At 40.0% G+C, this 61,965-nt stretch overlaps 7 protein-coding genes across 7 annotated transcripts; 4 read left to right on the forward strand and 3 right to left on the reverse strand.

The window, feature by feature from the left end:
* Window positions 1–14,532: 14,532 nt before the first annotated feature.
* LOC109244900 lies at window positions 14,533–15,587 on the reverse strand. Its single transcript, XM_019412059.1, has 2 exons — window positions 14,873–15,587; window positions 14,533–14,822 (listed from the first exon to the last, which is right to left on the reverse strand). Exons 1-2 carry the CDS (start codon window positions 15,585–15,587, stop codon window positions 14,533–14,535), a joined length of 1,005 nt encoding a protein of 334 aa, XP_019267604.1.
* A 29-nt stretch (window positions 15,588–15,616) lies between these two features.
* Window positions 15,617–17,409, forward strand: LOC109244901. Its single transcript, XM_019412060.1, has 5 exons — window positions 15,617–15,688; window positions 15,774–15,871; window positions 15,924–16,035; window positions 16,689–17,122; window positions 17,265–17,409. Exons 1-5 carry the CDS (start codon window positions 15,617–15,619, stop codon window positions 17,407–17,409), a joined length of 861 nt encoding a protein of 286 aa, XP_019267605.1.
* Window positions 17,410–17,469: 60 nt separating this feature from the next.
* Window positions 17,470–24,428, forward strand: LOC109244902 (50S ribosomal protein L3-2, chloroplastic-like). The gene is made up of 7 exons (XM_019412061.1): window positions 17,470–17,832; window positions 20,022–20,077; window positions 20,253–20,583; window positions 20,981–21,190; window positions 22,539–22,643; window positions 23,154–23,267; window positions 23,828–24,428. Exons 1-7 carry the CDS (start codon window positions 17,470–17,472, stop codon window positions 23,999–24,001), a joined length of 1,353 nt encoding a protein of 450 aa, XP_019267606.1. The 3' UTR covers window positions 24,002–24,428.
* A 564-nt stretch (window positions 24,429–24,992) lies between these two features.
* Window positions 24,993–25,936, forward strand: LOC109244907. Its single transcript, XM_019412064.1, has one exon. The coding sequence runs from the start codon at window positions 25,135–25,137 to the stop codon at window positions 25,738–25,740; it is 606 nt and encodes a 201-aa protein (XP_019267609.1). The 5' UTR covers window positions 24,993–25,134; the 3' UTR covers window positions 25,741–25,936.
* Window positions 25,937–26,597: 661 nt separating this feature from the next.
* LOC109244918 (protein NUCLEAR FUSION DEFECTIVE 4) lies at window positions 26,598–29,718 on the reverse strand. Its single transcript, XM_019412087.1, has 3 exons — window positions 29,146–29,718; window positions 27,422–28,323; window positions 26,598–27,095 (listed from the first exon to the last, which is right to left on the reverse strand). Exons 1-3 carry the CDS (start codon window positions 29,467–29,469, stop codon window positions 26,630–26,632), a joined length of 1,692 nt encoding a protein of 563 aa, XP_019267632.1. The 5' UTR covers window positions 29,470–29,718; the 3' UTR covers window positions 26,598–26,629.
* An 8,019-nt stretch (window positions 29,719–37,737) lies between these two features.
* On the forward strand, window positions 37,738–38,472 carry LOC109244903. Its single transcript, XM_019412062.1, has one exon. It carries the CDS (start codon window positions 37,738–37,740, stop codon window positions 38,470–38,472), a length of 735 nt encoding a protein of 244 aa, XP_019267607.1.
* A 7,584-nt stretch (window positions 38,473–46,056) lies between these two features.
* LOC109244919 lies at window positions 46,057–47,176 on the reverse strand. Its single transcript, XM_019412088.1, has one exon. The coding sequence runs from the start codon at window positions 47,059–47,061 to the stop codon at window positions 46,453–46,455; it is 609 nt and encodes a 202-aa protein (XP_019267633.1). The 5' UTR covers window positions 47,062–47,176; the 3' UTR covers window positions 46,057–46,452.
* Between the last annotated feature and the right edge of the window lie 14,789 nt (window positions 47,177–61,965).

Genomic DNA, 61,965 nt, shown 5'->3' on the forward strand with positions numbered 1-61,965 from the left:
TGGCATCTCCCGAGTTGCCTTAAAACCCGATACGGAGCATAAGACTAAATGCTCTTAAGACCCATCAAAAGGAAGTGCAGCCCCGTTGCTGGCATATATATGATTTCATCAACAGGCAACCATCCAAACGTCCATTCTATTTGACTAGCAGTGAGGGACCGAAAGTATGATGTCCAGCCCGTGAATCCCTCGGGCAAGCTGACCCCCTTAATCCTTGTGTAAAACTCCTCTATACATGTTTTCTTTGTGGACCCATAACTCGGGAACTGAGGACGATGGCACAGGTGTTCGGTCATCCACATTTGCAACAATAGATTGCACCCCTCGAAGAAGTCTCCTCCGACTTTGTAGGCTGTAAGAGCGTGAAAGATTTCGGCTAATATCATGGGCGCGAGAGTGCTTTTGGCTTGAGTGAGTAGAGTGCTGACGACCTCGGCTATTTTTATGTCAATGTTCCCATCTTTTCTCGGGAATACCAAAAGCCCCAGAAAGGCCACCATAAAAGCAAAACGTCTGTGTTCTTCCCATTTTTGGCGGTTTCCTTTGCTACATATCTTGTTTTCTGGGTTGTTGAACCCTCCTATGTGGCCATATCTGTGGTATATGAAGTGTGGAGTTTCGCCAGATCTGTGTTGTGGACCGTCCTGCTTATCTTCAGTGAGTCTAAGAATCTGTGCACAGCTACAGTTCTCGGGGCAACCAAATACTTATGTCTTAAAGGAACCTCATCATTTCCGATGTAGCCAGCTATTTCTTCTAAGGTCGGGGTAAGTTCAAAGTCTGAAAAATGGAACACGTTGTGTGCCGGGTCCCAGCATGTGACCAATGCTCTGATAATGTCTCCCCGAGGCACAATCTCCAACAAACCGGTAAGCCCTTTCAAATATTTTTGACTTCATCTTGCCCTTCTCCTCCTAGGTCGTTCCACCACAGACACAACTCCAAAGGGATTTTATGCATGATTGAGAAAGGTTCATTTTGAATCGTGCTTATCCTGCACATTTATTAAGGTGATTTAATCACTTATTTTGACCTAAAAAGGAAAAATGACACTATTTTTTGTTCAAATTTCCAATTTAAAACAAACATCCGGTTTTGCAGATACGGCCTTTCAGCACTTCGGGGAGAAGATTTTAAGGTTGTGCCCGCTAACCGTTGAAAATGACCCAAGGTGGCTGTTCTCGCAAAAACAGCCTTCCGGCGCCCTTTTAGGGACATGCGGCTTGTTTTAGACAAGAATGGCCTCACCTGACTTATTCATGACAAAACTAAAACTTTTGTTATTTTTTGGCTACTTTTGTAAAAGGGAAGTTGGACCCGATGGGGGTTGCCTACGTATCCCACACCCTGTGGGAATCAAACTGGCGTAGTTCGGGCAAATAAAACTAACTATTTTCGAAAACAAAACTCTTTTTTTTGTTTTGTTGGCAAATACACTATTTCCGAAAGCAAGACAAACTAACTTGAAAATAAAACTCTTTTTGTTTTTCTTTTCCATTGGCAAACAAAACAAACTAAAAAAAATACTTTTCTTTTTTCTTTCATTTTTCTCAAAAATCCGGCAGAATTTCGGCACTACTTGGACATTGGTTTTTCTAATATAGGTAATTAACTCTCTACACTGCTATTTTCTCTTTTCCCCTTTTTGTTTTTCAATTTTTCCAGATATTCAAAGTCGGTCAGCATGCGAGTCCAAAACAGATAAATGCACAAGTAGGATGCATCAGGATGGTCTATTATTCCGGGTACACCTGTCCTAGACGGACCCAACCCCCGTGTTGAGTCCCCTAAGTCATATGCACGTGATGCAAATAAGCGTTCCTACTAGGGATCCGGCATGAGGTCAAGTTATTCTAGGTTCAAAACCTGGGTATAGGTTCTAGACTGTGTACCCGAGCGGACAACTCGAGTCGAGGAGGGGGCTACGTACCGGGAACCAAAAGGCCATCCGGCTTAGTAACTTGTCCGGCCTCTTTCTTATTTTAAGGTATGACACTAACAGAATAGGGAGTCTCCACCAGTGAGCACATCCCCGGAGATGAGAAGAGAAGGGTTTCGTAACAACTCTATATATACAATTCAAATAATATCAAAGCGATAAAAAGCCACATTTTACACATTTAGCATGAAACATGTAGGAAAATCAAATAAAGCCAAATACAACAATTATTCTAAGCTCGAATTCTTAAACCCTGAACCGAAGTTCTGGGTTAGTGTCCCCAGCAGAATCGCCAGAGCTGTCACACCTCCTTTTTCGCTACTACACCCCGCGAAGGGTATAATAAAAGGAGTTTTTTCAATTAAAGGACAATCGAAACGGGATTTGTTTTTATTAAAAGATTCAGAGTCGCCACTTGGGAGATTTATGGTGTCCCAAGTCACCGGTCGAATCCCGAATCGAGGAATTATTGACTCTATTTAACAATCCGCGAACCAGAAATCCGAGTAAGGAATTCTGTTAACCCGGGAGAAGGTGTTAGGCATTCCCGGGTTCCGTGGTTCTAGCACGGTCGCTTAACTGTTACATTCGGCTTAATTATCTGATTTTAGTACATGTTCAAATCTACGTGCTTGTTAACTTTGAACCACTTTTATTATTATTATTGCTTTTTAAAGAGAATTGCAACGTCGTGAAAATACGTCTCGAACCACGTCACATAAATGCACCCGTGATTTTTGACACGTTTCAACTTCGTTGAGATTTGGATTTGGGTCACATAAATGTGCACCCGGGTTTAGGAAGGTAATATTATTAAATGCCGGGTCTACAGAAACTAGCGTATTATTAACTTTGTGGGAGGCCATGAAATTCGCTAAATGGCACGCCCCGAGGTCTAAAATATTTTTATGTAAGTATTTAAAGAGGGCCACGCAATTCATGTATTTTTATTTGGCGCGGCGCACCTCATTTTTATTTAAGGCTTTCCTAAAAGAGGCTACGCTTTTCTATTAAAGGATTGTCTCTAAAAGGGCCTTAACTAACAGGCCCAAAGCTTATGTCTAAACTAAATCCACAATTTGAAAGAACAAGAGTCCTTAGTATATTTGCTTCAAATCTGGCCCAGTAGAAGAAAGGCCAAAACTACCATTTCAGGAAGGCTATTTAGCCTTGGGCCTCAATGCAGGCCCAATAGGAGAACACGTAAGAAATAACTGGGCCAGGCATCCTACACATTAGAAATCAATTTCAGATTTGTTCAGTTCACCAACGTCAATTCAATTCTGACATTTGTAATCTGATCGGGTCTAAACTAAGGAAACCCCACAAACAATTAGTGAACTCCAATGATTAAACTAGCGTAGTCAAAGTTTACTGAGAAATAAACACGAAACCTACTGTATTAGCATGCTATTTTTTGAATTCAAAAGCAGAAATGCTGGAGTTAAAACTGACTTAGAGAATCATTTACATATTTGGTTGAACATAAGGTTCATGCTCATTTAGTCTGTGTTTAACCAATGCTCAATTTAACACACTAAATAAAATTGAAATTTGACTACACAAATACGATTCACACAGTCCGATTATAATGTTCAAATTATTCAAATCTCAACTACTGCTACTATGTATCTAACATTCAAACTATCACGCCTACAAGTGAATTGACACCAAGTTAGCATGAGCCATATATCATTTCTGTAATAATCCAAACATTTCAAACATTTCAAATGTTTAGGAAGTTAAAAGTCCATACAGTCCAGTGCAGTCCATGAAGTCCTAATTAATACATTTCAAACATTGCTTAAATAGATCAATTAAACCAAAAGGCTAAGCTAGACGACAGCGAGCAAGTAGTTCTTCATTATTCGACTTTATATGTGTTCATACACGCTGAAATGATTCCAACATCTCTTGAGTCTAAGGATATACCTGGAATTAGAACAGAAATGAAGAAGAGGTAAGTCAGTTAAGCAGTAGCTAACAGCAGCTCAAACTCAAGGCGGTTAGATCAATTTTTGACTCCAAAACACCACAACCAAACCAGGAAGGAATAGCAGCAGATTACACACCAAAAGCAAGCAAAACCAGATACGATTGGATCAAATTCTACTCGAAATCAACCAGAATTCCTGGACTTGAACCCAAATCAGATATAAGAGATGCTCAGGCCATTTTTAACCCTCTGTTGACTGAAAAATTACTCTACAGCTGAAAATCTAACTTAAACTCCTAAAAGAGTTCGAATGGAACAGTATTTTTGGATTTTTGTAGTTTTTGGTTTTGTATTTTTTCTTCCCATTGGGATGAACTGAGATCTAAAAGAGCTTTGAAATTCCAGATATGCTGAAATTGTAGAGACTGTTTTGGGGGGGGGGGGGATTTTTGGGGGTTCCAAAACTTGTGAGTGAAGGCAATGGCATGTTTATTTATAGGCAAAAGAGAGGACATCCCTCAGTTTTCTATTTTCTTTTCAGTCCCTGTTTTTTTTAGATTTGTCCTCTATTTACTGACTTGTTTCTCAAGTTAATATCCTAACTTTCTGCAATTTTCAGTTTGAACCCCATCTAGAAGCTTCTAGGAAGTTCTATTTCAACCTACAGCATTCTAACCCATTACCAAATGCCCAAAATATCCCTGAATACCCCTTACTTAGGTCAAACTAACCTATCCTTTTGACTGAACCATGGTTAATTAACAAAATTAACTCAGTTATAGCCAAATTAACTAAACTAAGCCTAACAATTACTTAAAGATAAACTCTGAACTTAAAGGATAATTACTAATCAAAATCACACATCAAAAGAACTCAAACTAATTCGAACAATTACACAACTACTGATTTGAAACACAAAATTAAACTAATAGAACAAACTTGGAGATTTTAAGTAAAACAGCACAACTTAAACATGATTGACCCTAATTTTAAAAGACTTAAATCACAACCAGTATTAACCAATGAACAAATTATTGAAGACAAACTCATCAAAAATCAAAGCAAAAACTAACAGAAAATCCAATTAAACGCTTAAACTAATCAAAATTAAACTAACACCTAAACATCTAAACTAACAGAAACAAAACAACAATCAAATCAAGATCGGACAATTTAAAGAGTCTACTGATTTTAAAAATAAACGGCCCTAAATGAGAATAACAATACAATAACTAAAAGAAAATAAAAAAAACTAGACAGACAAAATCAAACCAGAAGACTTACCAGTTTTTTTAAAAAACCTCACACCAGGACTGACTCCACAATTCCGACTACGGGATAATATCAATTGACCATTCTTTGGCAAGAATAGTCAAATGATATCAGCTCGTAGTGAAGCTGTGCCTAAAACTTATGGAGAAGACAGAGATGAAATAAGGCCCGCTCAATTTCCGGATTGTAGATTCGAGATTTGAGAAATTTGGGGAACTTTTGAAGGGTAAGGAGTGTAGATTAGTGATGCGGGAGTAGAGGAGAGCCTACAATGTTCATTTGGTGGGGTTTGGGTGGCGGCGCCGCCGTGCACGGTGGTGGCGGCGCCTAGGGTTTGGCTTATTCGAGGTGTTTGGGTGATATTCGAAAGAAATCAATGGCAGATATAAAACGGGGAGGTGAAGAAGAAGGGGTGGTGTAAATTTGGAGGCATTTGGAGGTTTACCGCCGCCGTGGGTGATTTTCGGCGGCGGAATGGGGCGGAGCCGGCGACGGAGACGGAGAAGGGCAGGGGGTACGATGAGGATAACATTTGTCTCTGATTTTGTAAAGTGGTTTATTACACTTTTATTTAAACCCCTTAAGCGAATCTGGACCGTTAGATGATAGGGAACGAACGGCGTGGATTTCATTGGGCCCCAAACGGTGTCGTTTTGTATATGGGGGGTCTGGACCGGGTTATTGGGGGTTTGGGCGTGGACTGGGGACCGGGTTTGTGCACTTGGGCTGTGATATTTGAACAAAACTGGCCCAATTTGGCTGGCCCTTTGCTTTTTTATTTCAAATTCTTTTTATTTGTTTTCTTCTTTTCCTTTTTATTTAATTATTTTCTCAGATTTTGTAAAATGCAAAATTAAAAATAAAGACCTGATTTATTCCCAAAATTAAACTAATTATTTCCTCAAAATTGATTAGATCCTAATTTAAAGGAAACTCATGACAAATTCAAGAATTAATAGTTAAAAATGCAAAATGAACTATTTTTGTTATTTTCTTCTTTGTAAAGTAACGTAATTACTAATTAATCCTAAAATGTGAAATTAAACCCTGAATGCAAATGCCAAGTATATTTTGTATTTTTCATCAATTAAAATGCAGAAACAAAATGCAAACAATTAACATAAAACGTCACAAAAAATCCACAAAATTGCAAATAATGAAAGAAATCATTTTGTTTGAATTTTTTGGAGTAATTCATATAGGACAAAAATCACGTGCTCACACCTGACATAATCGGCGGCTTCCTTATTCATTGTGGGCCAATAATATCCTACTCGAATGAGGCATCTGACGAGGGCCCGGTTGCTGGTATGGGCACCGCATTGGCCTTCGTGTACTTCCTCGAGCATGCGTCTTGTTTGATTCGGCCCTAGGCATTTTGCCAAGGGGCCCTCAAACGTTCTTTTGTATAGGTCACGATTTATGAGGTTGTACCTGGCCGCCTGCATTCGAAGCTTTTTGGCTTCCTTTTAGTCCGTTGGGAGTGTTCCTTCCTGCAAATATGTTGTAATACGGTTGCACCAGTCCCAAGTCAAATTTATAGAGTGTACCTCGAGCTGTGTCACGACCCAAATTGGAGGGGCCACGACTGGCACCCAGTGCCTACTTAACCGAGCGTCACGTACCTTATCCTTATTTACTATAAGACTCGTCATGGGCCATGATAGGCCACATCTATATATATAAGTAACAATATTAGAACTTAACTCACATAACTAATTCTAAAAGATTTATATAGATACATAGGGTCCGACAAGGCCGTTGACATGTCATACCTAACTATACACAAGACATTGTCTGCAAAGCCTCTAGGAAAACATGACCATAATATATAAGTCCAGACAGAGTTCCCGACATCCTCATAAAACAAAATAACATATATAGAACGTGACTCGGCAATACTCCAGGAAGAAGTGGAGCTCAACAACCAAAAGCTGATATCTGGAGGCAGCCTACAGTCGGAGGTCCTCACCTCGCCTATCTACACCTGCGTGGCATGAAACACAACGCCCTAGGAAAAGGGACGTCAGTACGAATAATGTACCGAGTATGTAAGGTAGAACTGATACCGAGTATGTAAGGTAGAACTGAAACATAATAATAAGTCAACATTAATTAAAGACATATAAGAATCAACCCGAATCTCTGAAGTGTCACTGTATATGCATACTTATCATACTTATATATATAATGCTTCTCTTTGAGACTATTTCTATTATCCATATCGTATGATGCATGACTGCCCAACTGATCAGTGGTAACTGCCCGACCGGCCGTAGCGCGGTGGTAAATGCATGACTGCCCGACCTGCCGTAGCTCGGTGGTAAATGTGTCTGCCCAACCAGCCATAGCTCGGTGGTAAATGCATGACTGCCCAACCGGTGGTAAATAATGATACATAACTGCACAACCGGTGGTCTGCCCGACCAGCCGTAGCACGGTGGTAAATGATGAAGATGCATGTACATGTATCACTATATTATAAACATTAACATCTCTATCATATACCTCAATAGGGACTTAGAGACATACTTAGACATGCTTTAATATCATTTTATAGGAATGAATAACATAGACATCCTTAACTGCTAAGAGTAGAACCACTTATGGAATAACATTACGTTTACGTATCGTTACTTGGATCATGCCAAAAGAAGGAAGGGATAACCTTAATATACCTGTATGATCTCTTCCTTATTACCCAACCAAGCTCAACAAAACTTCTTGTATCTACGACAAGTGAAATGATATTTCCGTTAACAAATAATATCGTACCATCGTATTTGGCTAGTCGTATGACTTAAGGAAAATCGGGCAGCAACTTCCCTATTTTTTAATACATCCCAAAGACCACTAAGGTTCATCAACAGCCCAACAACAACAACTATAACCAACAATAGCAACAACAACAATATAATCCAATATGAGTTTCTCCAATTATCTTAATAATCATATTGAGCGGCAAGCTCGTTTTTACTCATAACAAGATATAACTTGAATCCAACTCTTATTGCATAAATAGTTTACAACCTTTAGAACATCATACTTATATGTACCATATTATTTCTAGTTTAAAACATCCACAAAATGCCTTCCAAAACAGCCCCATACGTCAAGCACCTTAATTTTTATCGTCAATCACTTGTTTTTCATCGTTTCTTCTTCAATCAACTTAATTAACACCTATAAAAGCTTAAAAAGAGCATCCACAACACTATTATTTCTCACAATTTCCAGCCACCACAAATCATATATTTAGCCACAAAACAATCCAACCAAAAAGACAACCATATCCCATGTTCTTTCAAGTGCTTTCTTATGGTTTTTCACTCAAACAACACAACCAACACAAGGTTAACCTTAGGCACAATAAAAAAGATGTTATACATACCTTGTACAACAGTTACAACTGAAAAACCTATCTCAACTTAGCTCACAATAGCCCTCAATCACACCACAATATCATAGAAGCATTCTCTTGTAGTCTTTAACACCTTTGATGATGATTTGTGTTGATTTCTCTTGAGTTTGGTTCTTGAGATCTTGGACCACTTCTTGGAGAGCTTGAGAGAGTTTTGGTGTAAGAAATCTCTGTATATTTACGAAATATAATGGGTAAATACAACTTATAAGCCTACCACCTCAATTCTCCAAACAGGTGGGTAAGCTGCCTGCATGGCAGCTTGAGCAGTGCCACTTCGGAGCCACTTCGGACACATTTATCTCTCTACTCCGATATTGTATTGACAAACGGTTTACAGAGTTGGAAACTAGACATATAGGGATTTAATTCCATATAAAGATCTCCATGTAGCTCTCAATAGATTGGGAGAAAACTGCATCGCAACTTGGCCTATAAACCTGCCAGTTTCTCCGAAGTGCGGCAATGTGACTTGGCGACCCTATTTTAGAAATCCATATTTTTCTGCCCGGATGTCGTATGAATAAATGGTTTGGACCGTTGGAAACTAGGTTCCAAGGCCTTCATTTTGGTATATAATATGTCCCGACAAGACCTCATATAACACATGAAATGTATTGCTCAAAACGCTTCATTACAAGGCAAATCCTTAATCGGTTTTTCCACAACTTAAATCCGATTTTTCCAAACTTTATATTTCATATCCAAACATCATATATAGCCATATCACTGACTTTAAACTCATTTAAATCATTATTAAAAAGTCTCGTTCATCCTAACTTACCTAGTACTTTGATAAACCTTCCTTATCCTTGTAGAGGGATTTCATCCCTTTTTGAGCTTACATAAATTTACATATGGCGTACTTTCACGTACGGAAATATGGGGTGTAACAAGTTGGTCTATTGATGAGTGGAGGAGGGTGGCCACGTTTTCCTTCGTGATGTTTTTGGTGGCCGCTGCTAACTTGGCAAGACTGTCTGCCTTGATGTTTTGTGCTCGAGGTATCTGATCGAGTCGACATTTCGAATTCTGGTAGCAGTTTATGACTTTTTACCTGGTACCTTTTTAGCCTCTGTTCTTTGATTTGGGAAGTTCCTATGACTTGGTTGACAACGAGTTGCGAGTCGCATCTAAGGATGACTCGTCGTTCTCCGTATTTGAGAGCTAGCTTTAATCCTGCAATTACGGCCTCATACTCGGCCTCATTGTTAGTCATATGGGGGCACCGTATGGATTGGCAAATGACTTCGCCTGTTGGGACCTCGAGTACGAGTCCCAATCTAGATCTTGATGCGTTGGATGCGTCGTCGGTATATAGGACCCATAGGTCAGGTAAACTGGACGAGGTACAAGAAGTTTCTTGTTCGACCTCAGTCATTATCTTGGCACTGAAATCGGCGATGAAGTCGGTGAGTACCTGCAATTTTATCGCTGTCCGCGGCTGATATGTTATATCATGCTCGCTCAACTCTATGGCCTATTTGGCCAATTTCCCCGATAGCTCGGGTTTATGCAAAATACCTCGTAGGGGAAAGGTCGTTACCATCTGTTATACCCCATTTTAACACGAGTCAAACTAGAGTATAACATATTGGTAATTCTGAAGGTTTAATTAATTAAAGAGAGTCGCCACCTAATTATTTTAATGGTGAATTAGGACACCAGTTTTAGCTAAATATTGCTTAAAGTTAACTCTGTTTTATGGTCTACTTAACCTTTAAGACTATGGGTAAGGGTTCTAATTAATCTTACAGGGAAGGCTATTAAAGCACCCTATAAGATCCGTTAATAACGGTTAACCGGCCAAACTTAGGTTAATTAATGAACTTAAAATAATTTAGATAGTTGTATGCCCAAATGTCAAAGAAAAGTTCGCTGGTCTTGGCTAAAAGAAGCTTAAAAATTACTCTAAAAATATTTAATCAGAGATCCCATTTGAGCTCAAAAGAATGCTTTAAAGAACTACTCTTGGTAAATATAACTTTTGAAACAATAATTGTTAAAAGCACTTGGTTCTTTTCGAAAGAATATTACTCACAGATACTCGTTTACATCAATTTGAAAGACTTGACCGGGTTTATTATCAAGTGGTTATATCAAATGAGGGAAAGGTTACTGATTTTAAAAGCCCCCTTAAGTTAGGTGTTACATTCTATATGCTTAAATAAATACTTTGATAACTAAGTGAAGCCCCAAAATATGATAAAATTATTGTTAGTCCTATGTTAACAGAGAGTTAAACTGAAATCACACAAAAAGTAAGGAAATATCACTCCGGGAAATTCAAACAGAATAAAGGCTAAAGACAAAAGCCGCCATAGGCCCCCAAGCAAGTTTCGCTTGTTTTTCTCGCTATCCGGTGCTCTAAGGAGTGGTATGCAATGATTCCATGTGGTGATAATAGCGTTGAGTCTCTATACGACTCCACTGCGAGAGTCTCGAATCAAGACTCCATTTGCTCCAAAATGTACATGCAAAGAAAGGGAAAAATAAAGAAGGTAGAATTAGAAAGAGAACCTGAATATCAAACAACCTTAAAAATAAGACCGTGAGAATGTGAATCAATGCAAATGAAATGTTTGAATAGAAATTTCAATTATCTTAAAGAATAAAGCAGTTGTAGATTAAAGAAAGTATTCTAAGAGATGCTTCTCTTTGAGCGAGAGTAAACCAAGCTAAACTACTTTAAAACGTATTTTTAAATTCTAAGTTAAACATGACTCTTGAAATCAATTTTCTCTAAAGCAAATACAAAACCCGAAGATGTAATGCCTAACCCATTATAATTAGAAGGTGACCGTAATATCTAAACATGAGAAAGCCTAATGCATGATATCTAATATACACAAAGATTAAAAATAAAAAAAATAAAAAGAACTTCTTGAATGATTTACCACGCATAGGACGAGTTAAACAAAATGGTAGATGTTCTCTAATTCATGGCTTGTAAGATATGAATACAATTCTGAAACTCACAAACACACATCCATAGGTAGGCATTCAGCCTAAAAAAAGGAATTGGTATCATCACTTTACAAAGATAAAATCTAGATCATGGCCTCCCTAAAATGTAACAAACATAAATATAAGATCTCGGCAAAAATAGTTCTAGACAGAATACACTTATGTGTTTTATACCAGAGATTTCTCGGGGTGCCTGGATTAGTATTCAAACTTTTCATGAATCTCGATAAATAAAATAGACAACATCAATCTACATATATTCGTTCAGCCCACATAACATCAATAGATTCTAATATTCATGGATTCTAAAGGATAAATTTTGAGCGTGAATGCATACTACATGAGAACTAAATTAAGATCTTGAATCAAGGTCGCGATTTCATCCATCAACATAAAATACATATAACTTTCAACACTATGATGCTTCTGGACACGATTTTTATATTATTACTCCTAGAAACATGATTTCTAGTAGATGAACAACAACTACAAGAGCCATACACTTATGCTAAAATACAGAACACATGCTCATTGTATGCATCATTAAGGATCTACGAAGCGGTAAAGCTAAAACCTATTCTGTAGGATACACAAAACATGAGAAGCAAATTACAACTACCATTTACGCCTAAAACAGATGCTAAATTGCAAACATAAATTGAAACAATCAGAAACGAAATGAAAAGAAGAGACACTGACCTGCTTTAGTGCAGTGAACTGAGGCGTGCCTAGCAGGTCTTGGGTCAACGAATTGGCTTCAACTTGACAAGCAAATACCAAAAGATTTATGTTCTTTTATGCCTCAAGGCCGAACAGAAACACAAAGAGATTAGAAGAAAAAATTAATTTTTCTAGTAAAGAGTTTGAGATTAGAAGTATTTGAGGGAAAGGAGGCGGCTGTGAGGGGGTGAGCGGCGGTTTCGAGCCTCTCCCAATGGCCTCAAAACACCATTATTTATAATGAAAAATCTAGGGTTTAATTTCTTGGTGGCATTTGAAATTCAAACGGCCATAAGAGCCATTCTGAAAATCAAACCAAATCTCTAAGAAATCAGTCCTTCAGACTTGGAGAATCAAAATTTCAGAAGTTCTTTTGGCTTCATATGTTGACTGACCCGTTGAGGAAGAGAGAGAGATGAGCGTTTGAGAGACTTGCACAAAAATGGGGAGGACAACCTCTGTTCTTGGCTGAGCATCGATGGATTTTTTATAAATATGGCAAGAGGAAAGAGATAGGTGGGAGAGAGAGGGGTGAGGAGCAGCGTTTTAGAAAAAGACGACAAGAAACCCTAGCTGATTCAAACTCAAATGGGGTTATTTAGGTCATTTGGTGAGTAAAGTTGGGGGCACCTTTGTCCGTTCAATGGCTTGGTGGGTTTGGGCCTGATTTTGTTGGCCGAATGGATTAAATAAATGGGCCAATTATGAATGAATTTCGGTCTTTGGACATGGGCTAGCTGATGGCCGAATTTTGGGCTTGAAATTGTCTTAATATTCCTTTCTTCTTAGTATTTCCTTGGGCTCCTAAATTGACAAATTTATACATGATAAAATAATATTAAGTAGATAATTTAAAATAGTAACAATACTAGTTGCAACAATAGTATTAATAACGATAATAAATAATAATAATAATAATAATAATAATAATAATACTAAATGTAGTATAGTAGTAGTAATGATAATAAAGCGGTAGTAGTAGTAATAATAATAAAAGTGATAATAGTAAAAGTAGTAATTATAAGAATAATAATAATATCAATACTAACACTAATACTAATACTAATATTAATACTAATGATAGTAGTAGCAACAATCGTAAAAATTAGTAGCAAAAATAGGGTATTCAGTTTATTAGTAACTTAGAAGCTCAAGAAAATTAATTAGAAGAAAGGAGGGACAAAATTGGATGTCAACACCATCGATATGGGGTGTCATTGAAAATATGGTCTAAGCTTCCGTGAAGCTATAACCAATGCCAAGGCCACTTTTTCGAGGTGAGGGTACCTCGTTTCGGCGTCGACAAGAATTTTGCTAATATAATAGATCGGAGATTGCATACCTTTATCTTCGCATACTAGTACTGCGCTTACCGTGACCTCTGATACGGCTAAGTATACCAGGAGGCGTTCACTGTGTCCTTCTTTGGCGAGTAGCGGGGGCGAAGATAAGTACGGTTATAGTTCCCTTAAGGCCTCGATCCATTCTGCATTCCATTGGAGCCCGTTGTCCTTTTTAGCACGTTAAAGAACTTGTGACATCTGTCGGAGGATCGTGAGATGAACCTCGACAGGATAGCTATGCGGCCCGTCAATTTTTGCACCTGTTTCTTACTGGTTAACACTCCGGGTATTCCCTCAATGGCCTTGATTTGGTCAAGGTTGACCTCGATGCCTCTTTGTGAAGAAATCGAGGAACCTGCCTGAAGTTATGCCGAAGGCACATTTTTCCGAGTTCAGCTTCATGCCGTATTACCTTAGTATCCCGAAGGCTTCTTTCATGTGGTCGATGTGATCTTCCTTCCTTTTCGATTTGACCAACATGTCGTCTATGTAAACATCCATAGTTTTGCCGAGTTGGTCCTTGAACATTTTGGTTACCAATCTTTGATTAGTCGCCCCCGCGTTCTTTAAGCCAAATGGCATGACTCGATAAGAGTACGTTCCTTGATGGGTGATGAAAGTAGTCTTCTCCTGGTCCTCTTCCTCCATGAGGATTTGGTTGTAACCTGAGTAGGCGTCCAGGAAGCTCAACAACTCATGCCCTATTGTTGCGTCAATTAGCTGATCGATATGAGGCAAGGGAAAGGAGTCTTTTGGGCAGGCCTTGTTCAGGTTCGTGAAATCCACGCATATCCGCCACTTCCCGTTTTTATTTTTTACCATGACTACATTAGCGACCCATTGAGGATACTTTGATTCTCGGATGGAGCCGTTAGCGAGTAATTTATCCACTTCCTCGCTGACAGCCTCGTTGATTGCGGCATTGAATTTCTTCTTACTTGTCGTACTGGAGGTGGAAGGGATCGACGTTCAACTTGTGTTGTCCTTGGTGTTGTTCTCTTCCGTAGCCAAAATTGGCTCTTCCTCGATCACTCATCAACTCCTTCGGGTGCCCTTGGTGGAGCATGTTTACTACCTCTTGCCGTAGGGTTATGCAATCCTCAGTTTTGTGACCTCGCTCCTGATGGAATTCACAGAGGATGTTCGACTTTCGGTACTCGGGTCGGATTTCATCTTCTGCGGCCACTTCACCTTCGGGCCAAGCTTTTCTAGTGCGTACACTATCTCTGAAGGGGAAATATAAAAATTGTGAGCAGATAAGAGCGGAGGCATACCTCTTTCGTTTGACTGAGTCCCTGTATGTGGCCTGGACGGTCCTTCCGCTTGGCGAGGAGATGGTGGGACGGTTGTTCTGACATAAGGTTGCTGCCTATCTCGGTTGAGGCGAGGTCCTGACTGATCTCTTCGACCATCACTGCGACGATCTTTCCTCGTCTCTATTTGAACCGATGTTACACGTCGTATTGGGCTGTTAAGGCCGTCTTCCTCCGCTCTCACCTCGGCGCAGTAGGCGTTGTAAATTTCCTCCCGAGTGGTGGGAGGGTATTTCATGAGTCTGCTTAATAGTTTTCTTCTCGCTCTTGATCCATTCCTGTTCAACCCGTTCTGGAAAGCTGCTACACCCATTCCTTCCGATACATTTGGTAAGCTCATTCTTACCCTGTTAAACCAGGCTAAAAAGTCCCTGAGTCCCTCGCCAGGCAATTGCCTAACGGCGAATATATCATTTACTCTGGCTTTCGCTTTCTTAGCTCCGGCGTGGGCGATGACGAACTTGTCGGCCATTTCCTCGAATGTTGTTATAGATCGTGCTGGTAATTGTGAGTACCAAGTTAAGGCTCCTCCGGTTAAGGTCTCGCCAAACTTTTTTAGTAGCACTGACGGTACTTGCTCCTTTGAGAGGTCGTTTCCATTTACTGTTGTGACGTAGTGAATGATGTGATCTTCGGGATCCGTCGTGCCGTCATATATCTTCAAGTATGGCGGCATCTTGAATGTGTTGGGTATGGCATGTGGGGATGTCTCCTCGCTGTATGGTTGTTCGACGAATCGGCCCACATCCTGTTTTGGTAGCAGTTTTGGGGCGCCCGGTATTTTATCGACCCTTTCTTGATGCTCCCTCATCTGGTCGCGGAGTTCCTTGTTCTTGTTTTCTATTTCTTTTATTTTCTTTAGGATGAACGTGAGTGTGTCATTACCTGCATCAACGGCGGTGTGAGCGTTACCTGTCGGGGGAGCGGGTTGCTCATCGACGATCAATGTGGTATCCGTCTGTATGACGTTCCTACTTGACCATTGAGTGGGTTTGTCGAGTATGTTATTTAGAGTGCTTGTCAGCCATTCCTCCAGTAATTTTTCATTGCTGGTGGTGCTTCTTCGGCTGTGGATGTGGAAGCTCCTCTCTCACGCGAAGCAGTTACACTTCCATGTGGGGGAGGTGAGTCACTCCGCGGGGTGTAACACCCGGTGTTACATTCTCGGCGTCTTCTCTGCCATCCTCGTTGGTGGTGTTTAAGATGTTAGTAGTGACACCTATTATTGCTTTCTGTCCTTCATCTCCTTTCCCTGCCATTGTTAGTTTGTGCAGACAAGAAAAAGATGATTGTCCTTTATGATCTAGAAGAAACTAAATATTTTAACTGAAATACTCCCCACAGACGGCGCCAAATTGTTTGACCATAAAGTGCTGAGCCTTTTAGTTAAACCAATTAATGAAGAGATGAAGGATGAATCTTAGTTAAAAATAATAAATTCTAGATCAAATATCGTGAGAAGTTGGTGAGTAGAACAACGTTTGACAGTGTTAAACAACACGTTTGTATTTAATGAATGCTAATAAATATGATAACACAAATATGCAATAAATATAATAAGAAAGAATCTACCAACCAATTATTATATGACTCGGATGGATCTTTCCCCTGACAGCAAAGTGGAAAGAAGAGAAGAGAAGGTGGTGATAGAATCTTTGGATGAACAAAGATCAAGTAAAGTGCACTGGAATAAGATAGTCAACGAACAAGACAACTTTTGTACATTCTCTCAAGTCAACCTTTTACTGTAAACGTGATTAGTGCATATGCTCCTCAGGTAGGTTTGAACCCGGAGGTCAAGAAGCAATTTTGGGATGATTTGGACGAGATGGTGCGTAGTATCCCGCACACAGAGAAGTTGTTTATTGGCGGAGATTTCAGTGGTCATATTGGGGCTAGTGCTGGGGGTTATGATGATGTGCATGGCGGGTACGATTTTAGGGATAGTAATGAGGGAGGCAATTCACTGTTGGAGTTTGCTAGAGCTTTTGATTTGGTTATAGATAACTCGAGTTTCCTGAAGAGGGAAGAGCACCTGGTCACTTTTCGAAATTTAATGGGCAATACTCAGATTGATTATCTTCTCTGCAGGAAATGCGATAAAGGTTTGTGCACTGACTGCAAGGTCATCCCAAGTGAGCACCTCACAACCCTACATAGGCTCCTAGTTATGGACCTGGAGATCAAGAGGAGTAGGAGGAAGAGGGCGGGGTGAAGGCAACCTAAGATCAAGTTGGATAACTTGACCGAGGACAGAGATCAGGAGTTAGGGGAGAAGTTGTTGGCTATGAAGGCCTGGACGAGTATGGGGGACCAATCTAGTATGTGGTCAATGACTTGCGGATTGCATTAGGGTAGTTGCTGGAGAGGTCTTAAGGGTAACGAAGGGTTCTCCTGGGGGTCATAAAGGGGACTGGTGGTGGAATGGAGAGGTTCAAGGTAAAGTGGAAGCTAAGAAAGCTGCTTATTTGAAGCTAGTAGAGAGTACAAACGAGTAGGAAAAAAGGACTTATTAAGAGTGTTACATAAAGGCGAAGAAAGAGGCAAAGTTAGCAGTTATGACGGCTAAGAACGCAATGTTTGCTCGTCTGTACGAGGAGCTCGAGGTCAAAGGCGGGGACAAGAGGTTGTACCGGTTGGCCAAGGTGAGGGAGAGGAAAGCCCGTGACTTAGACCAAGTCAAGTGCATCAAGGACGAGGATGGCAAAGTGTTGATGGACGAGGCACTCATTAGGAGAAGGTGGCAGACATACTTCCATAAACTGTTGAATGAGGAGGGGGATAGACACATTGTGCTGGGTGAGTTGGAGCACTCCGAGAGTTGGCGAGATTTTGGGTATTGTAGGCGGATTATGGTGGAGGTGGAAGGGGCGATGCGTAAGATGTGCAGGGGCAGAGCAACGGGGCCAGACGAAATCCCGGTAGAATTCTGGAAGAGCGCGGGGCGGGCAGGTTTGGAGTGGCTCACTAGGTTGTTTAATGTTGTTTTTAAGACAAAGAAGATGCCCGAAGAATGGAGGTGGAGTACGATGGTTCCGCTTTACAAGAACAAGGGTGATATCCAAAATTGCAACAATTATAGGGGTATCAAGTTATTGAGTCACACTATGAAGGTTTCGGAGAGGGTGGTGGAGGCCAGGGTGAGGAGGTGCGTGTCTATTTTCGAGAATCAGTTTGGATTCATGCCGGGGCGTTCGACTATGGAAGCTATTCATCCGGTAAGGAGATTAGTGGAGCAGTACAGGGAGAGGAAGAAGGATTTGCATATGGTGTTTATTGACCTTGAGAAGGCACACGATAAAGTTCCGATGGAGGTTCTGTGGAGGTGTTTGGAGGTTAGCAGCGTCCCGGTAGCGTACATTAGGGTGATTAAGGATATGTACGATGATGCTAAGACTCGGGTGAGGACTGTGGGTGGTGACTCGGAGCATTTCCCTGTGGTGGCGGGGTTGCACCAGGGATCGACTCTTAGCCCATTTTTGTTTGCGTTGGCGATGGATGTACTGTCGCGTCACATCCAAGGGGAGGTGCCTTGGTACATGCTATTTGCCGATGATATAGCGTTGATTGATGAGACGCGTAGCGGAGTTAACGCGAGGTTAGAGGTTTAGAGACAGACCTTGGAGTCTATAGGTTTCAAACTAAGTAGAACCAAGACAGAATACTTGGAGTGCAAATTAAGTGAGACCCATGATGCAGATGTAGAGGTTAATCTTGATGGTCAAGTTATCTCCAAGAGAGCGAATTTTAAGTATCTCGGGTCTATTATCCAGGGTAACAGGGAGATTGACGAAGATGTCACACACGCATCGGATCGGGATGGATGAAGTGGAGGCTCGCTTCCGGTGTCCTATGTGATAGGAATGTGCCGTTAAGACTTAACGGTAAGTTTTATCGAGTGGTGGTTCGACCCGCTATGCTGTATGGGCTTGAATGTTGGCCAATCAAGAACTCCCACGTGCAGAAGATGAGAGTAGCATATATGAGGATGTTGAGATGGATGTGTGGGTGTACCCGTCGAGATAGGATTAAGAATGAAGCTATCCGGGACAGAGTGGGAGTAGCCTCCGTGGAGGACAAGATGCAAGAGTCGCGGTTGAGATGGTTTGGACATGTTAGGAGAAGAAGCATTGATGCCCCTGTCAGGAGGTGTGAGAGGTTGGCCATGGAGAGTTTGAGAAGGGGTCGAGGTAGGTCTAAGAAGTACTGGGGAGAAGTGATTAGGCAGGACATGGCGCTGCTTCAGGTTACTGAGGACATGACCCTTGATAGGAGGGTGTGGAGGTTGAGGATTAAGGTAGAAGGTTAGTAGGTAGTTTATATTGTTTATCGATAGACTTAGTAGCGTGCATGTCCCTTCATATTCTTAGATTTTTATTACGATATGTAATTTCGTTCGCCTCAGGTATTGTATTCCCTGTTGCTATTATTTGATACTACTTATCCTTTATCTCTCCCTTTTTTCTCTTCCATCTTTCTTCCTTCCTTGCTTCCCTCTTCTTCTTCTTGCCCTTCCTGAGCCGAGGGTCTATTGGAAACAACCTCTCTACCTGCATTAGGTAGGGGTAAGGTCTGCGTACAGACTACCCTCCCCAGACCCCACATGTTGGGATCAAACTGGATTTGTTGTTGTTGTTGTCTCAAGTCAACCTTTTACAATATGTTTTTCTCAGAAAGTGAAGATCCCCTCTTATTCTCTATCTCTTTTTATTTATAGGAGGTATTTCCAAGAAACCCTAATAAATACAAAAGTAAGGAATATTCAGAGGAGTATTCCTTGTATTCATTCCTAAGTCTATCCTACCGTTACTCTTGTAACCCAATTGTCTGTCCTCGACTATGCTCCCCTTGAAGATGGCTTTCCACTATTACGCCATGGTCGACCCCGTCCTCGATCCTGTATTTAGCTATTATCAAGTTGCCAAATTTAGACAAATACAATATCATCAATTTTAAATTAGCAGAAACTTAGTCCTTAATTTTAAATTAGCAACTCAAAAAATTGGCTAATTTTTAAACAGAGTATAAATTTTGAATATTTTTTAAATAGTGGGCTTAAAAATGGCTACGGCTCGCTTCGCCCGCAGCCCTAACTCCAAAGGCCCTTTAGACTTCACTCTTCACTGTTCTCTTCAGTTGTTGTCGTCGCCGACCAGTCTTGCCGAGGTAAGATTAGGTTGATAGCTCTATTTTTTGTTGCCGCTGCATCTCCGGTTATGTTGCTTGGATTCAAATTGCATTACTAGACTTTTTTCTCTTCATGTTTTAAAGAAAAATGCTGTGAAATTGCTAGTACTATAACATTGTTTTGTATCTTCTCCATTCTTATTTTCCCATACAGACAGAAGGAGGTAGAGGGAGAAAAAGGAGAAAGAGAACTCCTCAATTCAATGGCGAGAAGCCTCATTTCTCATGTCCGTATCCTCTTCTCAGAAACCCAGTTAAGAACTTTCAGTAGCCAAGTGGAGGAACTAAGGAATCGGATTATAGAAGGAAAACCTAGGATCATGACTCCAAACTCGAAACGGACAGGAGCAATAGCCGTAAAATGTGGAATGACAGCACTCTGGGACAAATGGGGGGAACGCCTCCCCATCACCATCCTTTGGCTTGACGATAACATTGTTTCTCAGGTCAAAACCCCGGAGAAAGAAGGCATCTCTGCCCTACAGGTGAATTAATTATGCTAACTTCTTAAAGACTGAATCTTTGTCCCCATAAAAAAAAATGAAAACTAGAATAAGAAATATTTTGTTAGTGTATGATATGCTGACTGTTACCAGTTTATCTGCCCCCATAATTCAAATGCATCACTGAAATAGTTTTCTTATTTTTGTAATTAATGTGTCATTGTACTCGTTGTGACGACTTTGTGAATGTGTTTTCAAGCCTGAAATTGATATTTTGGTGGCTTTTAAACTCGATATTGGTTGAGTAATTTCTTTACAAAATCGACCAAAATCAGTAAATAAAGATATTTTGGTTGAATAAATGACTTTAAGGACTGCATGAATTACTCTTTATGCTATAGATTGTTATTTAATTGATCTTTATTATGGTGTTAGTTAGATTGGGTGTGCTCACAAAAAGGAGAAGCATTTGACAAAACCTGAAGTAGGTCATTTTAGAGCACAAGGTGTGCCCATGAAGAGAAAGTTGAAGGAATTTCCAGTTACCGAAGATGCTCTTCTTCCTGGTGGAACAAGCATCAGTGTCCGCCATTTCGTTCCTGGCCAGTATGTGGATGTTACTGGAATTACAAGAGGAAAAGGTTTTCAGGTGTGGAGTAATCTTGATTGTGTTTATTGTTTGATATATCTTATTGATTGCTTTTTACCTGGTATGGACTACTCACTTCGCTATATTAAATGAAAATTGCACTTACCATATAAAAAAAAAATGAAAATTGAGTTAACGCTTTATATAAGCAAAAATGTTTTCTACACTTCTATATTTTTCTTGACTGTTTAGCGATCTACTGTACCGACTAAAGGGCTTCTCGTATGTGGCATGTTGGAAGACCCTTCATCCATTTTGTGCTGGTATGAGTGTTACGGGTTTTCATGTTATTGGTTCTCGATCGCGCCATCTGCTTTGGTCCAGATATCTATTGAGAGAAGTAGGTAGAACTGCTAATTGTTTTAGGACTCCAGAAGACAGTAAGACATAATTATCAAAAGAAAGTGAAGTTTTTTTCACTAATGAGTGCCTAGAACTTCATCAATAAAAATGCAATAAGGAGGTGGTACTTCCATGTTCAGTATCAATATATACAAGTTGCTCTAACCAAGAATGAATTGTCTATCAACTATGCACTCCTTGGAAGGTTCTCTTATCGCTCTCTAGCAAAGTAGTTCAATCAAGAATTCCACAAAGTTCGGATAGGGATTATTTATGAAAAGGTCGCCCAAAGAAAAGCTGAAAAGGAAATCTAATTTTTTGGTTGACCAGAGTTTTTAGACGACTTGTTTACTTAGCTACCTTTCTTAAATTATTTTGAACTTAGATCAATACAAGGGAAAAATACATGTGTGAAATACTTATGAAAATACTCATTCTGTCGTCTGTCCTTAACTGATTGACCGGCTTGATCAATATTAGGTCTAGCTTCAACCTATCAAAACTTGGTGCTATTTTCTTCCTACTCCATTATGACTATTATGGTGGCATACAAATTCTATTCAAATAAGTGATTTCTGAAAAGGCCACATGGTAATTAAACCTTGAGTCATTATTTTTTCTTTTAGGCAGTTAGTTTGAGTGATAGACTTACAATATTATTGGACTTCAAAGTGGCGGTTTGAAACCAAGTCGTTGTACTTCATTGAGTGTTTCATAGACCACACAACCTGAATTTTTCAAATTTTGTTGCCTATTGAGCATTTCTTAATCTTCATGGCAGTTTTTTAACAGAAGTAGTAACGTTTACTACGGTCATGTTATATTGGATATCAGCTCTCTAACCATTAGCTAATGGTAGAAATATTTTTTTGTTTGTATAACAAAATTCCACCTTTCTACTTTGTCTTCCACCTCTTATGCAAATTAATTGTTAGTGTTGTCTCACTCTTGGAGGGTATATCTCGTTTATGAACTGTACTAAAGATGGGGAATTTCATGTGTGTAGGGTGGGATGAAAAGATGGGGGTTTAAAGGTATGCCTGCATCACATGGTGCTTCATTATCCCACAGAAGTATTGGTTCGACAGGTCAAAGAGATGCTCCAGGAAAGGTAGGTATTACCTTTTCTTCAATTTTATTTACTAAATTACTAACTTACAGTGCATGAGTTTTATTTTACCAAAATTACGCTGTACAGAATTTTGAAAACCCCACCCCTCCTAAAAAAAATTAGGGCAGGATTGGGCTTATAAAAGAGTAACCATTCTTTTGTACACGCAATTATTTCTTGTCTCTGAGTTTTCTGCTACGTTATTTCTAATAAACTATGGGTCACTTCGAGAAGTATGCCCATGCAATCCTCCGTCATGTCGTTGAGTTTGACCTTCATGTAGTCTAAATTATTTTTAACAGCCTGTGATATTCTAAATTAGTTGGGAACTTTAACCTCTCATCTGGGCCAGATAACTCTTACTGAAGTTGCATTTGATATCCTTAATTAGCTGCTCATTTTGCTAAATATTTGATTTGAAGTAAACGAACAGTTGCTTTTGGATAGTGCTGTCGTGGAATCTAGTTAATGTTACGAGCTTCTGCTTAATTTGTATTTTTTCCTTTAAAGGTATTTAAAGGGAGAAAGATGCCTGGGCGCATGGGTGGAGTGCAACGAACTGTTAAAAATGTTTGGGTCTACAAGATTGATCCTGCCAGAAACTTGATGTGGGTCAAAGGCCAGGCAAGAATTTGAAACCCTTTTCGTTTCCTTTTAAACTTGAAACAAGTAGGTATGAGAGTTATCACATTGTACTCATAATTTGATTATAATTCTCTTTCTTGTGCAATCGTTCAGATGAAATTCTATGCGTTCAAACTCAATTTGACTAAAAGAGTTGGTAATTTATCAAAATAAAAAAAATAAAGAGATGGAGAGAGAGAGAGAGAGAGCTAGTTGGCAGTGTAACATCAGCAATCAACATTGTTAATCCCCATGTATGCTTTCTAATGAATATTAGTCACCAATAAAAAACTGAGTAGTCTGCAAATATATGGGAACTAAGCGGGGTGGGGGGTCACTGTTCCTTCTTGAGGTAACTACGAGTTTAAGTCCGGAGAAAGGTGTCATTTCAATCTCTTACATGGAACTGTGATAAAACTGCTTTGATCTTGTAAAGAGTGCGAAATTCTTCAGTATGATGCCAGTCCTTGCTCAGTTATACGGGTCGATAACTCAGAGCCAGTGAAGGTAACTTTGTGTTCATACTGAAGACATACATTATAATGTAACTCCCTTTTCAGGTTCCGGGAGCTGAAGGTAACTTTGTGTTCATCAAAGATTCTGTGTACAAGAAGCCAGATATTTCAACGCTTCCATTTCCCACGTACTTTGCCCCAGAAGATGAAGACCAAGCTGATTTGGAACCACTAGTGGCGGATCTTGGTGGTACAGACCCGTTTATGGCTGCTGATTAGTTGCAGGCAACCTAGCTGCGGACTAAGGCATTTTCATTGTCCGTTCTTTTGCCTTTTTATTTTCTTTAACAAGAAGCAGTGAAGTGGTTTTGCATGGGCAGGGCCTTGTTGAGAAGGAACTTATTTGTAGTAGTATTTTCACAGTTTCTCTGGCTGATGGCATTCAACTCAAGTAGTAATTTTTTGAGTTGTAGTACAAATTTTAGCTACTTCTTGTTGAATAGGGCGAAATGTTGTTATAGCATGATTCAACACCTCATCCAGGGAAGTTGTACAGGCACAGTCTGATTTTGTTGTTGCTGGATGACTAGAGCTAATAAAAGAAATGTGAATGGAGAGTTATAAACGACAATAGTTTGTCATTTTACTTGTATTCGGATTCAAAGCTCTACCTTTGTTGGTCTCAAATAAAGTGTTTTTGACATGACTAGGTGGTCTCAATGGTATTGTAACTTTAGCCTAATCTTTGTGTCCAATGTTGAATGCAACAATAGCAGAAATCCAAATTCTTCAAACAAGCTTGCCAGAAAGGTTTAATTGAGCAATTATGTAAATGTTGCTCATGGCGACTGATTAAATCGTACATCGAAGTGATATTGAGAAATTATAAGCATTGAGGGGTCCATAGGAAAGCTTCTTCAACCAAATCAGGAACTATAATATGACCAAGACAACTATCACATAAAATGTTGTGAAATTGTTAAACTAACACTAATTTCCTCCACTAGTTAAAAATAGACTTCTAATCACCAGCCCAATCTCTCTATTTCCTTTCTTTATTCATTATTAATGGGAAATGACAGTTTGCAAATAAATTCATTTTTTGGATAATTTGAAGTCCATAAGAAACCATCTTCTAAGCCGTGACTGGTGGCAGAAATCCTCACTTGTGCAGGTATGAAAAGTCTGATCAAACTTATGGACTTGTGGTCTATTCTTAAAAGGAACATAGTCTTAATTAGTTCACGGGTCCTTCCTCTTTTGTCACTCTCACCTTCAACTACCATTTACTTCCAATCAAACCAACTCTTATGAAAACCTCAACTCCTTAAAATTTGGCTAACTCCAACATCTTGGTTTTCCTTTAACACTCTCCATCTTCAACAATAATCACACACATATACTGAAAGACCATGGACTGGTTTTCATGGCTCTCTAAAACTAGTCTTGACCCTTCTCTTATTTATGACTATGCTCTTGTTTTTGCTCAAAACGAACTTGATCAAGATGATATAGAATATTTCAACCATGAATTTCTTCAGAGTATGGGCATTTCAATAGCCAAACATAGGCTAGAAATCCTCAAGCTAGCTAGGAAGGAAAATAGCAGAAGCTCAAGAATCCATATCTTGCGGTTTATTTTAGCAATCAAACAAGCAAAGCAACAACTTGCTAAGCGCTGGAGTACGTGGACTCATCGACCAGATTCAAGTGCCCTGCTGCCCCTGAGAAATTACAGTTCAAGATGGAAAGCATCTATGCTGAAGAGGAATAACAGATTAACTGCAGCTAAACAAGAAAGGCCAGTAATGCAGAGTACTAATGCTACTCCTAATCAAGGTAGGTTAATGATGCTCACAAATAGGAGTCCCAATCTCATGATAGATTATTCTGATAGTTGGATTAGCAGTTCTTCAAGCTCTCCAGTTGAGGGTTTTCGCGATGATGAAGACATGGATGTCATTTACAGTGAAGAGATTAAGTGGGATGCAATGTTTCAAGACTTGAAACCTACTTAAGTTCTTGGAACTCTTTACATCTACTTGAATTGAAATGATGAGGGATTTGCTAGTTAAACTATCCTCATGATTTTCCTTCGTTTAGATACCTTTCAGTGGTCTCTGGAATTGTTGCATTATATTTTTCTGAACTAATTCCTGTAAGCAGCAGAATGTAGTGTTTTAGTAACTTATTTTACCATACAAATTTTCTTCATACTCCATTATGGCTATTATGGTGGCATACAAATTCTATTCAAATAATAATTGATTTCTCAAAAGGCCATATGGTAATTAAATCTTGAGTCATAGTTTTTTCTTTTTAGCATTTAGTTAAGAATGTAAAATTTTCAGCAAGTTCACTCTCGCAATAAAGTGGCAAATCCCCCTTCCTCCCTACCTATCGGGCTGCTCTGTCTCCTCTCCCTCATTTCTCTTATGATAACAGTGGTGTCCGACCAGCTGCCCACCAAAGCTTAGGTAGATGGAAAAACAGGCAGGGGGGAAGGAAGGGGATTCACCACCTTACTTGACTACCAGTTGTTAGCACTGTTAAGCAGCTCATACTAAGGATAAAAAGCTAATACTATACATCACTACATTTTCAGAATCAGCCAATAAGATTTACTTAATGAACAATAACAATTTGCAGGCAATTCAATGCACTATTTATTTCCTGATATAGAAGCCTCAAGCTGTCCCCAAAAATTATTACGAAATCAACACTAGTACATCTTACTAAGACATCAACTATTGGTTTCATCCAGAGGAACATGATGGAAGCCACATTCATTTAGAGCACACTTCCAGTTATATTCTCAGTTGAGGACATGGCTCTTTAAAACAGGTAAAACTCTAGTTATAACTTGAAGTTAGCATTGAACGATTAATTAAAGTAATGCATTACCAATCAGTGATCAGAATCCTGGGCCACACGGAAAGAACCAGCAGCATACAACATCTGGTAAACTGGTCTAATTCTGATGGTCAAGATCATGCTCAAGAATGCGCCAAAGGCACAAACTCCTGCTAAAGCCAGGAATGTGAGTCTAAAGCAATTTGCGCCCAGACAGTGGGGTCCTTGTTGCTTTCCTGCCTCTGCGTCATAGACATAACCAGCCAGTAGACCAGAAAACAGAAGTGCTCCGATAGGGTTGCCGAGCTGCATGAAGTTGAATATTATACCAAAATGTTTCAAGCCAAAAAGCTCAGAGGCAGTTGGAATCATGACACCAAACTGAACACCGAAGCAAATTCCTAGCAACGCGGTCGCAGCATAGAGAGTACCACTCAGAGCTGAAGCATACAGAAGGAATGTTAAAATCATGATGATTTGTGTTATCATCATCCAAAATGTCCGTGGAATTGTTTTTGACCTGCAATAGACATGATACAAGTGTTAATTATTGGTCACAATCAAACCAGACAGCGACCTAGCAATCATCAATTCAAGTCATTCTTGAAGTTAGCATTGAACGATTAATTAAAGTAATGCATTACCAATTATGAGAATGAGGAGCTAGCAACCATGAAGATGGATATATTTAAAGCTAGTAATACTATCATTTAAGAAAAGTCAAAAAAATAAAAGCACTTTATTCCCTAGCCCGCAGCCAAGTGAGCAAGAGAGAGAACTTCAGCGCACTAGCCACCGTCCTTCTTGAGAAACAAAGAAAATAGGTGGAAGAAGTCAGATTATTACCTCACGAAGTGTTCAGAAACAACACCTGCCCCAAGACGGCCCAAGAAATTGCAGAAGCTGAACAAACTCAGCAATATCGTTGTGTCATTTACACCAAGTGCAACTCCAATCTGTGCTAAATTATTAAGAACAGTTACGCCAGACCCAACACCCAGGAAGTATACTACCCACAGAAGCCAGAAGTCAGCTTTAACAACAGCTTCACGAAACTTGAAGTCTTCCCCTCTTCTAGGTTTCCTTTTCTTCTTCACTGCACCCTCGCCCTCGGCCAGCAGCATGTCCACCTCAGAAACATCTTCACCTTCATGAAAGCTCCCAAGGTCTGCTTCTGATGAAATTGGAGTTAATAAGGACGCTGTTTGGCTGGAACTGACTTCTTCTTCAGTCAAATTGTTTGAGGAACCATCTAATTTTCCAGATCTCTTATGAAGAGACGGAAACAGTGTCATCTTCACAGGAATTGCTAGAGGAGACATCAAGAAAATAACCATTACTCCAGCAAGAATATAGGAGATGGAACTATTTAGAGATAGCGTGCTCTTCAAAATTGTTGTAGTGAGAAGATAAACTGCAAGCAAGAGATTTGCTGCTTGTGTGAAAAGAAAATGGACATGCTCTGAGGAATCCTCGCCGGAAGCTGGTGTGCAAGCCCGGATAAAGTACATCATGACCAAACAGATGATGGGAATTCCCAATGCTAGAAAGAGCAATAACTCCGAAGCTGAATCGTTAAGAACCATAGCAAAGATCTCTGTGAAAACTGCACCACTCAGACCAACATAACCTTTCAGTATTCCAGCAACAGTGCCTCTACTGAGAGGGAAGTTCCTCATATTGGTGACAAGTACCGCTGTGCCCATCCATGCACTGCTGTTTGTAGCAACCACCAGTGCAAGCCAAAGCTGCCATTCAATCAGATATGCACAAAGATAACAACGTGAAACAAGTTCTGTACTATGTGAACAAGTTCTGTAGAACACACAAGCCCAAATTTTGCTATAAAGCTGTTAACAAAGTAAAATGTCAAAACACGGAAATTATGTCAATGGAAGTTATATCAAGAAGTGAGCCTTTAGAAGGATCAGAACATTGCACTCATGTTCAAACATTTCAATCTCCTCATTAGAAGAATCTCTAGACTTCTAAAAGATTACTGAAGTTCTAATAACAATAGTGAAATGACACACCTACTAGAAATGGTTGGTGACACTTGGTGTTTCCTCCAATTATTCCTCAACTATCTATACCAGTCCAAATGATGAAAAGAAAATATCTATTCCAAGCCAACTTTCTCAACAAAAAAAAAATCTATTCCATGCCAAACTGAACATGAACTCGTACAACACAGATTAACAGAAAAATTCAAGTCACATGCATTTACTAAGGTAAAAAAACCCTCACAATCAAAGAGTCGTGGTTGGGGGGTTTAAAGCTACAATGTAAAAGTCAAAATCCCATACCTTATGACTAGATATAAGGTAGAGTACCAAAATTTATCCTATTATCCCCAGCATCAGCATTCACTCATAATTTCTGTATCAGACTAAACAATTCTACAGCTTCAGGAGACAAAACATGAAATAAATTATAGCGCAATCTTTGGAATTAGAATAAATATAGATAGAATTGAGATATATTATGAGGACGCCCCCAAGACGTCTGTAACAATAAGATACTTGAACTAGAAAAAGAAAGAGAGAAAGAAAAAGAAATCAAGAACTCACAACCCAATAAGGCAAGGAGAGCACAGTTTGGCTAACAGAAAGCCAAAGAACGCCATAGCCAAAGAAAGAAAGGCAAACGCCAACAAGCAAAATAACCCAAGGTGGGAGCTTGTTGCAAGCTATGCCTGGAAGAATGCCAACGTTCTCCCCAATATCATTAGCAACTCCAATAATAGTCAACTGTTGCTGACTAAAACCCAACACTGATTTCAAAGCAGGGGAATAGAGTGGGAAAGTGTAAGCGTTACCAGCTGCTATTTGTACCCAAACAGCAGCAGCAAGTCCTACCCATGGTGGTCTGCTCCCTTCTTTTAGGACAGCCATAATAGAATTTGGAATCAGAGTTTCAAAAAATCTAAACTTGTTAAAGGCGATGTTGTCATTATTGTAAGACCAACTTGAAATGGACCAACTGGTTATTTCCTTGAGAATGAAGACAGTGCAAGGTATTGTCTTTAAAACTGGGAAACGTGGACAAATTGGATTTTAAAAACTAAGGCATGTAGTATGAGAAATGTGTTATGAAATAATAAAAGAAGAACAAGAGTATTGTAGAGAAAAGTAGGGAGAGAGTAATTCTTATTAATTTTGGAATGAATTACAATGGAATAGAACCCTCTATTTATAGGGAGATGGTGACTTAGCCACCAAGTAATAAACCCTAGAATCTCTCTAAATATAGACATTCACCATAAATAAAATTCTATTTATAACACTCCCCCTTGAATGTCTATTCAATAGATAATGTGCCTCGTTAAAACCTTAACTAAAATAAAACTCAGCGGGAAAAAAATTCTAGAAAATGAAAAAGAGTACACATATCTAATAATACGCCTTTTGGTTGCCTCGTTAAAAACCTTGCAAGGAAAACCCAGTGGGACAAAACCTTGTAAGGGAAAAAGAGTACAACGCGTATTACCCCCCCCCCCCTGATGAGAGCATCAATTCACATCTTTAAGCATTTGCATTCCAATCTTGTGCAGCATCTTCAAAAGATCTTTGGTAGAGATTTGATGAACAAATCAGCCATATTAACTTGAATGAATATATTGCACCATGAAATCATCATTCTTGATAGAGAAGAATTATCTTCATATGATCTTGTTGGAATCGTCAGTTCAATATCTTCACATAGAGGTGAAAACTCTTGCTATCATATTATCATGCTTATAGTTATAGCAAGATACATTTGTGCACAAATTGTACTGAGAAAGTGGTACTTCAAGATCAAGAATTGTATATGCTTCAAGCGATTTAAATCCTTCAAGGATTGTCATATAAGTCATATAATAGACTTTAGATGCATATCAAGTTTTCATGTCATGCTAGACATATAAGATACCGAAAACTGATTGCACATACCATTGACTTATACTTTCAAGTGTTTGAACTACATGTTCAAACTAAATGTCTTTCATAGGAAACCAAATTCTACTTGAATTGTTTCTCCAGACTTGAGATCCTCATATATATTTAGCGCTATTATAGATGTTGTCGACGAATATTTTATATCGGTTCCAACCTCCTTATTTTTCATAAAGACATAACATAGAGATCTCTTCATTCATATATTCAGGTACCTGAATCTCTCATGAGATTTTATGAAGTGTTATGTCATGTGATCTTCTAGATCACTTGCCTCCTTATTATGATCATTTTGATCATTTGCTCATCTTCTTTATCATGAAGTTTTATTTGAAACCGATTTGTCTGTATGCTATAAGCGTACCATGACTTTGTCCTTCTAGGACTAAATATGAGCATTTGCAATGAGAATATAGTTACTTTCTTTGGGCCAGCAAATGCGTCTGGCATGCTTTGCAATAAATTGCACATGAATTATCCTTTTATGAACTTCAAGTTCATATTATTTTATTCGAGGATCTAAATGTACTAATGATAATTCATTCCACGTAACTTTTTCTCAACCGTTTATCATGTCTCCCCCTCATGTTAGAAAAACTAACTTGTTTCCTCAACTTTGAGAACCCATCTTTGTGCTTTATGGTGTTAATCAAAATATACACCGCACATCAATAATAATAAGATGGAATTATTTGGTTCCTGACCATGAACCACTTGTAAGGGGAGAAAATAATATACTTTCGTATATAACGTATATCAAACTGATATAGATAACTTTGTTCTCATAAGCAATAGTTTAGCTATTAAGTAGAGGCACTTAATAAATTATTTTGCTAAACCAACTGTGATGTAAACCAACTTATCAAGATAAACTTCTTGAATAGAAAATCTGGAAATTATGCTCTATATTAAATTATTGAGCAAGTTACCTCGCAAACACCAGGTTGCGGGTCAATAATAATTGCACATGTAACCATCTCATAGATGCATCTTATGTGGTATACATGGCAGGTGAATGGGCCCATATATCACCTTTGATATTTCCAGCATTCATGGGATTCAATCCCAATTTTAATTGGTATATTAATTAATGAGAACAAGCAATATAAGAGAATTCGTAAAGAACTTTCTATTTCTTTAATATTTACTCATGTGAATTCTCTTTATTTTTGCACATCATACTTGAATTGATATGGCTAAACCCATTATGCCAACTGAATAAATTATCAATATTGATAAACTTCAGATTTACACCATGACGTGTGCAATTATATATAAACTCCAAGTTTATTATGATATGGGTTTTTATATCAATAAACATCCACTTTAGTGTGGTATTCTTTTATTTGTGTAGTACAAACTAGAGAATAAAGCGGGTAGCTTTTCACATACATATTACCCAGCTACAAGTTGTAGTAATAGAAGATATTAAATCTTTCCTTTATTTATAGTCTCAATATAATCAACCGCTTTCGCGTATACTTTGGAAACTCAATAAGTTTCTTTGAGACTTACTACAACACAATACCTTATTGGTAATTAATTGTGTTTCTCCAAAATAGTATAATTGGTTCTTGCAGAGTTCTCAATTAATTTTGTAGTACCACATATTCATCAACACCCATATGGTGAATATCTCTTTTAAAGAGAAAGTTATACCATTATGGTTATGGTCAAAATTATATGCAAGATATGTTTCTTGCATTATCGTTGTCTTTTAATAATCACAATGCCAAAATATTTTGGCGTACAATAGGTACGTGACCAATGACCATTCATGCCATTCTTATATCATCTCAAACCTCCTTTTAGAGGTGAGTGCGGTATATTCACTACCACTAGCACGTTCATATTCTTTGAAGAATGAATATGTATTCATAAATCAGATGTTGTCACATTCACATTATGAGTGGACCATAATCATCTATAGGTGCTTTACAAAATCTCATGTCAAATCGATGACAAATATTTTTCACAGAGTGAAAGATTATTTTGAGAATCCTTATTGTTCTCATTACCACAAATGATGACGATTATAATTTCGTCTGTTGCCACGTCCATATCCATTGATACATCCATAGTAATAATTTTGTCTTCTTTCAGACTTATCACATACTGCTATCACATTCTCTTAAGGGAATGAGAATGGAGCAAATTCAATGGGACGGGTTTTCAATTCTTTGCCCACAATCATACATGAATTTGATCATGGCGAGGCATAGAAATTTTACCACTTCAGGTGGTTATAATTTCTTACAAACTCCATTAGAGTTATAATCAAACTTTGTTGTCTTTGCTTGTATTTAAAATCAAAGTATAGAATAAAAGAGAAAAGTATGGTAAAAGACTTACCTTAAATTCAGAATTTAATCATGAAGGAAGTTCATGGAATAATTGACAATCATTATGCTCAATCCCAAAGCTTTACTCAACTGGTTAGAGTCTCGTGCTGATAACGTGTTATGAAATAATAAAAGAAGAACAAAAGTATTGTAGAGAAAAGTAGGGAGAGAGTAATTCTTATTAATTTTGGGATGAATTACAATGGAATAGAACCCTCTATTTATAGGGAGATGGTGACTTAGCCACCAAGTAATAAACCCTAGAATCTCTCTAAATATAGACATTCACCATAAATAAAATTCTATTTATAACAAAATATTTTAAATATATATATATTTTGGGTTCAAATAAATCCCTCCCTTAATACTATTGTTCAAATGGAAAAGGGTTCAAAATGCCCCTAAACTGTTGGAAAAGGTTTAAAAATACTCTTCATCCACTTATTGGGTTAAAAATACCCCTCCATCCACCTTTTCGGTTCACTTATGCACTTTGACCGTTAGGTCAATGCTAAATTAAAAATAATTATTATTCTTTTTGTAAAACTTAAAAAAAATATTTTACAAAATATTTTTACTTTTTAAACTAATGCACCAGTAGTCCACTAATTTAGTAAAGTCTTCTTCTTCTTTTTTTTTTTTTTTCAGTTTTTACGAAAAACAGTTCAGTTTTTACAAAAAAAATATTTTTTTCATTTTTTTCATTTTATGTAAAGACTGAAAAAAATGTAAAAACAGAAAAAAATAATTTTAATAGAATATTTTTTTAAAAAAACTGAAAAAAATATTTTCAACAAAATATTTCATTTTTGAAAAATAAATTTTTTCATTTTCTTTAAAAAAACAAAAATATTTTTTCTTTAAAAAGAAAACTAAAAAACGAAAATAAAACAAAATGCTTTAAAAAAATTGAAAATAAAATATTTTTCAAAAACGAAAATATTTTATTTAAAACATTTTTTTCTGTTTTTACAAAAAAAAAAAAGATGCTAAAAAACTGAAAAAAAATATTTTTTTTGTAAAACCTGAAAAAAATAAAATAAGAAGACTTTACTAAATTAGTGGACTATTGGTGCATTAGTTTAAAAAAATAAAAATATTTTGCAAAATAATTTTTTTTAAGTTTTACAAAAAGAATAATAATTATTTTTAATTTAGCATTGACCTAACGGTCAAAGGGCATAAGTGAATCAAAAAAGTGGATGGAGGGGTATTTTTAGCCCAATAGGTGGATGAAGGGTATTCTTAAACCTTTTCCAATAGTTTAGGGGCATTTTGAACCCTTTTCCGTTGTTCAAATATATCCAAGTTTGTCCAAGATAGACATCCAATCCTACGTGACAATGATATTTGATGCGGTGAATGCCACATGATATACCACCTCAGTGCCCATGATCCATATATATAAGATTAAAATTTAAAATATAATATTTTTTTATGGTAGCGGTAATGGTGGCAATAGTAGTAGAGGGGAAAGAAATTTTAGTGGTGGAAAAAAAATAGAAGAGGGATAAAATAGGTTAGGAGCGCTTAGGTGGCAAGCCATGTGGCATCCACCTCATCAAATGTCAGTGTCACAGATTGAATGCCAACTTTAGACAAACTTAACGGAAGAATGGTATATTTGAATCAATAGTATAACGACGGGCTATATATGGACTCAAAATATAACGAGGGTACGTTTAAATCTTTTTTGATAGTACGGGGACATATTTGGCCGTAGAAAGAGTTGTGAGTCACGCAAAACAGGCTACCTAGGTAGTCCAGAAGTGGTACCTTTTTCTCAAGTTTGATGTGACAACAATTAACAAACGTCCCCACCTTGGATTCTGGTTAATTTCTGAAGAACAGAGGTTAAAAGATTTTAATGGGGAAAATCTTCATGAAGTGGCTGAACACACTCCACAAAATCTCAAATTCAAATCCCTGTATTAGCTCAATTGTGATATAGACTCCAATATTATTTGTGTAACATCTTGGGTGCATTACTGCTTCATTTACAATATCTTCCATGGTCAACTTGGTACAAATTATCCAAATTGCTAAGCTTATCTTTTGGTTAGATTGTTTTTACTTATTACTGTATCCAATTTCCAAATCTTACTTCCTGGTTGTGATTTTCTTTCTCAAAAATGCTTCAAATACATTTAATATTAGATGTCGTATCTGGTCCCTTCAATACCAAACTAACCGAAGTCATCCTTTTTTAAGTACCAGTGTACAACATCCGCTGGCAATATAGTTCAGCCAATATTTTTCCTCCTTTCTCAAGGTTAAATTTGCTCAATTCCAACGACCATTATCTAACTAGACGCGTTACCTACCACCAATGCATCAGATTAGGATAGTCAAAGTAAAGCTTCAATGCTCTAATAATAAAGCGAACGGTCTTTCTCCAATTACTGTTGAAACCATATTAGTTATTCATGTTAACTCAAAGGATCAGTTTAGTCACTTCGATATTACAAGGATTTGATGGACCAATTGGTCAATGACTCTTTTTCTCCTCACTATCAAAGAATTCACATGCAATATTTTGTTTTATTTTTCAGTTAACCAATCATTTACTCACTTAACCAATCAATGCGCAGGGCCACGACCTCGATAAGCGGAGGGACAAACTGTATAGGTCCAAATTTGGTGACCACGGTAACGGACACGTAAGACAAGGAAAGGGGTCGACCATGATATAACAATTGAAGGTCGTTGATATCAAAAGCAGGCAGCCGAGATGAGAGAGTAACGGGAATATCGGTCCATAAGTGGGCAAAAAGAATATCCCAAAGGAATATTCTTTATGCCGTACCTTTTAGGGTTTTTGGGAAATATCCCTTATAAATAGGAAGAGATAGGAAAGAAAAGGGATCCTTTTTTCTTCTTCTTTTTCGGAACTGAGAGAAAGAAAGCACATTGTAAGAGTTGAGAATATCCAAGAGTTGTCGTATTTGTCAATAATATTATTGAAGCACCTGTTGTCCCATCTGGATCCATAAACACAGAAATTCCGCATTATCCTAACTTCATACCTTTCCATGTCGCAGACAAAGAAAAGGGACATCCCAATCATATGTTAGCTGGGTGACATATCCCTTTTCATCACATTTGCTGTCGTTGCTTACATTTATTACGTATTTACATCGTCATATTTATTGCATATTCACATCATTACATTTATTGTCAATCATAGTGTATTCAATCCGTTACTTGATAATTTTCTGTTTTATCCAGTCTAGAATTTATTAAAATCAACTAAAACTCACCCCTTTTAATTTATCATTAATTGGTTTAGCAATTATTTGCTCAAACAATTTGGCGCCGTCTGTGGGGAGGTTTTAGTCGAAGTTTTATTCCTTCTAGATAAAAAAAACAACCATCTTTTCTTCGTTTGTGCAAACTGACGATGACAGGAAAAGGAGATGCAAGACTGAAAGCAATAGCAGGCATTACTACCAACATCTTGAACACTATCAACGAAGATGGCAGGGAAGATAACGAGAACGTAACACCAAACGCTACGCCAAGGCGCAATGCTTTAGCTCCCCCTCATAAAAATGTAACAACTTCACGCGAAAGGGGAGCCTCCACGTCTACAGCTGAGGAAGCACCACCAGCAGTGAAAAAAATACTGGAAGAGTGGCTGACAAGCACTCTAAACAACATGCTCGACAAACTCATTCAAAGGGACCGCGCAAACAGACACCACAACGATCACTAGCGAGCAGCCCGTCCCTCAAACAAGTATCACTTACACCTCTGTTGATGCAAATAATGATGCACTCGCAGCCATTCTGAAGAAAATGGAAGAAATGGAAAATAAAAAAAAGGCACTCCGCGACCAGATGAGGGAACATCAAGAAAGGGTCGATAAGATATCGGGCGCCCCAAAGCTACTACCAAAATGAGACGCTGGTCGGTTCGTCGAACAACCGTACAGCGAGGAAGCGGCTCCACATGCCATTCCCAAAACCTTCAAAAGGCCACCTTACTTGAAGATATACGATGGTACTACAGACCCCGAAGATCACGTCATCCATTACGTCACAGCGGTAAAAGGCAACGACCTTTCAAAGGAGAAAGTACCGTCAGTGCTACTGAAAAAGTTCGACGAAAACTTAACGGGGGGAGCCTTAACTTGGTATTCACAACTACCGGCGCGGTCAATACCAACGTTCGAGGAAATGGCCAACAAGTTCGTCACCGCCCATGCAGGGGCTAAAAAGGCGGAAGCAAGGATGAACGACATATTCGCCGTCAGGCAATCGCCTGGCGAGGGACTCAGGGACTTCCTCACCCGGTTTAACAAAGTAAGAATGAGCCTACCAAATGTATCAGAAGGGATGGCGATAGCGGCTTTCCAGAACGGGTTGAACAGGAATGGGTCGAGAGCAACCAGAAAGCTATTAAGCAAGCTCATAAAATACCCTCCCACCACTTGGGAAGAAATCCACAATGCCTATTGCGCCGAGGTGAGAGCCAACGAGGACGACCTTAACGGCTGATATCGGTTCAAACAGAGTCGAGAAAAGATTCTCGTAACGATGGTCGGAGAGATCAACCAGGCCCCCGTCTCAACCGAGAAAAAGATCAGCCCTAAGTTAGAACAGTCGTCCCACCATCTCCTCGACATGCGGAAGGGCCGCCCAAGCTGCAAACAGGGACTCAACGAAATGAAAGAGGTATGCCTCCACTCTTATCCGCTCACAAATTTTGTGTTTCCGCTTCAGAGATAGTGTACGCACTAGAAAAGCTTGGCACAAAGGTGAAATGGCCACAAAAGATGAAGTCCGACCCAAGTACTCAAAAGTCGAACGTCCTCTGTGAATTTCACCAGGAGCGGGGTCACAAAACTAAGGACTGCATGGCTCTACGGTAAGAGGTAGTAAACATGCTGAATCAAAGGCACCTGAGGGAACTGATGATCGACCGCGAACGAGCCAACTTCGGCCGCGGACATGAACAACACCAGGGACCCCCAAAGCCACTCTCACCCGCCTGCACCATCCAAATGATCATCAGCGGAGGCGATAAAACGGCGATCAACCATGTGAAGTTCACCACTACACACAAACTGAAGCGGTCGATCACTCACGAACAATACGATGACCTCGGGGACAGTATCATCTTCGATAAGTCAGATACCGACGGTTTGACTTTCCCCCATTACGATGCTCTCGTTATTACTTTACGTATTTCAGATACTGATGTGAAAAGAATAATGTTAGACGGCGGAAGCGGCGCGTGTATTATCCAACCTCGAGTCCTCACACAAATGAGACTCGAAGACAAGGTAGTACTGCGTTGCATAACACTAACAGGTTTTAACAATGCAGTTACGCGAACCTCTGGAGAGATAACGCTGCCCGTTTTGTCCGGGGGTGTCACCCTAGAAACAACGTTCCACGTCATGAACCAGGATACAACTTACAACTCCATCATAGGGCAGCCATGGATTAACGCCATGAGAGCCATACCGTCAAGCCTATATCAAGTGATAAAGTTTCCTACTCCATGGGGGATATTCAGCATTCGAGGCGAACAACGCACCGCCCAAGAATGCTATCGCATCGCCCAAGACTGCACGTACACCCAACAGCTAAAAGGAACAGACTCAGAAGCATAGCAATCACCCAAGTCAGGGACCGGACTCGACGCGCAAACAAACGTCATCAGGGACCCCGACATCGTGGAAGCCGCTGAATCAACTGTAGAAGACCTTGATCCCGTCCAACTGGACAACAGAGATGACAGCAAAAAGGTGTACATCGGACACAAACTCTCAAAACCAGGTAAATTTCACAAGTTTCTAATTAACAACGCCGATTTGTTTGCTTTTGCCCATGCAGATATGCCAGGCACCCCGAAAGACGTTGCCACCCACAAGCTGAACGTCGACCCACTCTATCCACCAGTGCGGAAAATAAGAAGAAAATTCAACTTCGCAATCAACGAAGATGTCAGTGATGAAGTAGATAAGCTGCTCGCCAACGGTTCTATCCGGGAATCAAAATATCCCCAATGGGCCGCCAATTTGGTCATGGTAAAAAAGAAAAACGGGAAATGGCAGGTGTGCATAGATTTCACAGACCTAAACAAAGCATGCCCAAAAGACTCCTTCCCCTTGCCTCACATCGACCAACTCATCGACGCAACAACAGGGCACGAATTGCTAAGCTTCTTGGACGCCTACTCAGGTTACAACCAAATCCTCATGGAGGAAGAGGATCAGGAGAAAACTACTTTCATCGCCCATCAGGGAACGTACTGTTACAGAGTCATGCCATTCGGGTTAAAGAACGCAGGAGCAAAATACCAAAGGTTGGTCACCAAGATGTTCAAAGACAACCTCGGCAAGACAATGGAAGTCTACATCGACGACACTGCCTGCTCAACGTTCGCCAAGAGATCGTAATCCACAGGGATGATCACGTGTCGGTCAGGACCCTCCGTCCTCACCTCCACGCGGGTATTTCTTTCCAAAAAGGACCGCACCTCTTCAGGATCGATGTCTGAGCCTGAACTGTCGTCCTCTGCGAGCGCCGCTCTATCTCCTCCGGCCGCCGACGACGCGCCACCTTTAGCGACCCGTACAGGCTCCCCACTCTGGTATACCTCCTCGGCCACATAGGACCTCCCCACCTTAATAGCATCCGCCATAAAAACGGTCCCTGCGTCTGGCATAGGTGAGGACGCCGCTCTCAAGGCGATGACCTTTTTCTTTTCAACGCTAGGGGCGACAGTCTTTCCGAGTTCCATTCTCCTACTTTTTCTCGATGGCGACTCCTCTCTGTTAGAAGACTCGTCTACAAGGTGGTAGATGGGCCGGGAAGAGATCTCGTCCTGTGCAACAGTATTCCGAGGAGAGGGGTCCCTAATCGACAAAGTTTGAGTACGACCTCCGCGAGCGAACTCGGCCAAAGTAAATTGCATCCCTGCCTGATGCAATGGCTTGGCGAAATACCAGCACTAGAGCTTTCTTTTTAGAAGGCCGTCGACCTGTCACCACAAAAAAGTCGTATCAATAAAAAGCAGCAAACAACAAAGCCGAAACAAAAGTAAACACTTACTAGACGGGACCTTCGGTCCAAAGCGTTTGTAGAAGACCGCCCAATCTCGAATACCCGCCATGTGAGGTAACACGCGAGCCAACCAGTCTTCAATGCCAACGACAGGAAAGGGTGCACGCCTCTCAGCTAAAGAAAAATAACACAAGGAAACCATAAATGAATGAAAATCGAAAAAGAACGAAGGAAGAAAACAAGCGTATACCATCAACATCTACAGTTATAATTCCACTGCTCGGGAAATCTAGCGGGGTCCGACACCAAGTGCTCAGTTTTGATAAAGAAATACCTGTGCCAGAACATCCGATTCGTCCTATCATCCATTCTAACTACCAACCCCCTAGTACCACGATTTCGCAGGTGTATCATAGTGCCTATGTAAAAACTAGGTGAAAAGAAGTGTAATAGGTGGCGGACGTCGACCTCGCAACTATCTAACTCCGCATACTTTATCAGCATTAGGAAGGTTTTTTACAAATACAAGGACAGCTGCACCGGGCAGACGTTGTAGAATCGACAAATTCCTCCGCCAGCGGAAGAAAATGGAGAGTATAGCTGATTAAGAAAGGATAAACATAAAAGGCACAATACCCAGGTCGATGGATCTCTACGATGTCGCCACCAGCTGGGACCATCTCGACCTGAGAAGGGATATGATACGTAGATCGGAGTTCAGCTATGTGAGACGGCCCAGTCTCAGAGATCACCAGAACGGGAGCAGGTACAGGTTCCTTGTGGAAATCGCTTCTGGACAGGGGTTCCTAGGAATTATCTCCTCTACAGTAGGAAAACTCTCACCCTCTTCAGCCACGAGATCCTCACCACAGGAAGGAGGAGCCACCGACAATGGAGTGGCGTCGGAAACATTGTCATGAATACGAAGGGTTTGTGACATCTCAATGGCTATGCTACTAAACCTAAAGAGAGAGGTGATGACCGAGTAAGAAGGAGAGAAATGGAATCGTAAGGAACAAAGCTAATAACAGGAATTGGCAAAGAGGATCGAAGGAAAATAACGTTCATGCAAGGAGCGGAATGATGAAAACTTCTAAAAGAACGAAACCCTTATCTATTTATAGGGTTGGGTGGCGCAAAAATCAAAGTGAAGGATTGTCAATGACATCAAAACCAAAGCAACAGGAGCACAAACGCTGTCTCGGGAAGATGTGTAATGATGACGCGCGTGGCTATGACGTCATCACATGGCAACCACATCAGTCATGACTCCGCCGTTTGCGTCGTTCTCTCGATATTGGTTGACTTGACTTGATTTAATAGCCAAATTCTCCCGCGATGAAAGTAAATGATGTCCACTTATCGAGGACGCGCAAGGCCACGACCTTGACAAGCGGAGGGACTAACTGTATATGTCCAAATTTGGTGATCACAGTAACGGACACATAAGACAAGGAACGGGGTCGACCATGATATAACGATTGAAGGTCGTTACCACAAAGGCTGACATCAAAAACAGGCGGCCGAGATGAGAGAGTAACGGGAATATGGGTCCATAAGTGGGCAAAAAGAATATCCCAAAGGAATATTTTTTATGTTGTACCTTTTAGGGTTTTTGGGAAATATCCCTTATAAATAGGAAGAGATAGGAAAGAAAAGGGATCCTTTTTTCTTCTTCTTTTTCGGAACTGAGAGAAAGAAAGCACATTGTAAGAGTTGAGAACAGAGAATATCCAAGAGTTGTCGTATTTGTCAATAATATTATTGAAGAACCTGTTGTCCCATCTGAATCCATAAACATAGAAATTCCGCATTATCCTAACTTCATACCTTTCCACGTCGCAGACAAAGAAAAGGGACATCCCAATCATATGTTAGCTGGGTGACATATCCCTTTTTATCACATTTTTTGTCGTTCCTTACATTTATTACGCATTTACATCGTCACATTTATTGCATATTCACATCATTACATTTATTGTCAATCATAGTGTATTCAGTCCGTTACTTGATAATTTTCTGTTTTATCCGGTCTAGAATTTATTAAAATCAACTAAAACTCACCCCCTTTAATTTATCATTAATTGATTTAGCAATTATTTGCTCAAACAGAGATGTTGTTATAGAGGTCTGACTGTATATCATTCAGCTCTACTCGAACCCATTTCAGAATGCATCTAAACAAAAAGATGGCCATATTTTTTGCTAATCGTCAATTTACCATAAATTGGTTATGCAAAACTCAGCACAAGAGTGTTCACTTTCCAATACTATTAGTACGGTCCCGCTGGTTAGTTATTGATCCAATTATTTGGGGAGAAATTCAAAAATAGTCAGATTTACCATTGGTCGTTGAAAAATAGCCAAGTTTCAAAAGTTATCGAAATTTAGCCACTTTAAAATCTGAGCGAAAAACACTGTTCAAAAATCCGGAAAAATACGCCCGCAAATTTTACGGGAGTTCCAGCATAAGTATGCTTGAACTCCCGTAAATTTTACGGGAGTTCCAGTATAACTATGCTGGAACTCCCGCAAATTTTACGGGAGTTCAAGCATAATTATGCTGGAACTCCCCCAAATTTTACGGGAGTTCCAGCAAGTATAATTGTCCAGTATAATATACTGGAGTTTGGAGCACTGGTGCTCCAGTCTCCCGCAAATTTTACAGGAGTTAGCAAAGTATACCGGTCCAGCATAATATGCTGGAGTTCGTACACAAATGCACCAGAACTCCCGTATATTATACTGGACCGGTCCCTGTTGCAGCAAAATAGTGGCTATTTTTTCATTGACTTGATAAACGCTGGCTATTTTTCATTGACCAGTGTGAAAACTGGCTATACCATGATATTTTAACAATTATTTGTACTTCTTACTGTTATATATGGGCTGAAGCCCAAATTAAACCAATTAATGAGGCAGCCCAATGCAAATCTGAATATGGGTCCATTTTTCCACACCGCTATGAAATACGAGTATGGATTTATTTTTTTGGGTCGAGTGGTTGAGCAATGGATTTTTTCCTAACTATACCATATATGAAACCTTATTACCAAATATGTGCATAGTATGTATATTACCCCCCCAGTCCACAGTTTATCTACAATTTATATACCATTCGTTATTTAGGCAGAATCTGCCATTTTTAGCGCGCGAAAAATCAGCCACAGAATCTGGGATTGATTTATTCCACATTAAATTCAAAATTTGAAACGGAAACGAGATCTCGAAGCTGCGTAATTTTGAAACGGAAAGGAGATTTCTGTTCTTCATCTTCATCTTCATCTGTTCTTCCATATATTTTCCACGATTGATAGCCATTAAAAAGCTTGAAAGCTTTGAATTCAAATTTGGGTTTTCAAAAATCATTATTTGTTTGGATTGGGTGTTGTTGAAAATAATCGGGAATATGGTTTGGAGTTTATATCTCAATTTTGAGGGGTTTTGGTGAAGATTAGACTTGGTTTTGACTGAATTTCAGATTGAAACTCGAAGAAGAAGAAGAAGAAGAAGAAGACACATTTCCAGAAATTGTAGATAAATTGTAGATAAATTGAAGAATTGTAGATAAATTGTAGATTGGAAAGACTGAAACTTCTACAAATCTTCTACAATTATGTCGAAAATGCCAATAATGCTACAATTGAAATGAGAATTGGGATATTAAAATTCAATGTATCCAGTTTGTAGATATCTTGTAGATAAATTGTAGCTTATTTGTATTCTGATTGTAGATGCATTGTTTTCTGTTTTCACAAATCCAAAACGACTAAAGCTTCTACAAAATCTTCTGCAAAAAACAGTCTACAATTTATCTACAATTTTTCTAATTTTTCTACAATTTATCTACAAAAGAAGGTATGTTTTGTTTATGAAAATTAACTATAGATCTGAATGCAGTTCTTGGAAGTAGAAGACAAAACTATAGAATGCACAGACCTGTGATGAAGTCATTCTCATTCAAAGGTGTAACTTACCATCATTATAAAAAATAAAATACACAAAAGCTTCGAATACCAATATTTGAATCTCAGCGAAAGCAAGCAAAATTAGGTAATTTGTTTCATTTGTTGTGATTTGCATTAGCCGGACACGACAAATAGGAAGAAGAAGCAAAGAAAGAAATTCATAACTTTTTTAAGTTACGGCTAAAGGGTCAGAAAATAATTGCACTCTTAATTGTAGCGCCTAATATAAATGCACCCTTAATTATATCCCTAATTTGAATTATGGTATATAAATGGTAATTTGGTATATTAAAATGTAATTAACACAAACCTTAAACATTGATGGTAATAAGGTTTCATATATGGTATAGGAAGGTAAAAATCCCTATTTAATATTTTGAACTATAAAAGAATCATTCTGCTAATGAATGTAAATAAAGAAAAGATCTGTTGAGATTATCCCTAATCTCCTCACAAGCCGTAGTCTCACGTTTGGTTATGCAAGAGAAGTCGCCCAAACAAGCTGCAAATGAAATGAATCATCCTCCAACCCATACAGAAGAGCTGCCAATGAGTTTTGTAATTCTAAATTGTCCCGTTTAGTAGAAGATCGTTTGAATAATGAATAATATAATTCATCCCAAAATATCTAACTTATGAGATGCGAATATTAAACTAACCAGGAACAATGTATGAAACTAAGCCAAGCAATTCTTGTACCATCTCCATCAAACACGGCTGATCATCCACGTGCTTGCTCAAAACCCCAGATTTTAATTATTTTATTATAATCTCAATGTCACTGACTTGCCATGAAAAAAATCTTGTTAAAATCTAGCATTTGCAATGGCAGTTGTAATAATCATCTGTCTCTTTATTTAAACTTAGACACATTATTAAACTTGACAACACAGCCTAGGTATAATATATAAAAAAACAAAAAAAGAGAGAAGGGCCCAACTCACTTACATGATGTTTCAGGGCATCTTTTGACAAAACGTCCACGAGCTTTGAAATTATGGGCTAAAACCTTGTACAAAACTACATAGAAAACTTATCCTAACGGTGTATTTAAAAAGTTGTTGTATTAATTTGGCAACAGAGAGAGACGAAAAATGATAAAACAAGGGTAAGAACACAGCACAGGAAAAATTGACCAAGAAGGATCCCCCTTTTAGGAATAAATCAAGAGGGTGTTTGAATTGACTTATTTTGTGGTATTTAGCAATAATAAAAATGCATGAAAAGTACAAAAAATAAGTCAAAAGTTAAGTATTATCAACTTATAACTTTTGACTTTTAGCTTATAAGCCACTCCCTCTGTTTCAAAAAAATTAGCACTATTTTCTTATTATTTTCTTCCAAGATGATTAACAACTTTTAATATTTTTTCACAATTATTATGACAGATTTTAGACCACAAATTTCAAATGTTTTATCACCTCACAAAAATATTATGACTTTAAAATTAAATATTTCAAAAGTCTTTCCTTCTTTATTAAAATTCATACCAAATCAAACTAAGAAAATCTTTTGTAAATGATACTTTTAAAAGCCAATTCAAACGCCCTATGAAATTATTCACCAAGGGGAATTCACCCTAGGAATAAATTGAATTTAAAGCAACTTTTAGTTTAACCACGTCACACCAGCTATAATGTCTGTCAGATAAAGGAAATACACAAGTCCTTTTCTCCACTAACTTGGATTTCTCTTTTTCTTTTTGGAAACCTGGAGAACAGCTGAAATCCTCTTAAATGGGAAATTTCTGTATTTTATTCACTTCCTAGGGCCTTTTTTTCTTAAAGTGAAGGGGGTTGAATTGGCTAATTGATTTTCTCAACTGAAAGTATAAGTAAATTAAAGTTCTTTAGTTTTTATTGTCCAAATGTTAAAATTTTCAATTTTATAGTCCATATATGTATACTTGGATTTGAACCATTGATCAATTCGCCAAGAAGTCACTGTCATGATCCGCCGGCCAGATTCCAAAATAAAAATTCAACCTGTAAAAGAACGCCATAAAATACAGTATGTTAGCATCAATAGTTGTTGATTGGCACATTAAACAAGGCACCAAAAAATGAACTAACAACCAACCAACAAAAATAAAAAATTAAAATTAAAATCACCTCCAAATAGGTAAACCAAATGGCATCAAATCTAAGCAGTTGCACTGAATTTAAATTCCTAACTGAAAGCACCACCCGCTGAAACAAATGCAACCAAACCCAATCATAATTTGCACAAACAACCAAAAGAAACTCAGATTAATTTTTTATGAAGCTTCAGTTAATTCTGAAACTTGATGTTTAATATATAACACAATTAAATCATAGATTAAACTGTGATATTTAAGAGCATGTTATAGATTAAGCTGAGATATATTGAGAGCTGTATATAACATGCTGCACTCTCTTCTGGTCTATTATCTAGTTTAAAAATAAAAGAATACAAAATTTTGGGGTTGGGGTAGTGGGGATGGGTTTAAAGGGCCCGGATTTTCGCCTGAAAATACAAAAAAAGAGTCATAAGGCCTTCCTCCGAGTCATCCCGTGCTGACTCAGTGAGCTGATCCAACCCGTAACTGGAAATCGCTAACGCCGGAACTGTACATCAAAACGATTCAAAACACCCTCATATATCTTCGGCCTTGGACATGACGGAGAGCCGGCTGAGCCGGGGCTGAAAATCATCTCTCCGCCTGAGATGATGAGACGACGGGCGAATCAAAGCGGCAAGCGCTCTCTTTACCAGTTCACCTTCCACAGTTCCAATCCTAACGAGCGAGTTAGTCATGGCCGATCTCCGCATGTTCAGGTGATAACTCGACCGATACGACGACGAATTGGAATGACCTCGATTCTGGTTCATGTTCTTGTGAAGACTGCAACGGAATGAGCCTGGATGAGTTGTCGGCGAGCACATGCACGTTTTCTTCTGATTGGACTGCAAAGGCCTGCTATTCTGCTTCTGTTGGTGAGGATGAACTGAAATCGAACGGCTGGTAGAGGCAGAAAACCGTACATTCGGCGATGGGGAAACGGATCTACGAAGATTGACCCGGGTTGGGGAAGTGGATCGGGTCAGGTAATCGGAATCTCTGGTTGAAAAACTGGAGAAACTAGGTGAGGTCGAAGACGACATGGAGTAGGAGCAGAACCGACCCGACGGTGAAGTGGATCGTTGAAAGTGGTGGTGAAAACTTGAACCATGAGGTTTGCTTCTAGAAGACGAAGCCTCCATTGTTGTTGTAGATTCACAAAGTACAAAAGGAATTTTGATAAGGAAAAAGAAAAAAAGGAATAATTTTCTGAATTCAGAAGAAATACCTTGCTAGCGCCGTTTTGCTCTCTAATTCGGCAAACCTAAGAATAACAAAGGCGACGTTTATATAGGAGAATGAAAGGGATGGCAATATAGTGATTTGTTGGAATTCGAGGGGATATTGAAGTCAACTGGCCGCAGGGTGAATATGTTGGGGTGGGGGCTAGGGTTTTCCAATGGGTCAAACGGTAAAACACCTAAAAGCTGTGGGCTCAATGCTCGTGAGTATCCACGCTACCGAACGGCAGTGACGATGACGCGCTATTAGTAGTAGGGTTAAGGTGAATCTTTTTGTGCACGCTACTATAGTTCGAGGTGGGGCTTTTAGGACCTGGCGAGAAGAGCTGGGCGCCGAATCTGGGGCCATATGTCAGTAGGATTGAAAATCTATATGACACGTACCCCTAGGTCTTTGTTTGCTGTCCCCAAATCAATGGAGGGAACTACAAAAATATCCAACGCTTTGTCTTGAGTTTCAGACTGACGAGACTCTCCTTTGTGTCGAGCAACTATTTACTCTTAGACACCTGCTAAACGGCCACATTAATTTGGCCCAAATGTCGCCACACTCGTAAAAAAAACTATCATAACTTTATGTATTGGTTAAAATTTGGATTGGACTTAATAACTGCAAATAGATATGGTCGAGGATTAAACCGATTACGGCACAATAGCAAGGAGTCGTCTTAAGAAGGATTAGTGCTGAGGTCAAGTAAAGAATGTACGGAAGCAACGGTAGAATAAGAGCCCGTTTTGATTAGCTGATTTGAACTAGCTGATAAGCATTAGGTGCTGAAAAGCACTTTTAAGTGCTGAAACTGGTTTAATAAATAAGCAGTTACATGTTTGGATACAAGGGCTGAAATTGATAATAAGCTGCTGCAGTATTTGAGAAAAAAGTGCTGATAAGCTCTTTTTCTGTTAAAATGACTTAAATAACCTTAGAACTGTTTGCACTTATAAGGGCATAATTTCTTCAAAATTGTAGATTCCAGATCGATTCAAATACAAAATATTCTATTTGTCATTTTATTCTAAATACAATTGTGCTTAGATAAGAAAACTTTTATGATAAATAAAATTTATTGTATTATAAGCATATAATCATAAGTTATAATAATTAATAAATTGAAAAACTTTTCTAAGTAAAAAATAAACCTAAATAAATATTTGACGAGAAACAAACACTGTCTTCATCACCACAACACTTAGAAAGCAATGCATCAGAAATTTGATATGTCCTCATTTATTACATACAATTCAAAGATTAATACACAATCACATAGATACAAATACGCAAAGGAATAGAGAATTTGCTTATCTTAAGTAGTCAATGAGAATTGCAGACTTGAAGAGGCGGGGGGAGGGATTGAAACAATACTCGAGACAGTGAGTACCAAGGTAAGAGTTTTGATCTAAAAAAGAATATTTTAAGGATAAAATAGTAAAAATCTTGGTCAAACTTAAAGTGCTTATAAGCTAAAAATTCATAAGCTGGAGGTGACCAGCTTATGGCTTTTAGCTTATTTTTAACTTATAAGCACTTGGCTTATAAGCACCTTCAACTTTACCGAACGCGTAGATAAGCCGAAAAGTGCTTATAAGCTAGTTTGACCAGCTTATAAGCTTAGCCAAACACCCTCTAAGTTTAGAATAGAAAGGAGGAATATTCCATTGGATATTCTCTCAGTTGTACCTTTTAGGGTTTCTTAGGAATATCCCCTATAAATAGGAAGAGACAAAGAACAAAAAGGGGATCTTCACTTTTGGGATAAGAACACATTGTAAAGGTTGACTAAAGAGAATATACAAAGCTTGTCGTGTCCACTGATTCCATTACTCAACATATATCTTTTACTCGCAAGATCCAAGGATCTCTTGTCCACCTTTATTTCGTATTGTCCCCACGTTGTTGTCAGGAAAGAGAATCATACAAGTCATCTAACATTTGGGTGACAAGTTCCTTTTTATTACATATATTGCCATTGTTTACATTTATTGCAGGCTTTCTTTATTGCATTCATTGACAAACATTGAACACCCTTAATCGGCATTCAATATTATCGGACATAATCCTACATAGTTAATGCATTAAGTCTTCAGATCTAGTAGTTATTATATTTAACTAGGATTGACCCCCCTATTTTCTTATTAATTCGTTTTAAGAAAAGATTTAACACTTTTTTGGTAAAACAATTTGGCGCCGTCTATGAAGACTTTCTAGTTAAAATTTTAGTTTCTTCTAGATAAAAAAAATGACAACAGCCATCTTTTTATCGTTTGCACGAACTAACAATGGCAGGAAAAGGAGAGGAAAGACTGAAAGCAGTAGTGGACGTCACTGCCAACCTCTTGAACACCATCGACAAGTTTGACAGAGAAGACGAGGAGAATGTGATGCCAAACGCTACACCCAGGCGGAGTGATTCACCTCCCCCTCATGGAAATGTAACCGCTTCACGCGAAAGGGGAACCTCCACGTCTACAATTGAGGAAGTGCCACCAGCAGTTAAAAAACTACTCGCGACGTGGTTGACAAACACTCTAAACAACATACTCGACAAACCCGTCCAGGGGGCGAGTAGAAGCGCCGCATGAGCGGATACCACAGCAACCGCCAACGAGCAACCCGCTCCTCTCCCAACAGGTAACACTCACACCGCTGTTGATGCAGGTAATGACGCACTTCCAGCCATTCTAAAGTGAATGGAAGAAATGGAGAACTAGAATAAAGCGCTCCGCGACCAAATGAGGGAGCATTAAGAAAGGGTTGATAAGTTACCGGGCACCTCAAAATTGCTACCAAAACGGGAGTTCGACCGGTTCATCGAACAACTATACAGCGAGGAGGCAGGCCCACATGCCATACCCAAGACCTTCAAAATGCCACCATATTGAATATATACAACGACACAACAGACCCCGAAGATCACATCATTCATTACGTCACAACAATAAAAGGCAACAACCTCTCAAAAGAGCAGGTACCATCAGTGTTGCTGAAGAAGTTCGGCAAAATCCGAACAGGGGGAGCCTTAACATGGTACTCACATTTACCAGCACGTTCAATAACAACGTTCGAGGAAATGGTCGACAAGTTCGTTACCGCTCACGCCGGGGCTAAGAAGGTGGAGGCTAGGGTGAATGACATATTCGCCGTCAGACAATCGCCTGGCGAGGGACTCAAGAACTTCCTCGCCCGGTTCAACTGAGTAAGAATGAGCTTGCCAAACGTATCGGACGGGATGGCGGTGGCAGCTTTCCAAAATGGGTTGAACAGGAATGGGTCGAGAGCAACCAGAAAGTTGTTAAGCAGACTCATGAAATACCCTCCCACCACTTAGGAAGAAATTCACAACGCCAATTGCGCCAAGGTGAGAGCAGACGAGGATGACCTCAACGGTCCAACCCAACGGCTAATGTCAGTCCAAACGAAGTCGAGGAAAGACCGCCGTAATGACAACCGAAGACACCATTTAGGTCCACGCCTCAACCGGGACAGGCACCAACCATATGTCAGCACGGCCATCCCACCATCTCCTCGCCATACAAAAGGGCCGTCCAGGCCACATATAAGGACTCAACGAAACAAAAGAGGTATGCCTTCACTCTTATCTGCTCATAATTTTTGTGTTTCCCCTTCATAAACAGTGTACGCAATAGAGAAGCTCGGCCCGAAGGTGAAGTGGCCACAAAAGATGAAGTCCGACCCAAGTAATAGAAAGTTGAACGCCCTCTATGAGTTTCATCAGGAGCGGGGTCACAAGACCGAATATTGCATAGCCCTACGGCAAGAAGTGGTGGACATGCTTCACCAAGGACACCTAAGGGAGCTGATAAGCGACCGAGGAAGAGCCAACTTCGGCCGCGGACGAGAACAACACCAAGGCCCTCCAAAGCCACCCTCCCCCGCCTGCACCATCCAAATGATCATCGGCGGAGGCGATGAAGTAGCAATCAATCACGTGAAGTTTACCACCACACATAAACTGAAGCGGTCGATCACCCATGAACGGTATGATGACCTCGAAGACAGTATCATCTTCGGTAAGTCAGATACCCACGGTTTGACCTTTCCTCACTTCGATGCTCTTGTCATTACTTTACGTATTTCAGATACTAACGTAAAAAGAATAATGGTAGACGATGGGAGCGGCGCGTGTATTTTGCACCCTCGAGTTCTCGCACAAATGAGACTCGAGGACAAGATAGTACCACACTGCATAACGCTAACAGGTTTTAACAATGCAGTTGAGCGAACCTTAGGAGAGATAACGCTGCCCGTCCTGATCGGGGGTGTCACCCTAGAAACAACATTTCATGTCATGAACCAGGACACAGCTTACAACGCCATCATAGGGCAACCTTGGATACACTCCATGAGGGCCATCCTGTCCAGCTTATATCAAGTAATCAAGTTTCCTACTCCGTGGGGGATATTCAACATCCGAGGCGAACAACGCACAGTCCAAGAATGCTACCGCATCGCCCAAGATTGTACACACACCCAACAGTTAAAGGGAATAGGCTCGAGAGCATAGCAATTACCAAAGTCGGGTCCCGAACTCGACGAACAAAAAGGTGTCATCAAGGATCCTGACGTCGTGGAGGCCACAGGGTCAACGGTAGAAGACCTCGACCCCATCCAACTAGACAACAACGACCACAGCAAAAAGGCTTACATCAGCCATAAACTCTCAGAACCAGGTAAATTTCATAAATTTTTAGTTGACAACGCCGATCTGTTTGCTTTCTCCCATGCAGATATGCCAGGTATCCCGAAAGACATTGCCACGCACAAGTTGAACATCGATCTACTCTACCCGCGGGTACGACAAATAATAAGAAAATTTAACGCCGCAATCAATGAGGCCGTCCGTGATGAGGTGGGAAAACTACGCGCTAACGGCTCCATCCGAGAGTCGAAATACCCCCAATGGGTCGCCAACGTGGTCATGGTGAAAAAGAAAAATAGAAAGTGGAGGATGTGCGTGGATTTCTTGGACGAGTTGTTAAGTTTCTTGGACACCTACTCAGGTTACAACCAAATTCTCATGGAGGAGGAGGACCAGGAAAAGACCACTTTCATCACCCATCAGGGGACGTACTACAACAGAGTCATACCATTCGGGTTGAAGAACGTAGGGGCAACTTATCAATGGCTGGTCACCAAGATGTTCAAGGATCAACTTGGCAAAATAATAAAAGTTTACATAGACGATATGTTGGTCAAATCAAAAAGGAAGGAAGACCACATCGACCATATGAAGGAAGCCTTCGATATACTAAGGCGATACGACATAAAGCTGAACCCCGAAAAATGTGCCTTCGACGTAACCTCGGGCAAGTTCCTCGGTTTCCTGGTGTCACAAAGAGGCATCGAGGTCAACCCCGACCAGATCAAAGCCATCGAGGGAATACCTGAAGTATTGACCAGGAAGAAAGAGGTACAAAAACTGACTGGCCGTATAGCTGCCCTGTCGAGGTTCATCTCACGATCCTCTAACAGATGCCACAAATTCTTCAACGTGCTTAAAAAGGACAACGGACTCCAATGGAATTCAGATGCATCGAGGCCTTAAGAGAACTAAAGGCATACCTGTCCTCGCCCTCGCTACTCGCCAAAGCAGAATCCGGCGAGCGCCTCCTGATATACTTTGTCGTATCAGAGGTTGCAGTAGGTGCAGTGCTGGTCCATGAAAACAAAGGTATGCGATCTCCAATCTATTGTGTTAGTAAAACCCTGGTCGACACCGAAATGAGGTACCCTCATCTCGAAAAGTTGTCCTTGGCATTGGTCATAGCTTCACGAAAGCTTAGATCCTATTTTCAATGTCACCCCACATCAGTGGTCACGACTTCCCCCCTAAGGAGCATCCTACATGAACACGAGCTGTCGGGGAGATTGGCCAAGTGGTCCATAGAATGAGCGAGCACGATATAACATATCAGCCATGAATAACGATAAAATCGCAGGTACTCGCCGACTTCGTCGCCGATTTCAGTGCCAAAATAATGCCTGAGGTCGAGGAGAAAACTTCTCGTACCTCTCTTAGGTTACCCGACCTATGGGTCCTATACACCGATGGCGCATCCAACGCGTCAGGATCTGGACTGGGACTCGTACTCGAGGTCCCAACATATGAAGTCATCTACCAGTCCATACGGTTTCTCGATATGACTAATAATGAGGCCGAGTACGAAGCCATAATTGCAGGACTAAAGCTAGCTCTCAAGTACAGAGCACGACGAGTCGTCCTCCGATGCGACTCACAACTCGTTGTCAACCAAGCCACGGGGACTTTCCAAATCAAAGAGCAGAGGCTACAAAAGTACCAGGGAGAAATTCATAAACTAGTGCCAGAATTCGACGAATATCAACTCGACCAGATACCTCGAGCACAAAACATCGAGGCAGATGGCCTCGCCAAGTTAGCAGCAGCCACTAAAAGCATTAAAAAAGAAAACGTGGTTACCCTCCTCCACTCGTCAATAGACCAACTTGAGGTACACTCTGTAAATTTAACTTGGGACTGGCGCAAACGTATATAGCATATTTGCAGGAGGGAATACTCACATCATACAAAAAAGAAGCCAAAAAGCTTCGAATGCTGGCGGCCAGATACAACATCATAAACAACGACCTATACAAAAGAACGTTTGGCGGTCCTTTGGCAAAATGCCTAGGGCAAAACGAAACAAGATGCGTCCTCGAGGAAGTACTCAAAGGCCACTATAGTGCCCATACCGGCAACCGAGCCCTCGTCAGATGCCTCATACGAGCAGGCTATTATTGCCCCACCATGAAAAAGAAAGCCACCGACTTTGTCAAGAAGTGCGAGCAGTGCCAGAAATACGCTCCTATGATACACCAAGCGCAACACCTCCACTCGGTCACATCGCCATGGCCATTCATCAAATGGGGAATGGACATCGTGGGACCACTCCCAGCAGGACGAGGTAATGTGCGTTTCCTGTTGGTTTTAACTGACTACTTTTCCAAATGGGTAGAAGCAGGTGCATTTTCCCAAATACGGGAACAAGAAGTTATCACATTCATATGGAGGAACATCATATGCCGCTTTGGCATCCCCAAAGAAATCAGCTATGACAGCGGACCCCAGTTCACCGGGAAAAATACCGCCAAATTCTTCGAGAAATGGCACATCAAGGGAATACTCTCTACGCTATATCACCCTGCAAGCAACGGCCAAGCCGAATCCTCCAACAAAACAATACTAAACATCATGAAGAAGAAACTCGAAGACGCCAAGGGACTATGGCCGGAACTACTACTAGAAGTGCTATGGGCATACCCCACCATGCCAAAAACAAGCATAGGAGAAACGCCATATTCACTAGTCTATGGGACTGACGCAGTGATACCAGTCGAGGTCGGGGAACCAAGATTGAAATACTCCAATGAGAGCGGACCAAGCAACGACGAGAACAGAAAGCAAGACCTCGACGAAGCGGAGGAGCGAAGAGACATGGCTCACATAAGAATGATAGCCCAAAAATAGCAAGCAGAACGGTATTACAACAAAATGGTCAAAGTAAGACCACTCAAAATCGGGGACTATGTACTCAAGACCAAAACACAAGCGAGCAAAGACCCAAGAGAAGGTAAACTAGGAACCAATTGGGACGGGCCATACAAAATCACGGCAGCAGCAAATAAAGGATCATTCCAACTAGAAACGATGGAGGGAAAGCTACTACCAAACAATTGAAATGTCGCCCACCTCAAATACTTCAACTTTTGAGAACGGACGCCCTCCAAGTTGTACTCTTTTTCCCTCACCCAGGTTTTATCCCAATTGGGTTTTATCAGAGAGGTTTTTAATGAGGCAACAAAGGGGACGTCTCGAAGTTCAAGTATAATTCATCGCCCTGCCTATCGACTACTTCTCCATGCCGAGCGATGAAGGGACTAGGTATACTGGAACTTCTCAAATGAATGTATGGAACAAACAAAAATATGTAATATTCTCCAATGAATGAAATAAACAAAGTAGCATGCAGCATTTTTGCACAACTCCACCAAATCATTGTACATCCTACATTCAACCTCGCTCGAGTTATTTGACATTCGAATCGCTCGAATTACTTTATATTCGACTCACACAAATTATTTGATATTCGACCTCGCTCGAATTATTCAACATTCGACCTCGCTCGAATTATTTAACATTCGACCTCGCTCGAATAACTTTACATTCGACTCGCTCGAATTATTCGATATTCGACCTCGCTCGAATTACTTTATGTTCGACCTCGCTCGAATTATTTGACATTCGACCTCGCTCGAATCACCTTACATTCTACTCGCTTGAATTACTTTACATTCGACTCGCTCGAATTATTCGATATTCGACCTCGCTCGAGTTACTTTACATTCGACCTCGCTCGAATTATTTTACATTCGACTCGCTCGAATTACTTTACATTCGACTCGCTCAAATTATTCGATATTCGACCTCGCTCGAATTACTTTACATTCGACCTCGCTCGAATTATTTGACATTCGATCTCGCTCGAATTATTTGATTTTTGACCTCGTTCAAATCAATCAAACCTTGACCTCGTTCGAGCTAACTAATATTCAACCTCAAGTCGGTCTATATTTGACTCCACAAAATAAACATTACATGCAAACGGCAAAAAAATCAGGGACTTTCCCACATAGAAAACGAGAAAAAAAAGAGAACCGGGATCCGAAAATACATAGCAGAAAGGCAATTGTTCCATTTCAATTGTTGGATTACAGTACTTTTTACAAAAGGCTCGAGGACGCCCTCACAAAAATAACAAACCAAAAAGAAAACTAAGTACAAAAGCTTCATGCCACATCATCCCCATCAACATACTCATCATTATACCAAGGATTAGAGGCAAGCCCATCCACGGCGTCATCATCATCATCCCCACTAGGCGTACCAGGGTCGTAACCACAAGCTTCACGAGCTGCACGTGCCTTGACACGGATGCCCTCAAGCTCTGCCTTGAAAACCTTCCTGACAGCAAAGACTTGTACACGTCAAGTTGAGCCTTGGCATGGACCCACATTTCATACAACTCCCATGACACACCGGGATCAGCGGAAGTATGAGATATAGACGGCTGTGCCTGCTTTTGTGTCTTCTCGGTCCTCAGGACGACGACTTGCTCATTTGACTCAGACAATTCCGCCTCCAGACCCATGATCCACTCCTCAAACCTTGCTTCCATAAGCGCCGACGTTTCCACCTCAGTAGCCCACTTGGACCTGTAAACACGGATAGGGCCGCCGCCTCATCCGCAGCGGCCATTCTGATTTTCTCAGCTCGACCCAACTCTTCGATCTTGGCACTCAATTCATCCCTCAAGTCTGCTCGAGTTCAACCGTTAAAGAAACCACCTGCGCCTGAAGGTCAGCATTCTCGGCCATCACTCTCTTGCTCACCTCGAGCTCGTCCTCCTTAGCTTTTAGCGCTTCCTCAAGCACGCTGCACCTGCTGATAGCCCTCAAAAGTTCCTCGTCCCTCTCCCTCAGCTCCTCGTCCTTCTTGTTCAGCTCATCGTCTTTCTGCTTGAGCCCATCATGGAGTGACTGAACTGGCCATCCTGGCTGAGAAAGTCGACTAGCGTTTGGTGCTTGGAACGATACTCTCTGTACTTAGATGTCATCTTCTTAAAAATGGCCATCCTCCGCTCCTCCCGCCTGTCGCTCTCAATCTCCATAATAAGGGACTGACATGCAAGAAAAAAAGAAGAGGTCAGTGTAAGGTCATGCTAGATATACCCAACGACAAATCCGCATCTTTCAGCGTCTGCAGCGTCCTATTCTCAGAAGCCGCGCACGGGGCAGCGAAGGCCGGCACCGCCCGTTCTGAGTTGGCCAAGAGGTCGTAATCCACGAGGATGACTATGTGCCGATCGGGTTCCTCCGTCCTTATCTCCACTCGGGTAAACCTCTCCTCAAAAGCCCGCACTTCCTTAGGGTCGACGTCAGAACCCGACACTTCGTCTTCTACGATGACGGTTCTGTCCCTTCTGTCCGCTGAAGATGAGCCGACTTCGACTACCCGATCAGATTCCCTTCTTTCATGGGTCACCTCGGCCACTTACGATCTTTCCTCCGTAATGATAGACGGTGTAGGAGTAGCCTCAACGTTCGGTAAGGGAGCCGCCCCCGCATCCAAACTAATGAGCCTTTTCGACTCGGTATCAGCAACATCGACCCTTCCAATTTCTACCCTCCATCTTTTCCTGGGTACCGCCTCCTCCTCGTTATGAGATGACTCATCAACTAGATGCAAAATGCGGTGATCAGAGATCTCAGCAGAGGTGATAGCTGCCCGTGGGGCGGATTCACGCGACGGCGGAACTAGAGTATGACCTCACTCGAATTATTTGACATTCGACCTTTCTCAAATCACCTTACATTCGACTCGCTCGAATTACTTTACATTCGACTCGCTCGAATTATTTGATATTCGACCTCGCTCGAATTACTTTACATTCGACCTCACTCGAATTATTTTACATTCGACTCACTCGAATTACTTTACATTCGACTCGCTCAAATTATTCGATATTCGACCTCACTCGAATTACTTTACATTCGACCTCACTCGAATTATTTGACATTCGACCTCGATCGAATTACTTTAAGTTCGACCTCGCTCGAATTATTTGATTTTTGACCTCGTTCAAATCAATCAAACCTTGACCACGTTCGAGCTAACTAATATTCGACCTCAAGTCGGTCTATGTTCGACTCCACCAAAATCAACATTACATGCAAACGGCCAAAAAATCAGGGACTTCCCCACATATAAAATGAGAAAAAAAAGAGAAGGAGGATTCGAAAATACATAGCAAAAAGGCAATTGTTCCATTTCAATTGTTGGATTACAGTACTTTTTACAAAGGGCAAAAATAACAAACCAAAAAGAAAACTAAGTACAAAAGCTTCATGCCACATCATCCCCATCAAGATACTCATCATCATACCAAGGATCAGCGGCAAGCCCATCCACGGCGTCATCATCATCATCCCCGCCAGGTGTACCAGGGTCGTAACCACAAGCTTCATGAGCTGCACGTGCCTTGATGCGGACGCCCTCAAGCTCTGCCTCGAAAACCTTCCCGACAGCCTTCAAAGACTTATATACGTCAAGTTGAGCCTCGCCATGGACCCATATTTCATACAACTCCCGCAACACACCGGGATCGGCGGAAGTATGAGATATAGACGGCTGTGCCTGCTGTTGTGTCTTCTCGGCCCTCAGGACGACGACTTGCTCATTTAACTCAGACAATTCCGCCTCCGAACCCATGATCCGCTCCTCAAACCTCGCCTACTTATGCGCCTGTCGACGCCCCCTTTTTCTCGTGAAATCGGATTTACGACATTCGGGAAGACAACTCTATTCCCGTTTGAGAATAGGGTTTTTTTTTTGGAATTGAAGAGTCGCCACCTAATGATTGAGTGCATTAGGACACTAAGAAGGGTTTTTGAGTTGGAAAACCAGAGTTCGGGTAAGGGCAAGAAATTATCTCAAGGGGAAGGTGTTAGGCACCCCTCAAGATCCACTAGTGTGGTTCTCGGCCATGCTATGTTGTGACTTTAATGCAAATAGATACACAAAGGATTTTACACATAAGGGTTGCAAATAAATACGTGACAAGTATGTGGGATCAAGGTCTAGATGATCTATAATTTGTTTAAAAAGGGGGACTAAACGCAGAAAATCGATCAATACATTGAATAAACAAAGAAGAAAAATTTGGAAGAAAAGGCATAATGCAGTAAAATTAAGGAGGAGTTTTGAGTAGTTGAAAAGACAGGATTTTATTAATATTAAACAAAGTTGTATAAAGAAAGGGGTCCTAGGTTTATAAATCACATGGATCATCCACACAACACCGGTAATCAATTGTACGCGTAGTGTTATCGTGTGATCATCATCTCCATGTCTACCCTTCCCATCCCGTTAAGGTATTAAGCGCGAAATAGTCTCGTTTACTTATTGCATGCTATTACGTCCCACCTATCAGTCCTGGAGGCTTTTAGGACTACTAATCCTAAAAGGAGGAAGCTTGGCTTTTCAGAGGTTTAAAAAGGTTAAAATACTAAGGCGTCAAGCAAAACACATGAAAGCAGTTATGGGAGCACAAAACAATTAAGGCTCAGATAAACCTCCTTTAATCACAGAAAATCATGTAGTTTAGCATGTCTTACATGTACTGATTAGGTCGAAATTATGCTTAACGTTTGGCAGGCTGGTTCATTACATATTTTCAGGCAAGAAGTTCGCATTAGGCTCGCCTGGCTGCAACTTATCGAAGACCAATGCAATTAATTAACTACATACTTGTTTGCCTACGTGATGACCTATAGGCATGGCATCTATTGGTTTTAGGAATAAAGAAACAAACTGAGTAAGAAAGTTGCCAGTTTTAACAGAATGGTGCGAGTTCTGTAATTAGTGCTAATCTTAAAACGAGTGATTCAGATTTGATTGATAGTTCCTATAGGCATGCTTTCTAGCGTCGTTAATTTAAACACTTTTTACAGGCGTAGCAAGAGCGCAAAAATCCTATAGGCATGGTATCTGAATATTGTTAGTTTTTAATCCTATAAATAGGTTTGCCTAGTGACCAATGCATGCATAGAGTTTGGATTTCTGGTTACTTATAGCCGTGGTATCCATATGGAGATGCAAAATTCCTATAGACATGGTATCTATATGGATGCATAAACCGTAGACATGGTATCTATATGTGTAGAAGTGCAGAAACCCTATGGACATGATATCTATGTGGAGAAGTGCAGAAACCTTATATACATGATATCTATGTGGATGCATAAACCTATAGACATAGTATCTACATGTGATATGCAAATGTGCAAAGTTGTAGGCAAGATACATGAGTACAGAAGTGTGGTAATTCCCTATGAGCATGATATCTACCCCTTTGCATGCATGGTTACCCTTCCCTTTTCACTAATCACCCCAGAGGTTATTACAAAATTTTATTACAGACCAAGATGAATCGAAAACGGGAAATAAAATTACAATCAGAACTCTTAAGCTGCATCCAAGGAGCCTAATTCAAACCCAAGGTCTAACAATATGATATGAGCCAACTGCCAGGATCAGGTTCTAAAGCCTTTCTCTTATCCGGGATGTGTCAAAGTTCCAAGGAGTTTCAAGAACTCCAGGAAATGCTCACACCCAGATATCATTACTGAACTAAATTAAAGTGCAGTGTAGAAGGGCCAGCCCTCCAATGTCCAAGTTCAGAGGGAGCTCAAGGTCCCAAGGCAAGGCTCATTGGAGGGGGCAGAACTTAGAGTCTAGGAACAAGTGAAGTGCAATAGAGAGAAGGGATGCCAAGGCAGGCTGGTGGTCATGCCCAGCAACATAAAATGATGGCACACCCCTGACCAGCCCACTAGCCAAACATTGGAGAGTCCAGGACCTATTGAAGGTCAAACCCTGGCCTGGGCAGTAATTGGGATACTGTCAGGCCAAGGTTTCAACTCAACACATAAAGGGTTTAGGGGTAGGGATTCATATGAAAGCAGAAACAAAGAAAGAAAAATACTCAGCATAAGCTACGAAGCATAAATAGCAAACCACACAGATGAATGAAACTATAGAATAAACATATAGTGATGGGGCAAAAGTTTAAATGAAAGGGCATACCAGTTTTCAGAAACAAGCAAGTAGGGAGAAGCAGTAGACTCAGGGAAGCCAAGTCGCAATCAAGAAGCAAGAGTGTAAGCTTTTAGAAGAGAGTTGTGATGATTAAAAATCGTGTCCGTGTTTAAAAAATTATGTCATGTATTTATAATGCAGAAGAGAAGCAGAAATAGGTAAGAAAATAGTTTGAAAATCAATCACACAAGGTTTCCCTTTAATTAAGGGATTCTGATTTCAAACGGGCAAGGTAAATAAGGAAATGAGTTAATTAAACACTTTTCAAAATAATGCAAGAAGGGTAAATACATAATAGTTATTTTAAGGAAAGGCTTTTGACAGTACACGGTCATGCAAATTAAGGAAAGGAAATCAGTTGACAGCCAAGCAATCAAGGGTCGAAAATTTTATGTAAATGAACCAAGTCAGAAAAAGGTGAAGGGATGCTTCACTTAAGAAGAATCAGTAGCAATCAATTAACCCCAAAAAAAAAGATTCTGATACGAACACAAATTGGAAAACCTTTTGAAGAAAGATTTTAACACATATAAAAGGGTTGTCATGCTAATCAGAAGAGTTCATACACAAAAGGATTCAAACTTGTTATATGGATCCAAAGTGAATTTGAGAGAGTCCAGGGCTCGAATGGAACCCTAGTCCAAACATACAAGACCACACTCGTCAAAAAACCCCAAATCCTAGGGTTTTCGACTTGAACCAAATGCAAAAAAGAGAAACAAGCAGATACAGTAGAAAGTTTAATGTAAAATAGAGTAAGGGAATTAATTTGAAACACAAATGAGAGTAGAAGAGACAGTATAGGCAAATACGCTTAAGTAGACATAGTAGGAACACTTAATGAACATGGTTGAAAAATGCAGTAGATGAATGATATCAAGTCATAGTGGAAGGCAAGTAGCAGAACATAGTATGTGAGACATAGCATAGAAACATGGCATATAAACATAGCATGTGAAAACATAGTAGTGAGAAGAACAAAATACAGAAAACATGGTAGAAGAACATGTATTTATGAAAACACATAAGAATATAAAACACACATAAGAAAGGAAGAAGAAAAGTCGGAAAACATTGAAGCATTTTCGGAAAGCCCTAAACCAGAAAAGAG

This window comes from Nicotiana attenuata, unplaced genomic scaffold (genome assembly GCF_001879085.1).
Source record: "Nicotiana attenuata strain UT unplaced genomic scaffold, NIATTr2, whole genome shotgun sequence".
In the NCBI taxonomy this organism is placed as follows: domain Eukaryota; kingdom Viridiplantae; phylum Streptophyta; class Magnoliopsida; order Solanales; family Solanaceae; genus Nicotiana; species Nicotiana attenuata.

Excerpts from the sequence above, each read along its gene's own strand:
- LOC109244900 (XM_019412059.1), bottom strand. The coding sequence starts at position 15,587 with ATGCCGCCATACTTGAAGATATATGACGGCACGACGGATCCCGAAGAT. Across the intron at positions 14,823-14,872 it reads GACTCAGTCAAACGAAAGAG|ATAGTGTACGCACTAGAAAA; the intron begins GTATGCCTCCGC and ends TCCCCTTCAGAG.
- LOC109244901 (XM_019412060.1), top strand. The coding sequence starts at position 15,617 with ATGTCTCCTCGCTGTATGGTTGTTCGACGAATCGGCCCACATCCTGTT. Across the intron at positions 15,689-15,773 it reads TAGCAGTTTTGGGGCGCCCG|GATGAACGTGAGTGTGTCAT; the intron begins GTATTTTATCGA and ends TATTTTCTTTAG. Across the intron at positions 15,872-15,923 it reads GATCAATGTGGTATCCGTCT|AGTGCTTGTCAGCCATTCCT; the intron begins GTATGACGTTCC and ends TATGTTATTTAG.
- LOC109244902 (XM_019412061.1), top strand. The coding sequence starts at position 17,470 with ATGACGGCTAAGAACGCAATGTTTGCTCGTCTGTACGAGGAGCTCGAG. Across the intron at positions 17,833-20,021 it reads CGGGGCCAGACGAAATCCCG|ACTTCACTCTTCACTGTTCT; the intron begins GTAGAATTCTGG and ends AAGGCCCTTTAG. Across the intron at positions 20,078-20,252 it reads CGCCGACCAGTCTTGCCGAG|ACAGAAGGAGGTAGAGGGAG; the intron begins GTAAGATTAGGT and ends TTTCCCATACAG.
- LOC109244907 (XM_019412064.1), top strand. The coding sequence starts at position 25,135 with ATGGACTGGTTTTCATGGCTCTCTAAAACTAGTCTTGACCCTTCTCTT.
- LOC109244918 (XM_019412087.1), bottom strand. The coding sequence starts at position 29,469 with ATGGCTGTCCTAAAAGAAGGGAGCAGACCACCATGGGTAGGACTTGCT. Across the intron at positions 28,324-29,145 it reads TCTCCTTGCCTTATTGGGTT|CTTTGGCTTGCACTGGTGGT; the intron begins GTGAGTTCTTGA and ends ATTGAATGGCAG. Across the intron at positions 27,096-27,421 it reads GTTTCTGAACACTTCGTGAG|GTCAAAAACAATTCCACGGA; the intron begins GTAATAATCTGA and ends TGTCTATTGCAG.
- LOC109244903 (XM_019412062.1), top strand. The coding sequence starts at position 37,738 with ATGCTGAATCAAAGGCACCTGAGGGAACTGATGATCGACCGCGAACGA.
- LOC109244919 (XM_019412088.1), bottom strand. The coding sequence starts at position 47,061 with ATGGAGGCTTCGTCTTCTAGAAGCAAACCTCATGGTTCAAGTTTTCAC.